We start from the raw sequence: 72,089 nt of genomic DNA, 5'->3' as shown, positions 1-72,089 counted from the left end.
CGACTGAAATGACCTCCAGGAGTGGACTATCAAGAGACTCAAGATCTTAATTTAGGGGCATCGCCCAAAATATACTGTAGACCATTGTTAAGTGCTTATTTGTGGGATTTTTATAGGAAACCATCATTCTACTACATTCGCTACTATTTCTAGGTTGCCAATCTCAGCTCATTTACAAAGCTTAGGAAAACCAAAGATCTGAAAGTACTTCACATCTGTTTTCCTTAAAATAAAAGGATGACAAAGGGATTAGCTCTTCCTTTTGAGTTATTCATCAGAATCCATGGCAGGAAGAGAACGCTTCTGATTTCTGTGTAAGGAAAGAAAAACAGTCCATTCGCCCTCCTCCTCTGGAGAAAGGCTGATTTTTTATTCTGCCTCCCCAGTCCATCTTCTGCACTTAGGATCTGGCTCTTTGGAATCAGTCTTTATCTATTGCTTGTTAGAAGCCAAGTTAGACACTAAGTTCTGAGAATACAATGACTTCAAAACAAGACCTCCTACCTACAAGGGGTCTAATCCAGAGGAGAGGGTGTAAGAACAGCGATGCATTGCAACCCAAGTGTCTCATACAAACATGCTTTTTGTGGCGGTACAGGGAGAGGTAGGCTCCTAAAGCGTGTGTTTCTGGAGCTATGGGATAGACACTGGAAGAGAACAACCCTTCCCTGTAAACCTCCAGCTCACTCTGTGTTAGGGAAGTGTGATGGCGAGTCTCTCACACACCTTATGAGATCTGCTCTAGAGTCTTAAGACTTTGTCTGCACATGTACATGTAGGTGGCATGCACATATGTATGTACGTGTGCTCACATGTGTATGGGTACGTGTGTGAGTGTGTGTAGTAGGCTCTATGCTTGTGGAGGACTGGGTTATGGCTCTAGACCACTGTCGGATCTATTTTCAAAAGCAGGCTCTCTCGCTGAATCTGGAGCTTGTCGATTGTGGCTAATCTAGATAGCCATTTTAATCCAGAGATCCCATGTCCCTGCCTCCCAAGCTCTGGGACTGTCGGTGGTTGCCTGTCCTGGTTAGGTTTCTATTGCTGTGATTAGTATCAAGCACAAATTGGGGACTAAAGAATTTGATGGGCCTCACAGATTACAGCCCATTACTGAGGGAATTCAGGGCAGAAACTAAAGGCAGGAACTGGAACAGAAGCCACGCAGGAATACTCGCTACTGGTGTGCTTGCTCACTTGTGCAAGAAATACAACGCAGGATCACCTACCTAAGGATGGCACCACCTACAAAAAGCTGGACTCTCCTGTTTCAATCATTAACCACTAAACCAGCAGTCAAATGAGCAATAAACTTGCCTATAGGCCAGTGTGATGGAGGTACTTTCTCAGTTGAGGTTCTCTTCTCAGATGACCCTAGCCTGTGTGAACATGACATAACATCTAGCTAGCACATGGCCTCCCCTGCCTGAGAGGTACACATTGCTATGCATTCTAGGGAGTCTTAAGTTTGCTCCTCATGCCTAGGCATTTTTACCTGCTAAGTCATCTCTCCAGCCTCTGTCATATGGTCATTAAAGTAGCTGTGACATAATATTCCATGTTCTGGGAGAGCTAGTATTAAAGCATCATGGCAGACTAAAGATCCTAAGACCACTCCTCATTCCTGACAGTGCTCAGTCAAATGACTTCGTGAACTGTGGTGTTGAAGTTGAACCCAGGGTCTCATACATGTACACGCTAATTCTCTACTACTGAGCTTTTCCTACCCCTTAATGAGCTTGCAGAGTAAAGGAAACCTTAAAAATTCAAAGTGGGCCTAACTTCCCACAGATGAACTTTTATTTAACTTGTGCTTATGATAGCAAAGTGATGGCATGTGAAGAAAGAGCAACCACGAGCACACATCAACAAAGACAAAACTAGAAGCACAAAATAGGCCAATACATTTAAGAATAAAAACATCGACTTCAGATTTTCATACATATTACATCTGTGTTATAATCGTTGAGTTAATGCATCTAATATGTTTAAAGAAATAAAGAACATTTGATGTGTGAGTATAATGTAGGACAAGGACCTTAAGAGCAAGTAGATTTAAAATACTCATTGAAATTGTAGACATAGGGGGAGGGGGAGGGAAATGGGAGGCGGTGGCGGGGAGGAGGCAGAAATCTTTAATAAATAAATAAATAAAAAAGAAATTGTAGACATAAAAATTACAATCATTGAAATAAAAAAGAACATGAACAGTAGTAGCCACTTAGACAAAGCTGAAGAGAGAATTGGTGAATAGGAAGTATTAGCGATAGGGGAAATCTCCAAAGATATGTAGAATTCAGCCAGAAAAAGAGATAAGATACTATGAAAGAGACATAAAGAACCAGGACAAGTTCAGAGGCAGTGTAACCCTTTCCTAACGGAACTACTAGATAAAGAGAAGAGATAATTTAGGGAGACAGTATTTAAAGATAAGGTCTGAATTCTTAGAAGCAGCAAGTCCAAAATCTTCCATACAAGTTGAGCTAAAATCCATCTAAATCAACACTTTGTATTTTAAATTTTAATGCCAAAGATTCTTCATCTTTACCCCTTCCTCGTAGATAAGAGGCAATAGCAATGGCAGGAGCAGCAGCAGCAACAACCACAACGTCCCAGGTTGTCTATTGCATCTTTGTGGGAGAATAATAGTTAAATTGGCAACCAGCTTCTCCGTGATAACAGTGTCAACTGAAACAAGTTCACCAACCTATTATTCTATACCCAGAAAAGTTATCTTTAAGTTTGGATATAATACAACTTTTCAGGAAAATAACACTGATGTATTTTGATCAATAGCACTCCAAAAATGTAAAAACAGATAAATGAGAAACATTTGTATAAACAGTAACAACAATGTCTAATTTCATGGGTGTAATAATGATATAACCAAAATATTCTGGTAAACGTATTTTATTAGTTTTATTTAGTAGTTATTAAATTAAATCCACATGTTAACATTTCTAAGTTAATGATTAAAATAATAAGGGGAGAATTTATATTTCTACAATATACATGTGACTAGCTTTAGACTTTTTGATTAAATACATATGTTTGTTAGATAAAATACATATGGTAAAAGAAACATAGAAAATGCAGAAAATTTAGAAAGTACAAAATAAGAAGGTGGAAGCAAATCAAAATATGCTAGCTATGGTAACAAATAAGCATGAGCTAATATTTTTAGCTAATAGACAAAATTATCACACTAGTTAAGACATGGAGTTCAGCTGTGTGCAGAAGTAGAAGCACAGATAAATATATTCGAGTTGTAATCCTCAGAGAAATGCAAATAATGGTACCATTAACACACATTATAGATTCCAAACCATGAAAGCTAGTGCTTGGTCAGGATGCTGAGCTGTAGGAACCATTATCCCTCAATGGATGCCTTATCCTTCGGATCCCACCATTTGGGAAGATGCTTTGGCATTATGTAGTAGAGAAACATGTTCATGTGGCTGGATGCATGCATTAGAATATGCAACACAGAGCTAGCTATTTCTAACAGTCTAGAGACCACTCGAATATTCCTCAGCAAACCAGTGGTGAGCTGTGGTGTGCTCACAGGATGGAGCGTGATGGCAGAACAGCCAAGGAAAGGAACGCAATGAGTAAGGGTGGGGAAGCATTTGCTCTGACTCTCACAGGCAGGCCCAGACTATTCGTGGGGAAGAAATACTGAGAGCAGTGTTGGAGATGCTGAAAATGTGGGCTGGTCCCAGAGGCAAATCTGGGAGTGGTGACAATGGATTGTCAGCAGCTTCTGAAAGACTTCCAGAGCAGCACTGGAGCACCCTGCATACCAGGCATCAGGAAGAAGGTGAGAAAATGCAGGGATCTGGTGGGTCTGATATTTTCAGACACTGGGTAGTGGAGAGAGAGTAGAGGGGGAAAATGGCTTCCTCTAGTACCAGCTACTGACGAGTATTTATTGAGGGTTTCCTGTAGAAAACCTAACGTCTACAGAGCTCTCTCCAGTGGGTAATTTCTGCGCTTCTATTTCTTGGAAGGGGAAGCAGGGCTCAGAGTTCAAGTGGTAAAATCAAGACTCTCTCATAGGGGGTTTGATTGGAGTATAATCGATCTGTCTATGATTTTCCTCTTGCCATGGAACAGGGCCATCACCTCGGTTGAGCTTCAGGTGAGTGAGGTGAAGTGTTCTGGCTCCTCCAAAGGGAATGAAGTCTTGCACAACGGGACTCTATCGTGCAGGGCTGTGCTGTCCCTTTGGTCTTTGTAAACACCCTGGGGTGGGAATCCTAGTCTGAATCTATTAGCTGTGTGTCCAGCAACATTGATAAGCCTCTCAACTGTAATTCTTCATTCTGTGAAAGCAGAGGGTGTGGTTGTGAATCAGATATCAACGGGCAGATGAAAATAGGACTACCCAAACCAAACAAGGCAGGAAGCTATCGTGGATAAGTCAACAGAGAGTGAACCCAGGACCTGAAGTATGGGGCCTAACATGAGAGAGGTGAGGGTATTTGGACCAAGAAGAGCAAATTGTGGGAAAGTGAACAGTAAACATGTGGAGAGGAAGGAAAGTAAGAACTCTTTTAGTAAAGTTGTTTTGAATAGAGTCATCTTGGCTACCATTGTCCCCTCTGGGCATAAGAATCTTGTCTTCTTCCTGGTTCAAGACAGCCATCTTTCTCATGGGGAATTAATGCCTGCGTTTTGGTAGAAAGGAGGACAGAGAGTGTATTCAGCACGTGACTGTTCTCAACCAATTTCTGCTCAAAATCATCAACAAGATCCAACTGTATATTTAGCATAGTACATTCTGAGCTCTTCAGTGGAGGATAGAGATAGCTTGCGACCATTCTACATTTGGGGCTCTTTATCCTGCAGTGATACTGTTTGTGGACATAGGGCTAGCCTGAGACAAAGCCTTTTACTTCTAAACTCCTTAGAACCTCCTTATCTTTAATGGCACTTAAGCTCATGGAGTCTGGAGCTGCGCTAATTAAATCGGAATACAAATTTTCCACTGACCAACACCGTAACAGGAAACTGACCTTTCTGCTTCTCAGTTTTTCCTATATGTGAAAAGAAAGGAAAGGTGTTTGTTGATAGTTTAAGTGAATAATATTATTGGAACTGTGATGAGTCCGTAGGAAAGACAAGATAAGAGCAGCAATTGATAAGAGAATAGGAAAAAAGAACCTCATTTGCCGATGCATGCTTCATTTTTCCTGGCCAGGTTCTCAAAGCATTGCCTACTTTTTATTTCAATCTATGATGTGTAGTTTTGAGTTTTGGCTCAGATTGGGAGGGAGGACTGTGCTCAAGGAAGGGCAAGTGTGGCTTCCAACTATGTTCAAAGCAGCTAGGAAATGAGTAGCTATAGCGTTATGGGGAATGATCTGCATCCCCCTAATTTTTCTTCCCTCCCTCCTCTCTCCTGCTCCTGCTGAGATATTTTCTTCATTAATTGGAAATCCATGTCTCCCCAGCTCCTAGGGCACCCTTAAACAGGAACGTGTACAATTACATTCATTGTTTGCTTTTTCTATTTTGTTTTCATGAGAGTTTTAACGTTTTTAAAAATCTGTGTAGTTTTTAACTTAATGACTGTTTCTGTAACATCCATCACTCTGACAGAGATTATAACACCCGAGTAGAATGAAGAATGAATAATTTAACAGGAAAATCTAATAAATTAGATCCTCAGCAGAATCTTCAAAGAGATTTTCTGAATTAAAGGTGAGGCAATCCATTTGGTATAATACAAATTAACCCTTTCTTATACATCTAGAATGCCTTGTAAGGCCGTTTATATCTTAGATGAATGAAATAAAGCTGGTTACACATGATCTGGAAATACAAAGGCATCTGCTCAAGATAACTTGCTCCTACGTGTACATATATAATATTAATATAAAGAGACCTCTGAGCGGTTATTGCAGCAACCCCCCTTTATGGATGTCTAATATAGTCTGATTACAAGGGGCCTTTAGAAATATTTCACAGTGCAGAACCTGAAGTCACAGGGCCCTCAGAAGCCACATGGCCTATGAGTCTAATCCTTTGGGAAACTAAGGTGCTGCGGTACCTCCCACCAGCTGTAGAAGCTGCTTTGGTGTCAATACTGGAATGGGACAGAAGCTGGTTTCTGACATAGTTTTTAATATCCTGGCCATGTTTGAAATGCTTGCTAAAGAAAAGCCAGACAGGAAAAGCCATTGAAAGATATCTGGGACTCCATGAGGGACTACCGAAGACAAAGTCCTCAGTGAGACACAGTTAACCTAACGGGAAAGGTGATTTCCAGTTTCATAAGGGACTGTCATGGTTTACTTTGGATCTTTTTCCTGAACAGAAATTGGGAGAGTGGTGGCCAGGTAACAGTGGTAAATGGTTTGAATAAGAAAATATGTTTTGCCTAACACACAACTGGAAGGTTAGACGTGTCCAAGGGAAGAGGATTATCTTTATTATAAAATATGAATTAGTTGTGGCTCAGAAATGGAGAGTATCTCCAACCAGAAAGGGGAAGAAAATAAAAGCAACAAAAATCTGGACACATTGACATGGGGTCACTGCGTGTACACTCGTTTGCAGTTGCCTAATCTCTCTCTCTCTCTCTCTCTCTCTCTCTCTCTCTCTCTCTCTCTCTCTCTCTCTCTCTCTCATACACACACACAGACACACACAGACACACTCTCTCATACACACTCTCTTTCTTTCTTTCTTTCTTTCTTTCTTTCTCATACACATTCTCTTTCACTTTCTCTGTCTCTCTCTCACTCTCTCTGTCTCACACTCTCTCACACACACACTCTCCCCCACACGCACACACACATGCACACAAACACACGCACACATACTCTCTCACACATACATACTCTCTCACACACACATGCACACACACTCTCACACACACACTCTTTCTCACACACACGCGCACACACACACACACACACTCACACACGATATGAATGTGGAGTAGCCGCACACTCCTACCACTCTCTCACCCCTGTGCACCACAAAGATGCAGCGTGATGCCAATTAGTCCTTGAGGAGAAACAGGTGAGTTTTCACCCTGGGCTCCAACCGTGTAGGATTTGTGCTTGAGCGGCACTCTTAACAGATTTTTACACTCTACGCCTCCAAATCTGATACATTTTAAAAATCAAGATTCACCAAACTGCCCTCCCAGTTCTCGGTGACAGAGCTTTGGAAGCATACAGTGGGCACGCAGCTGCAGAGGGCCAGCAGGCCCTGGAGGAGGGAGGTCCCACAGTTAACCAGATGCTGCCTCTGGAGTTTGCATTTTCAAATGCTCGTCAGCTATCCTCGGTCCTTATATTTGCCCATGCTCTAACTTCTCTTTGCTGCAGTAAAATGCACAAAGACATGGAGTGTTTACTTCCATATACTTTGCTCTTTCTCTTGTTTCTCTCCAATTAGACTTTCAGAATTTACAGCCCAGAATACTGGCTCTAGTCAATGTGGCTGCGGCTTAGTTCTTCCTCACAATTACTAGCTACTCCAGAGGGTTGGGGTCAGAGGCTTGATTAAATAAATTACAGGTTCGGGTCCCTTCCAATAAACCATGTCAGGCTTTAGGCAACCCTGAACAATGCTCCCTGTTTTAACCCATAATGGGCAGTTGAGTTCAGTAAATGGCCTAATCACTACAGCATAAATATTTATGGGAGAATTTTTCCAATTAAGGTAGAGGCTTGTTTAGATGCTATCGGGTTAGAGAGGGCTTTTCCAACAAGAAAATGACTGTTAAAAGACATCAGGAAATGGTTAAACTCCAGAAGGCTAAAAGGTCAGTGAGGCCACTGCATGCAAAGCCTGCATTCATAGCCATGCTGTCTATGCATGTTAACTTCTAACCCTGCCCTGTTAAAAGGGGATTAAAATAACCCTTTGTACCTGTGGAAAAAAAGTTGGTTCATTCATATGAGATATTTATGTTGAGAAATAAAAATGTGGACCGGTGCCTTAACCAGATTTGATACTATCCCCATGTTTACAGCAAGCAGTCAGAGTTTTTGCTTATTTGCTGGGTCTAGGTACAGAGGGTGGCACCGATAATGGAAGCCAGTTATTTCTGTGAAGGTATTGTCAGCATAGACTCCAAGGATTCCTGTTGCTAATATACCTAGAAATGGAAATATGGAATGTGCAGGAAGGAGCTGCACAAAATCCAGAAATGTTTCATACAGCAAAACAACAGCAAAATTTTTTTTTCCCCTCAGAGGATTGTTCTTAGTGGAAATTCATGAACCTACTAAGTGTACATGTGCGTCTGCCATATGGCATTGTATCCTAAAGGCAAATATATATATATAAAAAGACAAAGAGAAAGTAGAAGAAAACACTCCCTGTAGAATGTGGAGATCAAGTCTTTTTGCATGAAAGTTTACTAAGTTCACACAAGAAACACAGTGGCTTGTCCTTGATCATCCACTGGGTCTGGAGACACTTGGGAAACATTATCGTGTGATTTCAGTTGTCCTAGAAGAATGGTATAAAGTACTAAATATAAAGATTAGTTAGCAACAATGTCTGCCATGATACAAAATAGAGCTTGTGCCATGCACAAAGGGGGAGCTTGATCTTCCATGTTAGGATAGCAGATGTGTTTAAGCCAAAATGAAGAGTCATCTTTTCCAGGTCATAGCTGCAGCAAAACCAGAAGGACACTTGAAAAGGTAGGAGACATAAAATGATGTCATTGCCACCTGACACAATTATGCTGTTTTAGTTAGGGTTTCTATTGCTATGATGGGACACCATGACTATGGCAACTCATATAAAGGAAAACATTTGACTGGGGTGGCTTACAGTTTCAGAGATTTAGTCCTCTATCATGGTGGTACATGACGTCATTAGGGCTGACATAGTGTTGGAGAAGAAGCTGAGCATTCAACATCTTCTTCTGCAGGCAACAGGAAGTGAACTGTATCACTGGGCATATCTTGAGCTTAGGAGACCTTAAAGCCCGCTATTATTCCTTTAAAAACGGCTGGGTGGGTGTGTGGACAAACACAGGATAGGCGAGACACGCGCAAAAGGAAGAGACGAGACACGCGGCTCCCACGTGGTTGTGCTTTAATGGGGAGAGGGAAACACGATAAGGGATTTGGTGTGCGAGACACACAAGGGGCCAGAGAGGGGTGAGAGAGAGAGGGGGCGAGAGAGTGAGACCTCGTGGAAGCTTGCTTTTTAACGGGAAGCGCAAGGTTATCTGGGAGGAATGACCCGCACCTGGGCACGCCAGTGCGCCAAGGTGTTGGTAATCCAGGAGGAGTCTGGGAGCTGTAGTTTCTAAGGAATAACACCCTCCTCTATAGTGACACACTTCCTTCTCCAACAAGGTCACACCTTCTAATAGAGACACTTCCTATGAGGGCCATTTTCTTTCAAACCACCACAACACTGAAAGACAACTGACTCTGAGCTCTGCTTAGCTCCCACCTCTAACACTACCCTCAGCATGAAATCCTTAAGGTTCTAAGAAAAACGGTGTGAAGGGGTGAGGTATGTCCCAGCGCTTAAGTTTAAGCAGCAATGTTTGGCTTTATCCTGCCACGTCCTCCTCTCTGCCCCCAGTAGTAGTTCCTCAGCAGGATGCAGAAGACAAGCAGGAGGGTTCTCAGAAGCAGAGCCTAGACCAGGGACAATATATTCAGTGACTTTGAGAGGGAGCTTTGAAAGAACTAACACAGCCTCTGCATCAAAGCCTGTGGAGGCCCCAAAGGATGCAGGGTGGGCTAGCTATCGTCTCAAGACCTGCCCCATTGACATTGTTTGGGGCAAGGAAAATATACTTTAAAAGATTTCTAGTACCATTTATTTTTTCCTGGCATTCTTATGCCTGGTTTTAAACTAGCATGCATTCTTAGATTTTTTTATTTTATTTTTTATTTTCAGCTTCATGGTGCTAGTTGCTTCAGAAGAGCAGAGTATCCACTGGCGGCCACAGAAACCATCCAGTCCCCTCTTTGGACTTGACCCCTTTAGGCCTCATGAATGGGAGAGGAGCCAGTTGCCCAAATCTGAAGAGATTCTGGTTCTGCTTGGACCCCTTTGCCGTTACTGCAAATGTGTTTGTAGTTAGCTTGAGCTCTGGCTTAACTGAGATGATGCTGTACAGAATAGAAGCCAGGTGTCAGACTCCTACCACCCCTTCCCCCCAGAATCTGATGCTCCTAGCTTTAGAGGAGGGCATGATTTCCATGCTATGTCTGGCTCGGGAGCCAGCAGTGGGGAGGGAATAGTGTTCAGAGAGTTTTATTTCTAGGTTATGTCCTTGATATACACAGAGCCTTCAGATTTGGGCAAATTTGTTCTGGCTTTCTGATTTCCCATGCAGGAATGTTTTAACGATCAACACTATGATGTTGAGGACTGTTTCAGGAAAATGCCATGTAGCAGGTGGAAAATTCACTGCCAATTAAGAAAAGAAACTTAATGTTTGACATTATCCCAGATACCCTTAAAAAGAAAACAAATAAAGACGCCACAGACAATTGAAAGGACTTTGGTTGGAGTGCCAGTTGTTATGATGGTCACACTGGGGCTATACTCGAGGCCAGTTTCCTCCCTAAGACTAATGCATATAACAGACCTGACCAGCTACATCACTCTGTGGTACTTCCTTTCCCTGACATAACATCTTCAGCATGAGTACTTATTCAGGAACTTCTCAAAGTAGCTCTTTCTATCATAAAACTATCATCTGTCATTAAATAAAATAAGACCACAGGTTTCTGGAAGAGGTGGGATGTTCTTTAGATTTAGCCACCAGCATGGAATGATTACTTCACCAAAAGCTCAAGGGAATGAGCATCAAGCATCAAGTCGATGCTGGCTTTAACTTGGATTTGTAATCTGACGCCCAGATATTAGAGACAGATATTTTTTGTGTGATACTGTGATCTGAATTAGTATGTTTATTGCTGTGGAATAATAGTTTAAGATGTGTTACATTCATTTATTCTGTGGAACATTTGTTTAATGATGCAGGTGTTCTGCATTCTTTAAGTTGCATTTGTTTAACTCTGTGAAGCTGTGTTTCTTTGCCTTCCTAAAGCACCTGATTGGTCTAATAAAGAGCTGAACAGCCAATAAGTAGACAGGAGAGAGATAGGTGGGACTTCAGCCAGATAGAATAAATAGGAGGAGAAATCTAGGCTCAAGAAAAAAAACGGGAGGAGCAAGAAAAGGAGAAGGAGAGGACACCAGGGACCAGCCACCCCAGCCACCCAGTCAGCCAAGGAGCAAGAAGGAAAAAAAGATACACAGAATAAAGAAAGGTAAAAAGCCCAGAGGCAAAATGTAATTAAAGAGAAACGGGATAATTTAAGTTAGAAAAAGCTGGCTAGAAACAAGCCAAGCTAAGGGCAGACACTCATAAGTATGAATATGTCTCTCTGTGTATTTATTTGGGAGCTGCATGGCAGGTCCCCAAAGACAAAAAAACAAAACAAAACAAAACAAAACAAAACAAAACATAGTTTATCTGTATTTCATTGTATGTACAGTAGCCGTGATCAGCTAGCTCAAAGTAAACAGCTATGCCCCAAACAATACACAAAACAACAAAACCAGAACTTGGGAGATCTGAGAAGTTAACTACTCATGTGTGAGAAAGTGTGCCGGTCTAGGCTAGCACTGAGCCAAGGCAAAACATCCTTTCAACGTGGACTCCAGTGTGCTGTAAACTAAGTCAGCCAGCAAGATGACTCCGAGCAGTCTCTTTCTCCCAGGACCCAAATCAATTCTTTTGTAAAACTCAGGGATATCATTGCCTGCAGTTTTGAAAATAAATAGTGTTTGGCACAATCACAGAAAGTAGGACTAGACTAGAGGAATTAAGCTGGAGGTAATAATTTGGTACACCCCTTCTCACTTTGCTATGTTCCTTTTGTAGGGCTCATGGGAACTGCTGCTGCTGAGAAAAGTCTGAATGTGTTTACCGCTAGCAAAAGTTTGTGCTCCATTACTGAGGGATACGGAAGAAAGAATGGTTTAATACAGTCACTTGAACCAAATGCAAATTTTAGGGTGCTCTTGAATTGCTTAGAGTTTGATGAATAGGCTTGGCATCTTTCGAGGTGTAGATGTCTAACATTCCTGGTACACCCTATTTTATTCCGTGGATGGATTTGTATTCTTTTACTTATCACTTTTAATTTCAACTACTATTAAATACACAAGACCCATAAGAGTTTTGTAAAGAAATAACAACCCTGATTTTAATAGCATGCTCTGTTACTAAAATTCTACCATATTAGGCTTAAAACTTAGCTGCTTTTGTTTGTAGCATACTATCTATTTAAAAAAAACTACCCCTGTGATATATAAGATTGATTGTTATAATTTGAATTTGTGATGGTCCCAGCAGGCCCAGCCAGTATTAAAGGCTTTCTTTTCAAAGAGGTAGGTGCTTTTGGTAGGGGACATCTTCTGCTGTTGAGGTGGATCCCAGCTCCCTCCCCAGTCTCTTTCTGGTCTTTTGCCACAAGAAAATGGTTTATTCCATCAAGAGCTTCTGCTGAGAAGGGCTACCCTGCCACCAGCCCAGATCACGAGGGCCACACAACACTAGAATGGAGCTCTAAAGCATGAATGAGAAGAACCTGTTCCTAAGTCGGTTACTTCAGGCATTGCTTGTGACGCAGAGTTGATTAGCACAGTTTGAATATGATGGTTTCATAATGCTACTGAAGTTTTGAAATTCCTTTATCTCTGCTACTCAAACACATCTTCCAGAAACAGGTTTTAAAATCACTGCCCTATTTGTGTCTGGGGTTCTCCTGGTCAGTGTCCCTAGTGGCTAACGATTGGAACTAATTTTCAAGCTGATCACTTAATGTGGCATCTCAGTCACAGCTAGACGTTTGGCGGTGGTGTGTTCAAGAAGAGCTGAGGTCTACATGGTCCACGTGTCTCTTTCCATAAAAGGAAAATCTACACGGTTTTAATGGTGTATAAATGTCTGCCACGTCCTTAACTCTAGATGAGCTGTCGGGTTTTCAAAGGGATGGCATGATGGTTTAAAGAAAATTTCAGAGATTTAGATCCAGTGTACGTTGAGAAGCAGTGGGTTGCAACCATTTTTAGAAAAAGGGGTGGGGTGCAGGACTCGGTTTAGTTTCCGCGGCTTTACAATCCACACGTTGACACTCTGGATAACTGTGGCACAGAGGACTTGGCTATATTTCAAATATGTCACAAGTAAGGAATGTCTAGAAATTTCTCCCTGAAGCGTCTCTCCTGTCGCTGGTACACTCAGATTTTGAGTTGTACTCTGCCCAGAGTTCTCTTTGTTTCCCTGCTTGTCCATATGAGAAACCATGCCCAGACAGCTGGAGTCTCCTGGCCTAAGACGTTTCCAAAGCCTCCATCGCTCATTTCTTTGCACACCTGCTGACAGTTTCTTAAATGGATCAACAGTTTCCTCACCTCGCTACAGCGCTGATGACAGTTTTCGAAGGGGTATGAAAAAAGTATGCCAGCCTTGAAGTCGTTTGCACCAATATTTACAGTCGATAAACCGGCCACCATAGAGCACCAAAGGGGAACTAAGAGTGGCGTTGATCATAGCAACATGAGCACACACGACTCCTCTATCCTTTGCTGGATTTCTGTGTTCGCACCGGGTGCTGTTCTCCGTCTCCTCTGATGGTAGGAAAGAGAGGCCACTGGAAGGATGCAGGCTTTGTCTAGAGGGAAGTATAGCTGATAACTGGCTGTTAAATTCTGAACCAGACACCTCATAGAGTTTATGGACTCTCTTTGTGTTGAAGGCTTTTAAATAAAACCTGGAAGTGCTGTCTGCTGTCTTGGGACGAGCTTACCAAATGCTGAAGAAACCAAGTGGTCCCTTGGTGATTGCTTCATGAATCCGGTTCTTCATCGTCCCTGCTGTCAGATGACTGACATGTGTGAGAATGTGGATGATAGTACAGAGTTCTAAATACATCATGGTACATTTGGATATAATCTCGCCTGATTAAATCTCTACAGCCCTCATTCCCCATAGGTACACTAGAGTGGTTTGGATAGTTTTGAGAATTGTTCAAGTCTGGTTCTGCTTAGCTGGAGATGCTCAACCAATGAGGGCTTAGAATGTGATTGGCAGCTGTCCGGCCCCTAAGGAACCGCTGCTGGTTAGGCCAGTGATCTTGAGTTTTCAGCCTTCAGGGTCACCTGGCAACCTTATCAAAAAGTTAGCGCACAGGTAAAGTTAGCGCTACACTATGATATACTATAATATACAGTTAGTATATTAGGTGTATCCCTAAGCAATCAGTGTGGGCTTGGGATGCAACACCGGGGTCAAGATTATTTTACCAGATCAGTCATTCTTTTTTTTTTTTTTTTAAATAGAAATGTTTCTCAATCCTAGGAGAGTCCGTAAGTGGACTTTAATTCAATAATTAATCTAAAGTATGAGATCTACATAACCACACTGGAGTTGATACAATGTGGCTTCTCTGAGTTGTGAGCTGCCTGGGAATTAAGCTGGGAGGGGGTCTATTGACTCGCCTGCCAAGCTCTCGCCAGATTTCTGCATTGCGCTCTCTGTGGTGAATTTGCCTTGAGAAAAGCTGAACTGGAGTGCCGGCTAAGGCTGTCACTGCAGTCACCTAGACTGTTGGAGTGCTATTTAAGGGACGGAGAAGAGTCCAGCAGCATCACCCTGGGGACAGGCCCAAGGGAGTCTAAGTCAGCATACTGCCCACCCATGTTTATGGTGCACTATAGTGAGATATGAAGTCAGCGTTAACGCCCAGCAGGAGAAAGATAATGTTTTCCTCACTCACAACACAAAGCAGAACAAATGTATGCCGTATGCAGGAAGACTCATGGGGTTATACATCAGCATATTAAGCAAAATAAGATAAGCCCAGAAAGATGAAAAATTCCTTGTTTTCTCCCCCAGGTGACATATAGGTTTTACGCGCATACACTACGTGCACACACCCACACCCACACCACAAAGGTGGAAGAGAGATGACGCAGAGGGAGAGGTCTAGAAGCCGCAGGCAAGGAGGACCAGGGATGGTGATGAGGAGCGAGTATGGCCAAAATACATCATGTACTGAATATAAATATCATTCTGCAACCCATCACTTTGTACACTGAGCATATACTAATAAACAGAATAATTCCGAAAGACGTGAGAAATCACAGGGCTGGACTTCAGTGCGTGTCCAGACCAGCACTGAAAAAGAGTCTTGTATGGAGAAGGGTTCTTCACCTGTTTGTCGGTCTGTTGGAGCGAGAGGTCAGGGTCACGCTCATCTCCAGCCTTCGATAATGATGATTTACAAACCAACTGACATGAGATTGAGACTTTTATTTCGGGAAGTGTACGTGTGTGGACTCCTCAGTCCCAAAACAGAGCAAAATAAAACCAACCTACTTTTGAGACTAGAAACCTGCCGTGAAGGAAGCTGACTTGTATGGTGACATCATCTGTCAAAAGTACTTCATTAGCTCCACGCGTGAGGTGTAGAAGTGAGCGGCAGGCCTTTTGCAGGAATTGCACAAAAAGTCACCGAAGCTGGTTTTCCAAATGGCAAAGATGAAGCCACTTGGAAGGTGGAGATGGGACAGAAGGACGTGGAGTCTGGCTTATGGAAGGTCTTGAAAGCTAAGCTACTGACAAGAGAAATGGTTGATAAGAAGGACAGGCATCAGCACAGCAGGGGCTGCCCCACTCATCCCATTTTCAGCTGTTTGCCTGGCTCAACGGTGTTCAGACATCAGCTCCTAAAGGAAAGGGACTGTTCCGCCAGGGGGGTTGAATGTGTCTCAGCCCTGAGGGGGCTTCTCTGGTTTGCTTGATTTTGACTTCTAAAATGCAATTTATTCTTTCAGAATTTCATCCATGCCTACAACATGTTTTCAATCATTTTCACCTTGACCTTTTACCCTCTTATTCCTCTGGTCTCCTTCGAGTCCCTCCCCCACCCTCCCAAATTGCTCATTGAATCTAATCAGTGTACCCCAGATACAAAGGTTTCTTGATGTGGTCAGGACTGACCTCCAATTCAGCCTTCCTGCCTCATTCTCCAATGCTGGAATTATAGGTACATAATATGCTACCACACACGGCCAGTGAGAAATGTAATAAATGATAAATAACTCAAAAGTTCATATTCACTTTTGTAGATGTGTTTATGAGACAATAGTCTAGAATGCGATCTAGAAGATTCCGTAGACAATTTTTAGACACTAAGAGCAGACTGGGAAAACAAAACAAAATGAAACAAAACAAAACACCTCAAACCCACCACAAAACACCTTTGCTGAACAGCCCAGGCTTCCCTTGTTTTGTACATTGATGTGTGTGAGGATCAGCAAGTAATATATTAATAAAACCAATTGGCTACATTTAAATTCTCTAACAGAAATGTTTATGGGTGCTTGGCACAGGCAGGATGCTTGTTCGAATCCCACGGCGTCTTCACCACCACCAGAATGCTATTCAGTTCTTTGGCAAATATTTAAGGAAATGTTGAAGAGCTTAATTTCCAAGGCTCGATAGCAGTTCTCAGTCTGTGGATGGCGACCCTTTGGGGTCACCTGTCAGATACTTGTATCACAATTCATAACAGCAGAAGAATTGCAGTTATGAAGCAACAATGAAATAATTCTATGAACGGGGGGTCACCATACCATGAGGAACTGTATCAAAGGGTCGCAGCGTGAGGAAGATTGAGAACCACTTCTCTAGAATATTCTTGGAATTCCCAATTGTTTTTTGTAGTTCTGCTGTTCCATGTCTTGAGGGGGAAGCCTTACCATCTCAGAGCGGACTGAGTTGATGCCCCGCAGCAGTGGCCTGGCGAATAATGGTGTCTGCATGAATATAAATGTCAGAAGGAACTTAACAATCATGGCTTACAAGCAATAATCTGATTTAGAGAATTATTAAATTAGGCCCTAAATGGCAAGTGGCATTTAAACAGTTCCGTTCGAGGGACACAGTCTGGGTGCTCTTAAGTTGGTGGTGGTGGTAGTGGTGGTGGGCAAAAGGCGTTTGTTTCTGTCCTGGCAGGCGCATGATTGATGCGGCTGCTTGTGTAGGCCTAGTAACCAACTTATTATTACAGGGGCTCTGAGGCTTGTCGCGGGGCTGTGCAAACAAATCACAGACCTCACGTGGGAACGGCAGTAAGTGGAAGGGTCTCGGTGGAAAACATCGTTTGTGAAATAAGCCTTTCAGCCCCAAATTTAGCTACCGAGAGTGTAAAAACAAAGGTCTTTGCAGAGAGACAGTGAGCAAGGCATGATGGATAATCTTGGCCATGCGCATAATTGCTTCCAGGTGGCTGGCCACTTTATTACTCTGGGGGCCCGGCTACCACCCTGACAATGTTTTCTTTCTCAAACACGGTAAGTCCTCAGAAGGCCAGTGCCAGCGGCTGCTGTTACCTACAACACTCTTGGTCCACTCCCTTTCTGTTCGGTCTCTAGACAAATGCCACATTAAGGAGATTTAATACGGCGAACATATAAAACGCAGTGTAGGGCAAACCGGGGGAAGCATCAGCGAAGCGCTGAACATTTGGTTTCTCCATCTGGGTGACGCCGTCAAACGCTGGAGCCGGTGGGATCTGTTTCAAAGGCAGTTTGATTTGTTTGTTTGTTTTGTTTTGTTTTTAACTCTTCTGTATGACAGCTTTTTTTTGGTTGGTTTTCTTTTTGGATGGCATTTGTATTTTCTTTTTGTTCAACCAATTGCATTTCTAGTGGTATTTTCAAAGATCCCCAATCTAGTATTTAATGATCTCTTTCTGTTGTAGAGGGAAAAAACTAGTGTATTGTATGGCTGTCAACACCTAGAAAGAAGGGGTGGAGTAGTTCTTTACTACCTACTTTTCTGGGCCAGGGAAAATAATTGCAAGAGCAATAAATAAATAAATAATCACATTTATACACATTTTACGTCTCAGAAGTATATCCCTAGATTAATCAATACAAGCTCATGTCCTTTAAACTCCACCACATAGGTAGATTTTGGTGTTATCGACATTTCAAGAACTGTCTTAAAACCTTCCTGTACGAAGATCAAAACCTTGCAAATGAAAGCAAACACTGAGGACATTTGTGCTCAGCCATAGTCCCCTCCTCCACTGAGTTTTCAGAACCCACAGAAAGGGAATAGATGTTTTTTGGTAAGTTGGATTTGGTTAAACGCTGTCCTGTACGTGGTAGTTGTATTAATATAACTGATGGAGTCTCCTTTTGTGTGGCATCCGACTTACAGCCCCTGAAAAGAAACATAAATATTTAAATATATGTATGGAATTATTTATGCTCCTATAAGAATATTTTCATGGTCCTACTTTAAATTCAGAAGAAAAATTCATATGAGTTTGATACAAAACAAAACAAAGAAACAATAGAAGAAATAGCACCAACTATGAGAGTGAATTTATCTTAATTAAAATTGGGCTACCCTGTTGTTTTAAACAAATGAACACCCCCCCCCATATCTAGGAAGGGCCCAGATGCTGGCTGCATCTGGGAGTTGAGATCCTGGGTGCAGGAGGACACGGAGTTTCAAAGCACCTCAGGTTGGACCATCAATCATCCACGCTTTTCATGTGTGTTTGGGTGCTTGTTTTCCTCTTGCTATTACTTAATATATTTGCAATTCAGGAATGCACTCAACGTGAAAACGCAAATGTACTTGTACAACTAAATCAATTTTTACACATAAATGACTAAATACGGGCAAGTCCCTATGGATGCCCTGAAGCATTGCTTTTGACCTCACTGAGGCCCCGAAGCATCCATCTCAGGCAGAGAACACTGCAGAGGCAAGGCTATTTTAAAAAATAGCACAAGAATTGCAATGAATTTTAATAAACATCTTTCCATAATTTAAGTTTATTTCTTCCACAAGTATGCAAATGTATATATGTTTGGGCACAAAGTGGTTCTTCCTCTTATTAAAAAGATAACAATAACCTTCCATTGTTAAGCATGACAAGCCAAAGGCTTTTTATTCCCCATAAAGCAATTTCCATAAAGCATTTCACATTTTTTTTTTGTGATTGCAACAATTTTAATGCTTTGTCTAGATTTATTTTATAATTTCTGGGACTGAAGCTGTGGGCCTAGAGTATAGAAGGGTTTGTTCAGGACTGTTTGACAGACTCCTGGCTGCCCCGGTGCCGATTGCGTTCTGCCAATGGCCTGCTCTGGCTGTGAAGAACTCTCTTCTTCTGTGGCTGGAGAAATGGCATGGTTTATCTGGGACCTCCTACCTCTCCTTACATGGCTTGTGATAGAAAGAGAAGCCTCCTAACACCCTGCGCCTCTCTTTGAGGCTCCTGGACCCTCCTAATTACAGACATGCAGGTTCAACATATGCGGGTTCGTACTGGGAACCGAGCTTAGCTTTGCTCTGGGAATCTGGCCTGAAGAGATACAAGCAGAAAGTGAAGCAAGCACCAATTGAGAACCAGGGTTGGGGGTTGGGGGTGCGGATGATCCAAGAAAAAAGCCTCTTCATCTAGGGTCATGGATAGGTTTTCAGCAAGGACACCTGTCATGCACTCATTTTTCTCTTAAAATGGCTGCTGGAATACTAGACAGAAGGGAGCAAGGGAGCCACATTGCTCATCATGGGAGAGTCCCTCAGAGAAGACTAGCCCTCCCTTTGGCAGTTTGGGAGGCCTTGCAAGTCACACGACTTTTAGTTCGGTGCCAGAAAAGGGAGACGGTGGATATAAATGTGCCAAGGCAGTGGAGGCAGATGTGAAGTAATGGCCTAACTATCAGGAGTAAAATACTAAGGTTGTGCCAGCCCAGGAGAGCCCCTCAGGGCCATTGATTCATTCAGAAAATGACACGCTGGACTTGTGTCTCCTGATTCTTTCTGTGCAAAGACGTACGGCCGTTATAACACGAATGTGCCACCACCGCCACCCCAGTAGGTGAAGGAGCAGCATGAGCCTCCACGGCAGGTGGGGCTGTGCCTTGCCTTCTGTCGGGACACAGGCTTGGAGTTTTCTGCCCCGTGATGCTTTCCTCAGCTCCGCCTCCCCAAATCTGCGCTGTCTCACTTGGCTGGCACAGACATCATTTCTTAAAATTTTCTCTGGTCAGCTTAGTGAGACCCTTCACAGCCTGTGTGGACTGACTGTCCTATTGTAAGGGTTATGGATTTATTCTGGTCCTTGGGTCTGATTAAGAGAGAGAAAGTCCACTGGTGTTAGGTAGGGTGTTATATGCTGTCTATATCGAGTTTTCTTTATCCTTGGTTAGCACTCTCTGACCCAACATTTTGTCTTTATTGTTTAGAGTAAAGAAGTAGAGGCTTGGGCTAGAGAGATGGCTCAGCAGTTAAGAGCACTGGCTACTTTTCCAGATGGCCTGGGTTCAATTCCCAGCATCCACATGGCAACTCACAACTGTCTGTAACTCCCATTCTAGAGATTCAGACACCCTCAAACACACATCCATGCAGGTGAAACATCAAAGCACATGAAATAAATAAATCTTAAAAAAATAAAAGATACAGAGATTTAGTGAGTTTTAGGGTCCCAGCCAGATCTGGGGTTTGGACAGTGGTAAGCAGAGACTCATATTCTCTGGTCAAGCGTCACCGGGAAACTCATCTGGTTCCCTGCATGTTGTTGACTCTTGTAGGATAAGGATTGGAATTGATGTTTATCCATCCCATAGGTGTCAAAACACTTTTTAAAAAGCTCCTAGATTTTGCCAATATGAACATTGTGCTTTGAAGTGTTTGGTGATGGCATTAGAGACAACTGCTTCCTTGTCATTTTAACATCCTAGGATTAAATGATATGGTACAATGACACGGGCACGTGATCTAGCTCACAAAAGCTTTTAAATTCATCTCTGTTTGAATTGAACTATCCCCCAAGTTCCATGTCTAGAAGGCTTGGTGGCAAGCCTGTGGTGTTATTCTGACATGATGGAATCTGATGGAATCTTTAAGAAGTGCGGTTTGGTAGATGACAGTAAAGCCACGCCCTTGGATAGGAGGGCTCTTGTCTCTCTCTGCCCCACACCTCCACCCACCACCACCAGGTAAGCAGCTTTCTCCCACAATGAAACACACATATCGAAACTAGCATCTACATATGACAGAAAACATGTGGTGTTTGTCTTTCTGATCTGGATTGCCTTACTCAACGTGGTTTTTTCTAACTCCATCCATTTGCCTCCAAATTGCATTTCATTTTCATTAATAGCTGGATAATATTCCATTGTGTAAAATCATGTTTTCAGTATCCATGCTTCTGCGGATGGACAGCTAGGCTGTTTCCATCTTCAGGATATCATGAATAGAGCAGTAATGAACTTAAAAATCCAATTAAAAATTAGGACAAGAAACCAAACTGGGTTTCCAAAAACCAAAAAAATAAAAGATAGATAGATAAGAAAAAGAAATAAGAAAGAAAAATGCCTAAAAATGTTCAGTATCTTTAGCCTTCAAGGAAATGGCAATTATAGCAAGTTGGAGATTTCATCTTATCTTGGTCAGAAGGGCTAAGCGTTTTCAAGAAAAGACAATAAATGTTGGCAGAGATGTGCAGAAAGGAGAGCACTCACTCACTGTTGGGAACAACGCAAATAGATGTAGCCACTCTGGAACTCTACACAGAGGATCCTCAAGCAGATTGAAACACATCTACCACATGACCCAACTATCCCATTCTTGAGAATGTACCCAAAGGACTCTAGTCTACCAAAGAGATACTTGCTCACCATGTTCATGCACTCCAGTGGCCCTTTTGAAGAGAACCTGAGTCACGTTAAATGAGAAACCCAAACAAGGGGCTGGGGATGTGGCTCAGCAGTAGGGTGCTTGCTTCTAATTCTCAGGGCCTGAGGATTCATCTCCAGAGCTGCAAGCAAACAGCCCCCAACATAATGATCTCTCTAGGAGCAAGGTACAAGGATGCAGTGGGCGAGGGCCCGGTGTTCTTTACTAGTTTCAGAGATCCTTGGTGTAAAATGGTGAAGAAGCCATGCAGCTTTGGCAACCATGGTGGGAGACCAGCCCAGACGTCAAGTACATGAGCTGAAGGGAAGGGACAAAACCTTCTTGCTCAGTCTTTGGTAACCAGAAATATGATTGCCACGTGGTGCTCAAAATCTGGAAATCCAGCACTGGAGAGGTTGAGGCAGGAGGATTATGAGTTACTCATAATGAATTTCAAGCCAGCCTGTGCTACATAGCACGACCTTGTTAGAAAGTGGCTAAACAGCTAAGGCAAACAAAACCAAAACACAGTCCCTGAGCAAAAGAGCATCAGAAGCCGCCAAGGCGTTAAGCCTCTGCTAGAATGAAATGGCGTAATAGATTAATTAATATTAATAAGCTGTTTGCAAGACAGCAGGAGGCCCATTGTTTGTGAGCACTGGTGAGGCAATTTCAGAATCCCTGCCTTTAGGTCGGAGGCATTTGGAGGCTGGTGCACACATTTCCCGTGGAAGGAGCGGAACTGGAGATGAGGATTCGTCTCCACCTGTCCTGCTACTGTCTAGCTATTTCTATCACACGCGTTGCCCCAGATTTTTCTACTTGTGCTGAGCTTTATACCAAGGGAGATGCATTGCCATTTTCAGGCACAGTCAAGGACCATTCAGTTTATTTTATTTTTCTTTATTACTAAATAACTCCAACAGACAGGAGTTTACTCTGCTTTCCTATACCCCTCTCTACCAGACAGGGACTGCCAAAGTCGCAGGAGAAGCTGCTTACAAATGTAGTTTATAAACAAAAGGAGATGTAGAAGGAGAGAACTTGATGATAAAAAATCTTCAGTTATTCATTTCAGCCCCAATTTTAGCAGCTTCGCTTACCATCTATAGCTTGGTGCCGCGTTCACATTCCTCAGACTGCTGACTTCTGAGTTGCAGTTTGAGCTTACAGGGTTGTTTTTTTTTTTCTTTCTTTATTTCAATAAAAAAAAAGAAACTCATTTCCTTAAAAGGAACAAGAAGCCCCAGTTTTGTCCCTCACAGAGGAATTTGTTCAGGAAACACTAGGTAACAGGGTTAGTTATTTGAGGCGGGATCCTGCTGGGTGCAGCATCCTTGAATAAATTGCATTGGAGGCTGCAGAGATGGTTTGCTCAAAATAGCTGTAAGAGCTTCTTTTGCTCCTGCAGAATGCACAGCGCCAAGGCTCGCTGCACCGCAGCACTGCACAATTCCGGGAAGCTTCGGCTTCACGTGCTGGGATGGGAGGCAAACCTCCGTGGTGAAAAAGGCAGACACTCTTGAGGGGCCGACAGCACGTAAATCTATGTGTTTAGTCGCTAGCTCCCAAGAGAACTCGAGAAGCACGTACGTATTTTAAGAAATGAGAAGTGGGGTTGTTAAGTTCAGACTGGGGTATGACCCTGATTCTCAGTTGATGGAAAGGTTTTGGTTTCAACAGAAGTGACATTTATTCTGAGGGAGGGGCGAGGGAGGAGCAACCTCTAATGGAGACGAAATTCTCTTGGCTTATGAGGCAAAACGCTACAACCAGGCACTAACATGCGGCAGTGTCCCAGGACATTTCAGAGGATGACATTCTTCTGCTCTCTGACATGCAGTTTTTAAAAAGATTTATTTTGACTTTGTTGCTTAAGTAACTGGGATAATGATGTTCAAGGCCAGGTGACCACATGGCCTTAGCACTATCCTCCCTACAACTTTCATTCACCAGGCTCCTGAAATTCACTTATCTGTTGAGGAAGACCATCTAGACAGGCAGCCTAGGTTATGAGAGGAACAGGTCAAGGCTGCAAGAACAAGTCTGGGTCTCTGTGTAGTGTCGAGTTAGGTGGGGCAAGAGGCAAGCAGAATAAGATTGGAAAGAGCAAACTCAAAATCAGAATTGGGGGGAAAGGCAGGGGCTCCTAGGACCAATACCAGAGATACCATACGGAGTCATCTCTTTTTATTTCCTGAGGAGCTGACTTGTACTGTCTGTGCTACAATAATAGAACTTGGAACTTACACAGAACCTTTACACAGAAGAATATCCTGTTCCACTGAATACTGACTGACAAGATGCTTCAAAGTCTGGGTCCCTGTGACACCCTATGACACCCAGGCTTACTGGGAAATCTGGGGAGAAATGGGTTGAAGGTGGTGTTGCTTAGCAGCCTGGGTACACTGAAGATTGACCCATTGGTTGGCCTATTGATTTAAACCAGCTTAAGTGGGAATGTGGGACAATGTTAGGTGGGAGCAAGGACCTCGCTGTGTACTTGTCTAGGTACCAGTGGCCATGTGAATCAGTTGATGCATCCAATGAGATTTGGGAGTGAGTGTGCTATACGAGAATAAAACAGAAAGTGATTCTCCTGCTTAAGATACCATGCAAAGTCTCTCTCTCTCTCTCTCTCTCTCTCTCTCTCTCTCTCTCTCTCTCTCCCCAGTACTCATTCTTGGGTTTGCACCCTTGTGACTATCTAACCCTAATCTGTAAATTATGTTTCTACCCCATTAATACAACATTTTCAACACCCAAACCACCTCTAAACCCTAGCGATCCCTGTGGAATATGTGGATATAGTTGTTGACGTGGAGCCAGAGATGTGGCTCTGGCTTTAGGAAGAAAGCCAGAGTAAGAAGCAGATTTGGAACATTGGAACAAAACTGAGTAAAGGCTGTGAAACTGCCCTGGGCGAGTGAGGAAGGGCAGAGCCATGGTGATGACCAAGAGCTGGAGAAGAAGAGGCAGGGAGAGCTTGTCAGAGGTGTATGAAAACAAGGGCAGTGCCATCTTGAAACCAAATGATGACGTAGAGAATGCCAGAAGCCTCTAACTCCTCAGGAAGGTGAAGGGTGTAAACTGAGGGAAAACGGGAACGATGCTGTGGATAGAGAGTTCACAGATGGTGCTTCAGGGAGGGAGGGGGAAACACAGCCATCAGGCAGCAGAGTAGATTACTAGGTTTAGAGACTGAGGTCAAAGGTCTTGCCCTGCTGGGTACCAAGGCTTAAAGGTTTAAAAACCAAGGGCTCACTGGTTGATTGATACACAGAAACGGTGGAGAGAAAAAGGGAGGAAGGACGAGAGGGTCACTGGAATCGCTGGATATTTATCATGTTTCTTCCCATGAGGCCTGGATGACATTCAGCAAGTAAAACGTTGTCTTTGTTCTTTCCTGTGTGGAACGACAGACCACCTGAACTCTACTTTTTTCTAAGACTCAAATTTATGTTTTGAGAGACGTCACTTTTTACTCACCAACCCTCCCCCCCTTGATGTTGCTTTGCTACAGCCTTCTCTGGAGGGTCCTACTTGACCAGTTTGGAACCCCGGGTCTAGAAACTTGGTTAGGCTTCATACTGAAGCTCTGAGCGTGGTCTTGTCATCTTGTAAATGACAGCTATAGTCTTGTCGTTCTTGTGAATGACAAAGACCTGGTTAGTTCCATCTAGGATTTAGAAGCCCCTCAGGGCCATTACTGCTTGTTGTTGGGCACAGGCATAGGCTGCTATGGAAAATAGAAGCCAATGCCAACATGATACAAATGTAAACTCTAAACAGACACACAATTACCCACACATGATCTGACACACCCTTCATAATAATAAAACTGAAGCCAAAGGCACCACGCAAAAATAAGTTCCTTTTTTCCCCCCCTTTGCTGGCAGAGGTTGTGGAAGACTTTTTGTAATGCAGGGTTCAATTTCCAGTGTATTACAAGTCCACAATTAAAAATGGCCCACATAAAGAAACGGCAGTGTGGCTTGCCACTGTGCTCCCTGCGGTTGTATCTAAGGCTCCGGATGGAGGACTTCGAATCGATTGCAAGCCGGCTCAAATTTTCAGCATATTGTTGTAAAGTTCTTTTATTTGCCTTTTAGCCTGCATGGGCCTTTGCAATTTGTTCTCTTATTTGGACTATATAAACAGCATCAGGGTGCTTTTTTCTTTTCATTTAAACAAACAATGACTTTGGAACTAAGAAGAAAATTAGTAACAGGTGAAAGTTTATTTTTAATGATGTCGAGATCAAATTCCTATTTAACTTACAGAACAAATGCCCCTCATGTCTCTTTTAATGTTTCAGAATTATTTATAAATTAAACTCACACAACCTCTAAACATACTCAGAATAGAAAAACCACCTCTTTATTCTGTATTACGAACAGAACGCAAAGGACATTGCTTTGTTCTGATTTTTTTTCCGTCTTTGCAGTTTATTTTTTAAAACATCTTGAATTGTGAAAGCATTCTCAGAGCTGTCTTTGAGAATTTTTATTCTGTACATCTATGTAAATCAAAGCTTGATGCTTGGAATTGTGTTTCTTTTAAAATCCATGCTAATGTTTGCTTTTTACCAGGAATGTTTTACAAGAGTATATATATATTTGTTCATGTTATATTTCATTGTGTTAACACTATGTCTCTTTTAGGTTTTCTCCTAGTCCCCTTTTGTTACTTCAGTGTATAGAGTTGATAGTAACCAATGGAATAAGAGTGTTTACTCAAGGAGAAAGCTACTCCGCAGCTCCTTTTTATTTAAGTGTCTGCCCATGCAGACTTTGTAAACAAGGGCACATCCTCATCTAGCTTTATTTAATATGCTTCTGTCTCTATTATTAATTTCTATGGAAATAAAGTTAGAATGACTTCATTAAAGCCTTATGGAATATTTTGGATTACAAAAGAAAGACAGATTTCAGTTCAGCACCAAGACCTTTGCAATCGGGGCTCTTGGAGATGGGAGAAGTGGCCTTCCAAAGTGTGTCTGGGGATTTTTGTGACTGTTGATCCCCCCCCCCCCCGTGGAGGAAACACCTTCAGTCTATGATGACATTCTGGGGCAAAGTGCCAGGGCCTGGATGGCCTTTGAAATGTAGATGAAGAATTATAGGCTTGAGAATAATTGGATATTGCTGAAACAATGCCCGTGAAGCTGAAAATGACTTTAGTTACTAATGGGAATTTTGTTCTCTTTTTTCTAAACATTTCCTTTTTTTTTTTAGTGTTTGATTTGTATTTATTTATTTATTGACGATTTCTGTCTCTTTCCTGCCACCACCTCCCATTTCCCCCCCCCCCCCCAATCAAGTCCCCCTCCCTCGTCAGCCCAAAGAGCAATCAGGGTTCCCTGCCCTGTGGAAAGTCCAAGGACCACCCACCTGCATCCAGGTCTAGTAAGGTGAGCATCCAAGGCAGGTAGGTGTTCAAGAAGGCTAGAAGAGGGCTTCAGGTCCCCTCCAGCTTGCATTACAGGGGGCTGAGAGCTACATGATGAGGGTTTGGGGAATCAAAATTGGGTCCTCTGCAAGAACCGCACACATGCTGAACCACTGGGCCATCTTTCTAGCCCTAACATTTTATTTTCTTTAGTGTTAAGACATCTTGGTGTCTCTTGTTGAAGGCTGACTTGCAGCACTGTCTAATGTACCTGTAAACTGTCTCCAAACCAAGTTCTTTAATGAGCTCATCCTCTCCCCACTGTAGGAAAGGTCGTTTAGAGTGCACATTCCTGGGGTTGGGAAGGATTTCTTCACCGAGCCCTTCACATTCTTGTGTATTCCATAAATCCTATGAGTAGCAGTCTCTTCAAATATTGCATAAATTTAGTCCCATTCCACGAAAAGATAATTTATTAGATGTGAATGATACGCATAGTGATAATGGAGGTGCAGCAGGCTTCGGGTGAAGGATTTTGCACCTAGAGGGGGAAACGGTATAGAAGCTAGCTGATTTTGACTTAGGAAGTTTTCCTCAACCTTCTTTCTTTCCTCCTTTCCTTGCTGCTGTACCAAGGAGGTAGATGCATACTCGGGCAGCTGGGGAAGCTGTGGGAGCCATCTAGTTTTGCAAACACATTCTGATAAAATAGACTTCAGTGTCTTTGTGATAGAACTTGCAAAATTCCTTTAGAATGGGTATGATTTTCCCATCTGTTGCCAGTGCCCAGCAAGCACCCAGGTTATGGGAGCCTCCCTTTTTCTTCCCCTCCATTCTCTAGAACAACCCCATGCTCTTATACTTTCTAGGCAGTTGGTGTCCTGTTATGGACTCTAGTTTATCTGTGGTCATTCCGGACTCAAACCTGGCATCTAAAGCATCCTTTTTTTTTTTTTTTTCTATTCTTCAACTTGAAGAAAAATTTCAGACTATTCCTGTATTGGTGGGAATGAGTCTTAGGTTCCTAGGAGGTATTTGCATTTTAAAGACAAGCATGTTGATCACATGACTAACTGGAATGCTGGTTGAAACTTGGGTTCTCTGACATCTTCACCCTCGTAAGCAGCTAGCGAGTGCATTGGTAACACTGATCATGTGCCTATTGCTGAACAAATCTCACTCCATGCAGAGGTATGACGACAAGTGGTTTTCAGGACATCCTCTCTACTGCGGGAGTTGGGGAATTGTGGGGAACACACCACTGGCACTGGGGTACCTGGGAGACACTCCAAGGACTGGGATTCTAGAGCTTGCATCATGTTGAGACAGCTTTGCTCATTCAACACCTCTGGGACTGAAATTACTCTGCAGCTGGACCCTCTGGGCATTGTTTCCCCCAAAAACCTCCAGGTTCTTCTCCATGTGGCTCAGACTCCTGTGCTCCCAGAGCCAGCAGTGAGCTGCATGTTCCTGTATGCTGCCTATGTCCCTCATCTAGTCTCAGAAGTCATGAAATATCACTTCTGCCACACCCTCTTGGTAACAAGTGAGCCATGCACGACAGAGTTAACGCTACCCTTTGAAGGGGGATGACGTTCTGTGGAGAAGCACATGGGGGCAAAGTTAATGGAGTGGTCACAAGTAAGAAATGGCCTGCATTGCCTGTCACGATGTTGTCGCTCATTAGGGTGACCCACAGTGACCCATGCACACTCTCAACCACTCAGTTTCCATGCGAGGTACACATTCCCCTCATTTCTGAGCTAAAGTAGCAGAGGTCCAAAAAAGTCTGGGGGCTTGTCAGAGGCCGCAGAACTTACAGAGAGTCAGCCTTGTACTGTGGATTGGTTTTATTCCAAAGCCTGCATTCCTGCCATAGTGTGATATTTTTGTATTATGTTATATAGGTAAAAGAGAAAATTGCACCCAATAAAGCTCATTTTAACTAGTATCTGTAATTAGCAAGTTATAAGAGATTATTTAATCCCAAATAAATATATGTTCACTTGAGAAATGAGAGAGTTCCTACATAATACACGTCATTTTTTCTTAATGCTTTTGCATTTTTCTCTTGACTTTCTTTTTTCTTTTCCTTCCTTTCTTTCTTCCTTCCTTCCTTCCTTCCTTCCTTCCTTCCTTCCTTCCTTCCTTCCTTTCTGTCCCCCTCCCTTCTCTTCTGTCTTTCTCTTTCCTTCATTCCTCCCTTCCTCTGTCCTTCCTTCCTTCCTTCCTTCCTTCCTTCCTTCCTTCCTTCCTTACTTCCTTCCTTCCTATTGTAATGCACTAAAAATATAGTTCAACCAAGCAGTGTAGCATATCTGAAACTCCATGCTTAGAAAAGTGAGGCAGGCAGAGCTTTAGATTCTAATCACAGCCACATAGTAAGAGCCTGGTCTTGACAAATAAGAACACACACACTGTGTAACTCCAAACTTACTTTATATGTTCTTCAGAAATTATTGGGGTTGTTCAACACTTTGGAAGAAAAGAATAATATTTCCAGTTTAAAAAAGATTTTTTTTAAGTTACTGAAGAAAGGGTTAGCTGAGAGTCATGTGACAGAAGCGCTGGGAGAGGAAACCCAGGCTGCTCTTACAGCTCCTTGCTCTTCGCACGCATGCCCATGCCTCTTTGTCCAGAGTCTGTGACATGAACTCAGAACAACTTGTTGACATGTTTGTGATAGATGAGAGAGATGCGAACAAACCTTGTTTGGAAAGGAAAATTTGATATAGACGAAAGCTGGTGTTCCTAGCTGCTGGTATTTGTACTTTGCTGTGACCTGAAAGTAGCTAGAGAGATAGACCATTTTAAAAACACAAGCCCCGCACTTCTGATGCTAAATTCTTCATGCCTGTGTATATATATGTGTGGAGTGGAGGTGAATGGGTGATGGCCAACTCGAGTTACTCAGAAAGGCCCATTGCTTTTTCTATGAGGAAAAATATTGCTGTAAAACTAACTTGATTTATGGAACTTACATCTATTTACATTAGGGAACAGAGAGCGAATTATCTGGCCTCTGAGTGGCTGGCAAATTCCACAGACGATGATTCTGTATAACACTGTACTATTATGCTCTCCAGACAAACGTGTTACTAATTTCTAATTCCTAGGCAGCTAGAAGGGCGATCCTGGACAACTTTCCAGGAATGGACCCCTGACTCTGATAGATCTTGTTAGTGCTAATTGGGCATCTGTACCATTGTTCACAGTTTGGAGTCTGAAGGTCCCCATGGCACATGGTGCAAGTTAGAGGCACAGCGGGCAGTGAGCAGAAAGAGCTTCATTTCAGTATCTGGGAAAGAATGGCATACTTCTAGGGATGGAAATTCAGCTGGGAACGGGCACTCAGCAAACCTCTTCCTCTCAACTGCTCGTCTACTAAGGGGGCTGTGGCCAAGCATCACAGAACCAGCTGGTTATAGACCCGTTTGCTCCCTCTCGAATGGAGGTAGAGTCCCAACCATGCTATTGCCTAGGCTGTGCAGACCCAGGGACAGGTCCCCCTGCCCCTCCCCGCACACCTCCAGTCTACCTCCCTGCCTGGTGAAAGGCTGTCTTCTCAGCGTATCTCTTCACACTGTCTGAATTGAATGCCTGCTTCTGAATCTCTTTCTTTCCTATGGGTGTCGTTCACACAGGACGAATAACCCTGGATTTTCCCCCCTATGTTGTTATTGGATTTTGATATTGGGGGGCTAATCCTAGGCTCTCATGGGTGCTCAGAATTCTGCCACTGGGCTATATCCCCAGCCCCAAGTACAATTCAGCAGCTTCAGTAAGGATTCTTCATTTCCCAAATAAGGCCTCAGTCTGAGGTACCGTGTTTCCAAATTCAGCCTACAAGTGAGGAGGCATAATCGCAGCTGTGCAGACTGCGCTCAGATCTTTGCTGTTGACATAACAGTCCCTCAGAAGAGACACAGGCATGGGCCTGCTAAGGGCACGGGGCCCCTAGATACTGGAGAATCTGGCTGCTCAAACCACCCAAGGAAAGACAGGTGCCAGCATGTGGATACAGGGTGGCTACTGACCTTATGTCTAAACAGGGACTCTGGAGAAGAAAAATGGCACTGGCCAGGTGACTCGCTGGGCCTCAGGGATGTCTTGGATGTTCACCCCGATGTTTCAAGAGTCCTCAAAGTCGAACGAATGTCCCTTTACAGTGACATTTCTGCTTCCAGTGCTCACAGTCCGTGCAGGGCACAGTGACAGCGGCACTGGTGTTTGTCCGGCGGCGAGCATGTGCCAATGCCTCTTCGTGGGCTGCTGCTTCTTTTAGGGTCCGCAATATCCTGCTATCTGTCTTTATTGCCACTTCACAGATGAAGACAACGAGGTAGACAGACAGACAAAGAGACAGAGGTAGACAGACACACAGAGGAATTCAGTGGAGGTCACACAGCTGCTAAAAGAAAAGTCTGGCTTCCGGCCCAGGTTCCTCGATTCTCTCTCTCTCTCTCTCTCTCTCTCTCTCTCTCTCTCTCTCTCTCTCTCTCTCTCTCCTCCCATTGAATCCATTTCATATCCAGCATACACAAGCCACCCTGGAATGCAGCAAACCTGTGGGGAAACTTCATTACTTGACTACTCTAGATTTTCACCTGAACTAAAAAGGATGGGCCCAGTAAACACATCATGGAAGGGCCTGCGGCTTTCATGCCCCGTGAAGATGACTGTCTCGATACACTGAAAAAGCCTCTCTACGTAGCATCACAGAGAGTGCTTACAAAGACCTAGATGAATCACGCGCAGCTCTCCGGTAGAGTCATGGCTGTTGTTGAGTTTAACCTCACCATGTGTGGCCTCCTTCGTTTTCTGAAGCCGTCACCCGTCACATACTCAAGCCTTTGTGAGCTTTTGTACAACTTACCCGTTTTGAAGCTACTCTCACCTCGTGTTCTGGTACATGATCACACTTCCATAAGCATCTCGGCAGGAGATAATTATGCCCTTTGACCCAAGAATTAAGTGATTCCCTTCACAGTTAATCATTTTTATTCCATTCTGATGCAGAACTTCATTTCCTTCAAAATGAAATAAATGAGTCGAGCTTCCTCCAGGGAAAAGTTAGAGCAAATGGCAGGTGCCGCATAAAAACCAAACGTGCAAAGTAATGGTCTGTTTTTTTTTTTTTTAAAAAAGCAGGCAGTCGGAGATGGAAATGAAACTTAATAATATTGGAGCATACACTTGGATTTTATTATAATTTTATTGCAATCATAAATGTGAAATTTACATGTGATATATTTTTTAATATTAGATTTTATTAAATTAGTTCACCATTTAGTCATTAACTTGGTGGTGGTGTGTGACTTACATTCCCTTTGCATTGCGTGCTCGACTTCGGAGACCCACAAAATGAATTACAAACCAATTTTTTACCTTCACAATGTGCGCTATAGCTGAGTTCCTGTATATTCTTAGACTTGTAACCACTTAGGAGGTTTGGCCTAAAGCACCTGTGAAAAATTAAGTCTCTTCTGTAATATGTGTGCTTGTGGGAATATGTATGTCTATAACGTGGGGAGCTGACATGGAAATTAAGTCATCAATGACTTAATGACCCACCTAACGATCTGCAAAGAAGTCAAACGACTTCCCTCTCTACATTACTAAAGAAAACTTCCAGGACACACACAGTATGATAGTCACCGGAGAAGCCCACAGGCTGTAACCTAGCTTAGCCACCTTTTCCTGAATGGACAGAATTCCCAGGCCTGGACTCGGGTTGCTCCTGAAGTGCCTGGTGGCCACAGTAGGGCCTAGTTTCATCAGAGCAGAGACTTCTTTATTGTTTTTATTTTTTTTTATTATTATTATCATTTTTTTTGTCTTTTGTTTCTGTTTCATCTCCTTCCTCAGCTCTCTGCTTCCATGCACACTCTTGGGCAATTAGCAGCGGGGCAGCCATCAGTTTTCCTACCTCCCCACTTCCAAAGACAAACGGAGATCAGGATAGGATGTTTCCCTTGGCTTCAGGTCACTCTGGGTCTTCCTCAGATTTACAACGTGAGTGTCAGCTGGGAATGTTTTCGGGGCATCCTGATTCTGTGGAGTCCGCGGATCTTCAAAACAGACATTCTGTACTTTGCTCTGTTAAGGTATACATTTATCACACGTGGTTTCAGAGAAGGAAAAGCATTAGAAAGAATTCAATTTACAGCATTTGCTAAAGCACACATTATTCTTGATGCCTCGTTAGAACATCATTTCAGGGTTCAAGTCACACAACTGCGCAAACATAGTACGTTCCAAGACTTTTGTAATTGAATTTACTCGGATAAAATTCAAGATAGATCAAATTCACAGTCAGGAATTGAATCGTTATATCTACAAATTAAGTGACATTTATCTCCATCCCACAGGCTAGCGAAAGCATGCTGGCAACGAACAGTGACTACGAAATAATTTTACAGTGGGCTTTAGGGTGGAGACCGGGAATGTGGTGGTGAGAAGACATGCTTGCATGACAAGCACATTTTTTTATTTAGAGAGATTTTATAAATCAGTTAAAGTAGTAGTTTCTGTCTCCAGAATGCCTTTGTTCACACCTTATTAACACCAGGAAATGTCAAGGGTCTATATTCAAAAATATGACTTCACTTTACTCGGAGTAGTTAGAGGAGGGGTAGATAACAGCTGTGTGTGGAATTCAAACCCTCTCCGTGTGCTAGCGTCCCCTTGTTCCCAGAACTGGCCAATGTTAAAGCAGCTAAAGAACACGTGATGCAAACATAAGATATCATTCATCATTCATTCATTCTTCATCCATTCAGTGTCTCGCAATGAAGAGTTCAAGATTTGGGCTGTAATCCTGTCAGCTATTCTGGTCTCTAATCCTTCATCCTCACTTCCCAGAACCTGAGGAATATTTAAGCGGTTGATGCAGTGGTTAGCATAATGGAACCGTGGGATAGAGTGTGAAAAATTTGCAAAGAAAAAAGAAGCATGAAGACACATGTGCAAGACCATGCCAGCACTGTAAATGGAACGATTCCTCTGCAAGCTCAAGGGGCCCCACATGTGTTGACGTCTTCTGCTATTGTCCTGTCTCTCTCTGCACGAAGGGTAGGGTAGGCATTGTTCATGGTCCTTGATACCTCATCCAGCCTCTACTGATCCTTCTTCAAGACACCCCTAGCCCTCCTTCTCATCGACAGACATGAAACCCTCCATATCCTCTTTATCTCAGACACCATAAGCCATGGCTGCTTTCTCTTATTTCCTAAGAATTTTATCTTCTGGGGCTGAAGAGATGGCCCAGCAGTTAAGATCACTTGTTCTTGCCGAGGATCTAGGTTCAGCTCCCAGCACCCATATGGTGGTTCACAACCATCTGTAACTCCAGTTCCAGGGAATCTGACACCTTCTTCAGACCTTGAGGGCAGCAGGCACCTCGTGGTTCATAGACATACATGCAGGCAAACACCTGTGCATAAACTAAATTAGATAAATCTAAAAAAAAAAACCCTTTGTTTACTGGCTTTCCATTCATAATTCACAAAGATTTCAGCGTCCACATAGATAATCCTTCTGATATGTACTCTTGAGATTCTTCTCTTCCAGTTCTCATGTTCTGCCTCTCCCCACGTAGACATAGATTCCCGTGGCCACATATTTGTATCATGTGTTGTGGTGATATTCCCCCTTTCCATCAGATTCCATTTGCAACTTGGTTCAGAGTTTTCTGGAGTGCATCAACCCACTGACTTAACTACATCTTATTGACTCCATACCCCTTCTCTCATTTATTATATATAAATAAGGAAACTATTTATTTAGTTTGAATCCTAGAGGTGGGGGTGGAGGAAGGGTGCATGTGTCTCTGAGCCTGTGCAGAAGTCAGAGGATAATTTACACTACATGTAAATCTCCTTCTCCCATGCCGGTTCCAGAGATCAAACTCAACTCATCAGACTCACAGACCAAGTCATCTTGCCAGCCCAAGGTGTAGCCCACGATGGCCTTGAACTCCTCTTACTCCTCCTTCTGTGTCTTCTGCATATCTTACTTGAGTGTACCGCTACAACCTGGACACCTCTGTCTCTACCCCCTCGCCTCTCTTCATTAAACTCAGGTCCCATTGTTTTACATCAACATCATCTTCACCACCTGACTCCTCATTGTAAGCATCTGAGATGCCCAACTACACTAATAGAAACCAATGCTGTTGGAGCTGACCGTTGCCCACAATTCAAAACCAGAAACCCACCAAACCCCCTTCCATGCTTTCATGGAGGCTCTCAGAGCTGCCCAATAATCCCACCCCATGGCCCTGTCTATCATTTCTTCACTTTCCAGTTGAATGTATTATAATCACACCCCATGCCCTGTCTATTGTTCCATCCCACGCCAGTTGAATATATCACAATCCCACCCTCCTGCTTGTCTATCTTTCTGTCTCATGCTAGTTGAATATGTAATTTCTTCTCATGACAGATAATCTTGACTACCAACTTGATTGAACTGAGAAAGCATCTAAGGGATTAGTAAAATACACCTCCGGATGTCTCCAAGGGTGTCTCTGTGGAGTATAACTAGGTGGGGAAGATATGTCCTGTGTGTGGTGGCACCATCCCAAAGGCTGGTGGCGTAGGGGGCCCAAGCGGGAAAGTGGAGAAATGATGTGGGAGTGTCATATATCAATCTGTTGATTTCATTGGTTAAGTAATAAACACACTGCTTGGCCTCATAGGTTAAAGCATTGGTGGGAGGAGTAAACAGAATAGAATTCTGGGCGGAAGAGGAAGTGAGGTCAGACTCTACTCTGCTTCCATAGGGACCAGACAGCTCTGCTCTCTGGAGCAGAGACGCCATGCTCAGCTCTCCTGGGTAGACTCGACAACTCTGCTCTCTGGAGCAGAGACACCATGCTCCACTCTCCCAGGATGGACAGAGGCTAGAATCTTCCCGGTAAGCGCACCTTGGGGTGCTTACACACATCATTAGAAATGGGCTAGTTCAGGTGCGAGAATTAGCCTGTTAGGGCTAGAGTTCATGGGCCAAGCAGTTCTTAAATGAATACAGTTTGTGTGTTGTTATTTCAGGCATGAGCTAGCCAAGCGGCCGGGGTGTTGGGGACGCAGCCCCACCGCTCTTATTTCAACAGAGAAAGCCTTGCATGTACAGACATTCTTGGCTTCTGCCTTTGATCACACAGTCCAAACACAGTCAATCATGCCCTCATCACCATGGACAGAAACCTTCAAAGCCATGAGCCAAATACTTTTTCCCTCTTGGTTTCTGTTAGAGAGACACAGAGCATGGCACACTTCTTTGACACCGCCCCCCCCCACCCGCCAAGTCTCTCCTCTCCACACTTGTTGCTAATATTGCTTTCTGGGTCACTGAAAAATCACACCATCTACCTAGTAACACCCTTGTACCTGTATCTATATGCCAGCTGTCTGCTTGTCACCATGAATGAAATAAACGTCCTACCTGGTTGACTCTTTGAATGTGACCTTATGTGACCTCCACTCCTGGACTCCGCTACATTTCTCATCACTGGAACATAAGCCTTCCAAACCACAAACATGCCCCAAGTCCTGAGCTAGACCCACACAACCCCAAAGAGAGTACACTCTAGCTACTGATGTAACTCCCCCTTAAAAAAATAAAATAAAAAATGTATCTAGAGAGATTGACATTAGCATTTGCTAGCTTTCCTGCCCAATCTGCTCATGTCTGCGGAATCGCAGCAAAAGTATAAATCAAAAGTGTGCACCAGTGTGAAGGAGGAAAGAAAGCTTCAAAGTCTGAGCCAGGCAGGCCCACAAAGTCATGGTTTCCCCATGCCCTGCCATGGCAGCCTACACATCAAAATTCTTACCCCCCCGGATACTAAGTTGAAATGGGACTCGAAACCAGAGATAGATTTGACTGTGTTGTCGCTGTCTTGCAATGTCTGTAAACTGCTCTCAGCACGGAACCTGGGTCAGCCTTGGCAGTCCTTTGGCAGCTAACATGAGAGCAAGGCTTCCAGGGTATTTGGTGGAAGGGGGCAAAATGTGGACAAGCAGACCGAGGAGCTGGAGAGGAGCTTATTCTGTGTTTGTCCGGCTCCTGCTGCAAAAATGTCTCCCTTTTTCTATTTTTTTTTTTTTTGAGTAGACTGAATATATTCCTTTAAGTAGTGCCTTCATGACCATAAGTCATGTGAAGAGTGTTTATTCACTTTGCTTACGGTTTTCTATAATCTTGGCAGCTCAAATGAAATCCTGCTTTCATAGGTTTTTATGATGTTTCTTGAAAGAATATTTTCAGTCGAATGCCACCCACCTTGACGTACAAGGGATTCCAGCAGAAGGGGAAGAAAGTAAGTCAGAGCTAAATTCCATGAATAAATGGAATAAATTAGAAAGTCAAAGAAAACGCTCTCATAAAAGAACAAACGGAATAAAAGAAAACAAACAAACAAACAAAAAGCCCCTCGCAGAGTTAAATTTTCAAGGGTGACAGGTAATACATTAGACACCCTCAAGAAGGGGGCCTTGTGGAAGCCAGCCAGACTTTATTTCATTCTCCTGAGGAAAATTCAAATTAAACTGGTTTTATGCCTCTTATACATTTTTTTTGTCTCAACAGTTACAACATTTTATAATGTGACTGAATAGCTGCCCAGCTCACGAATCCAGAAATTAACATACCAGGACTCAAGTGCAGCAAATTGCTGTTGAAACAGAATCTTCTTAGAAAAACAGGAGCGAGAGAGAGAAAGAGATTTCTACTTTTGCATTTTATGTGTATGTGACTTCTGTATTTACTTATTCATTTTTTCCCAGAAAAAAATTCAGCATCAAAGTCATTCCTTGAGGCCATGTATAAAGATGTGAAAACCAAGTCAAACAAGAATAAACAAAAGCCATGTGTATGCAAGGGAGCTGTTGGAGGCGCAACTCCGTGATGCTGTCCTTAGAAGTCTCTTTAAACGCAACTAAAAAGTGACCCAGATATCATCATTTCCAAACACTGGGTCTGTTTTGATTAATCAGAGAGAAATGGATGCTCAAACTGGCCCTTGTTTCCATATGGATACTTCACACTAACAAGGGGCAGCCCAATGGCGATTTGGTTTCTGAATTTTCTTTCTCTTCTGTCTCATGCCAGGACCCTCCTCTTCCCTTTGGTACTTCTTCAGTCAGCAAAAGTTTTTCAGAACATGCCTTGAGCTCATAGCTAGCAGAGGCCAGACTTCTGGCAAGAATTTATTTCTTATTTAGACAGTGTTTGTTCCCTGTAGGGGAGAGGAAGGGAGAGACAATCCCATGTAGTGCTTGCAGCCCAAAAAAGTCATTTTGTATCTGTTCAAGTAAGATATGTCCCAAATTCTCCATCTATAAATTTTTTATGTAAATCTTGAAAAAGTATATCTGCAGAAACCAGATTTCTCAATAGTTGCTTTGTATAATTCATTGGCTGGTCTTTTCTCTAACATAAAGCATCTTTTATTAAAAGCTTTGTACCAAAGTTAAGACAGCCAATATGTTTTTATAAGTCCCAAGATAAAGATGTTTTTCTCATCTTGTTTTGATAAGGTGTTTTAGTCATAGAGAATAGTGCAAAGTGATAGCACAAACGCTGTCCTTCTAATACCCCGTAAGAGGTCAGAGGCACTGTGGGCTGAAGATAAGGCTCAGTGGGTAACGGGCTTGCTGTGCAATCGTGAGGACCCGAGTTTAGTAAGTCCGCAGCACCATGCATTTGTAACCCTGAAGCTGGGGGATCTGAGACAGTCTGAAACTGGACATTAGGAAGTAGCTTCTGGCCAGCTAATCTAGCTGAACTGGTGAGCTCCAGGTGTAGTGAAAGTGCCTCTCTCGAAAGAAACTACATGCATGTTTGGCATATATGTGGAACTGCAGTGCACACAAAAACACATACATACACACACATGCACACACAAGTGTGCGCGTTTGTGCACAAGAGAAAACAAAGCATGTGGAAGACATAAACCTCTGTGAATTTTCCTCAAATGCGTGTCTCTTGCATTGTGTACCTAACCCAGAGGCAGCTTCTGCCTCCAATTCAATGCTGTTCATTCTGGCTGTGACCTTAGCCTTCTCATCTGCTAATTCTGCGTAACTAATTTAATGACCAAAGTTAAAGCATTTAAAAAACGACAGGACAAATACATACAGAAAACTCAGTGTACGTGTATACTGTGAACATATCTTACTCCTTCAACGTCACAGTACTTTATAAAATCAAAGACAATTGGTTTGCATAAAATCCAGGGCAACACTGAAATTCAGTCCAGCACCCAATTTCTTTATTTTAACTGATGGCTTTTATTCATATGATGTGTATTCAGAATTGAGCAAATGATTCCTAAAAGAAAGAGAGGCTAAACTGTCCTGCTATTCCTACGGACAGCACTTCTTGATTTCTCCATTATCTTTTATTGGTTCATACTCATGACACAGCCCCCAGAGAAGGAAGACAACAGAGCACAGGGTACATTAGAGCGCTTGGAGTCTGAGCTTGTGGATGGCATTTGCATTGCAATCCATCCACCTACAGGTTTCGTTTATGACTTTGACATTTCGATGCGGTTTCTGAAGGACGGGCTCTGCAGAGGTAGCAGCTCCCTTGGCCTTTTCCTTCCGTCCCTGTGTGATCTGGCACAGCACTTGAAGCCCCAGATGCATTTGGGCTCCAACTGGCGAACCTGCACTGTGCTTTGCGGGGCTGGTTAGAGCCTTTTGTCTGATGGAAAACACCCACCTTTAGAAAACAGGGATAACTTAGCCACGCTGACACAGAAAAAACTAACAGCTTGTTCCTCCTCACTCAGCACTCCCTGCAGCTGGGAACTTAAGAGCCTTCATGGATTTTTCCTTCTCTCCATGAAGAATCAACCCAGAGGATTCTTGCCTTCCACTAAGATTAGGTGGTAGCCACTCCGTGTTCATTCCAGGTCTTATAGTCTCTAAACATTTGATTAAAAGGATGATGGCAACATATGTGACTACTCTGACATCTCATGCCACAGCCAGCCAGCATCTCTTGCCACTGGAGAGTCAGCAGTGCCTTTAAGTCCAATTCAATGAGAGCCGCGTCTCCAGCTCTTGTTCTTACAGTTCCGTTCCATGGAGTCAGTTATGCAGCCACAACTAGTCATGAGCATTTGCTGAAGGATCAGCGCTGGGTGAACACTGTGGGGATGAAGGGGTTTATTTGGCTCATTCTCCCCCATCACTGTTGATCATTGAAGGAAGTCAGGACAGGACCTCAAACAAGGCAGGAGCCTGGAGGCAGGAGCTGAAGCAGAGGCCACAAAGGGGTGCTGCTTACTGGCTTGCTCCTCAGGGCTTACTCAGCCTGCTTTCGTATTCAGGGGTGATAACACCCACAATGGGCTGGGCCCATTCAGAAAAACATTCCATAGCCTTGCCTACAGTCTGGTCTTAGGGAGGCATTTTCTCAGCTGAAGTTGGCTCTTCTTGGATGACTTCAGCTTATGTCAAACTGATATAAAACTAGTCAGCACAAGTTCATAGGGGATACTTGTTGTATTTGTATGATGCCAGAGTTGTTGGAACACATTTTCCACATCAGGAATTCTTCCATTCCACAATACAAGCCATACCTCCTTTCTGGTCCCCAGTGGTGTGAGTATCATCAGACTTCCCACTATAAGACTGATAGCAGATTTTTGGAAACAATTGTGGAGGTCTCAGCAGGTCTGCTCTATGCTAGGGATTCTCAGGGAGAGAAGTCATTCCCATTTCTATCCCTCGGCTCCAGAGACGTTAGATCCACAGCTGCAAGCAGCTTATTCATAATTATTCAACTCATTCATAATCTCCAGATGCAGAGTCCTCAGGATGAGTCTGTGGGCTTTCTATTGGCTTTAGGAACTATCTAGCATTCTTTGGTATAACATGCCTCAACCTTCAGTGTACATGTGAAGGAAGTATAGAATGAGACCTTAGATTCCACAACTGTTATTAACTGTGTGTGCACGCACGTGTGTGTGTGTGAGATATGGTTGAGTGCATATTTGTGTGTATATACATGTATATACATGCATATATGTGTATTGCATGTTGTGTATGTGTAGTATATATACATGTTTGTGTGTATACTCATGTATATACCTGTGGATGTATGTGTAGTATATATATGTTTGTGTATATATACATGTATATACATGTGGATATGTGCATGTGTGTGTAGTATAGTATATATACATGTTTGTGTGTATACGCATGTATATATGTGTGTGTGTGTGTGTGTGTGTGTGTGTGTGTGTGCAATTTGACAGCGAGAGATAAATACTAGGTCTTGAGTGTCTCCGTCTATGGTTAACTTTTGAGACAGGGTCTCTCACTGAGCCTGAAGTCCACTAATTGACTTGACTGGCTGGGCAGCAAGCTCTAGAGAGCTGCCTGTGTCCACAACCTCAGCACTAGGCTTCCATGTGTGTAACCAAGCCTGGCTTTTACATGGCTGTTAGGCTCTGAACTCAAGTCCTCATGCCTCTGTGCTGGGGCTCTTCACTAACTGAGTCATCCCCCCTGGCCTTGGGATTCTGTATTTTTAGCAAGTTTCCAGGCAACGAGAAAGCCTGCGTTTATTGATACAAACACCTGCCTTCAGCTGTGCAGCATGTGCCACCCGTGCTAAGCCCAGGGCAGTTGGTGACAAATGGTGAAGTCTGGTGGTAAATGTTTCGGCTGGGGATCTGGGATGCCTCATGTTTCTGAGGGTCAGTGAACTCCTTGCTGCATGTGAAGCCAACTGTCATTATTTTCTCTCTCTTTTTTTGAGCCAAGGAGGGGATTTTTTTTTTTAATAGAAATTGCTTATTTTTCATTATCTTGTCCTTACTGGTTGTATGACTTCAAGCCTGGCCTAAACTTCATTGATTTCCACATTTCTGTGTTTAATCTCGTAATTCTGATTCTTTGTTTTATTATGTTGTGTGTGACTATGTGTGTGCATGGGTGTGTATACATGTGTATGTATGTGTCCATGACACTTATGGCCCTCCCCGTGTTTCCCCCACATTCGTGCTACCTCAAAGTTCCCATCTTGTTAATCACAGCTCCAGCCCTGCAGCTGCTCATGTCCAAACCTTGGAGCCATCCAAATGTCTTCCTTTATAACACATATGCAATTCGTCAATGCCAGCAAAGCTTACTGCCACCTGAACCATAGCGTCTCCACCTGGACTTGAAGCATCCCTGGCAACTCGGATCTTTCTTGCCATGTCTCTTTCTTCAGCAGATCACCGCAGCTCCATCACTCATCTCTTCCAAATACACCAGCGATTCTCTCTTTCTAGAGAGTCTGAGCCACAGCCCGTCAGTCCTCACGACTTGACTCCTATCAATGTTTGACTCTCGCCTCTGCTACTTAGACTCTGTAGGTGGTTAACTCTATCTAGCCAAGCGGCATTGCTCTTCCTCAGATAAGTCTGAGGCTCACCCTAGGACTCTTGAATTGGCTGTTGTCTCTGTCTGGAATGTTTTTACTCCACTTTTTAAGTAGTTTGCCAACATGGTGCTTTGGGATTTTCCTCAGAGGTTGATTTTCTCCGTGATATCTTCACTGGTCATTCTATCTAAAATTCAATCTCAACTTTGTCCATCACAATTGTCTGCTTTAGCTTTTCCCTTGAACTTATTACTATCTGGAATATTACATGTTTTATATTGTATATGTCCTTTTTTCTCAGAATAGTTTCAGCTCCATGGAGAAGACATGTCATTGGTTTTGCTTACTGTTCCATCTACAGTGTCCGTAAGCATGCCCGTCACATCGTAGGTGCATGCTGAGTATTTGTTGAATGGACCAACCAACAGAGGAGAAGGCATATTGTTTTAACCTCAGCAACCAAGAATAAGAGCATTTCAGGTCCTTCAAGCAGATACAATTACAAAGCAGGACTATGTAGGCCTGTCGGATAGGCAGTGTCATGCATGAGCGCCTCTCTACAGTCACCGTTATTCACTATAAGGACAAGCGAGGTACTAGGCATTAGAACATAATTTTTGTGCCTCGCCTCTAAAAGCCAGAAGAAGAAGGAAAACATCTCCGTGAACAAAGTGATACAAGGCAGGTGTTGGTGGGTGGCAACTCTGAGGATGTGCAGTAAGAAAGTAGTTAATTTCAAGGTTACTCAGACACACTGGAATGGAGAGACCGTGATCAGGTTTGTTAGCGAGAAGATGCCTAAGCTCAGCGCTCAGTTTAATGCCTGTGAGCCACTGTGTCAGCATGTCTTTAGAATGCTGCTCCTGGAGGTGCTCGACAATCAGAGTGAAGGATGTCTTAGAACTGGCAATGAACTGCCATAATTTTTTGTTAGATAAGTTTCCTTATTGCATGAATTTTGGAAACTGAGCAATGCCAAAAATATCAAGATGTTGAAGTTCACTAATTAATTTTCCTTTCAGTTAGATGATATCTTATGGCATATTTTGTTTTGTACTTATTTTATCAAGGTTATTTCTCTTTATCAATAAACATTCTAAACATGATTTCAGATTCCTATGAAACCTATTGCTTTATGTACATTATATGATACATTTTCTAGTTGTTAGATGTCTATACCATTTTCATATGCAAACTCCTAAGAAATACTGCGTCATTTCCTGTAATTTCTTTAAGAGAGATTTTTACAAAATTTATTATTGATCAAAGGCATAATTGTATTTAAATAAAAAACGTATACTGCTGTGTAATATGTATCTTCTAAAAAGGCTGTGTCAGGTAGCAAGAGGATGACTAAAGTTGGTAAGGATGGACTTTTTATCAGCTACACAATTAGAAAAATATACATTCTTCACTCTGGGTTGTTTCCTGATGACCTAGTTAGTACCTAACATCCTAGATTCCAACAACAGCTTAATTTAATTGTCATAAAGAAGAACTTGGGCCAACAATTTGCTAATTGGGAGATATGATTCCTTCACATGGTTGAAACTTATCACTAGAAAGATTTCTCTTGTCTGCCATTCTGAACTGAAAATTTTGGTTATTAGTGCTCTATTGTGCTGGGAAACCCTTTAAAGAGATGGTCCAACCTTAGAATACTGCACTCTGGTGCTGCCTCTAAGGGTAAGCATGCTTCGGAAACCTTAGAGTGTCAAAGGAAGCCAGATGCTCTATTATGGGCCAAAGGTCTTCTCATTTCTAAAAGCATTCACCAACATCAAGCCATTAACCTTCAGGCCATCACTTTGAGGCAGGAACATCTAGTTAGGAAAAATTAACTAATCGTTACAAGGTCCTTTTATTAAAAAATATGCTATTTAAATGTTATACATCAAATCACAAAAGGCCAAGATATATTACTGTCTCTGTTTTATACATTGGGGAGCTGAGCCATGGTGAACTGAATCACAGGTATCAAGTAACTGCCAAGTGGGGACACTGTAACTAACGGTGCTGATGCTTTCATAATTGGCACTCAGCCTTCCTCTTGTCTACCACCCATGCTGAGACTGAGGTCAGATATATACATCTGCATACACATACATAATTCTGAAAGTATGAGGAACACGACTCAAAAGAGACAAATGAGATTGTGTCCAACTGGAAAGCTTCTGCCTGCACAACCAGGCAGCTCCCGCATGGAACAGGAGATGCTTGTGAGGGAAAACTCAGATAAGCGGCTAATATGCAAAATATACAAGGGATGTAGAGACCCCTATAGCAAGACCACCTAAGAACAGACAAGCCCTTGAAAAACACATTTCAAAAGAAATCATATAAATGAACAATAGATACATGGGGAAAAATCTCAGTACCACTAATAACTAGATTAATATAAATTAAAGCACGGAGGTACGACCTCACATGTGTTTAAACAGTCATTATCAAATGAAGAAAAAAATATAACAAGTGCAGGTGAGCATGCCAACACGAGGGGGCACAGGGACGTGGTCAGTGGGGACAGAGCACTGAAGGAACATGGAGGCTGGCGAGAAGGCTCCTCATAATGTCAGAAACACAGCCTTTCAGATCCAGCAATCCTGCTTCTGGCTCCATGTCCAAAGGAATTAAAAGTAGTATGTTCAAGAAATGTGTGCATACCAATAACAGCCAAGAAATAGAAACAACTTAAGGTGGAGGTGAATACATAAAGAAATTGTGTGTGTGTGTGTGTGTGTGTGTGTGTGTGTGTGTAAAAATGGAATATTATTGGGCTTTTACAAAGAAGCGCAAATTTCAGAGAACATACACACAACCTAGGAAAAAGTATTCTAGGAGTTGCCAACAGAAAGGCCTAGTCTTCCATAGGCTCCCCAGTGGGTCCCATGACTCACTCTTGATAGACATATATACTTTATTTTCTTTCAAGGATCAGTCACTAGGTCTGTTGTCACCTCACCGAATGACACAGACAGAAATCCTGCATATTTAAGCTAGTGTGAAGAATTCTGACAGAGAAGGATGAAGGAGCGTTTGCAGACTTCCCTTTCAATCTTTACTATGCTGTAAAGATGGAAACGCTGGAGCTTTACCTTGCTGAAGGTCACCTTCACAAGTTCAGTGTCTATTGTGATCATTCTATTGATTTCAGTGCCCACCTGAGAACACAGTGTGCACATAGAATGACTTCTTCTTTAGCTATAGTGCAAGGTTCTTTGTCCCACCACATTTTTTTTTAATTGTGGAAACAGCTACTTTACTACTAGTGAACCTCCCAATCCTGTGCTAGCTCCTGCCTTTCCTGGTCAGCTGAAAGGCTCCAAGAGACAGAACTCATCTCTCTCCTCCTTTCTTCCGTGTCTCCCCTCGCTATCCCTCATTTCCTCCCATTCTTTCCAACTTCTTTCTCATACACCTTCCTTCTTTTTTTTTTATTTCTTTCTTTTTAATGCAAGTTTAAAAGGCTACTTTAAAATGTAGAAGGAAGAACAGACCCGGAGACACCTGCCATTGAAAAGGTTGCTTATTACTCACAGTTTCCAGGAGAAAGGTATATGCCATGTCCCACGGGCCCTGTGGGCACACACAGAGCTTGGGCAGAAGTCAGGAGGAGCAAAGGAGACACATGGGTCAGGGCATGACTTGTGCTCGGTGTAGAGAGAAGAAGGATGATTCGAGGAAATAAGCTGAGGCTGGTCCAGCTTTAACAGTTTCTAGGACTCAGCTGTGGGGCTAGTCCCCGGCTGTCCAGCTCCTAGCCTTGGCATGATTAGTGGCTTCAAGATTGGGATATAGAAAAAAACGCATGTAGATATGGATTCAGAATCTGATGGTTTACACACAAAAAAACTTGTTGCAGAAAGGGAATTTACTCACGTCTAGGAATTAGATAATCACACTAGCCTACCTGGACTCTAAAGGTCCTAAGATATCAAATCATCATAAGATGTTGGGGAAAATAGGAAACATGACAGATAGACCCTCTGCTTTTCATCATATTCATCCCTTAGCTTCAGTCAGTACAGAGCTGTGCTCCACACATCGCTCATTTAGAACCCAGAGTGCAAAAGGCATAGGGTACCATGTGTAGCCTTCAAACAAAATAGCTCACTAACATGCTTTAAAGAAAATTTTAATTCAGGAAATATTAATTCAGTTCTATGAGATTTGAACTTGTATTCCACTCAGCAAAAGATGTCAAGAACAAGGAAAAAAACAAGGACTGACCCCCTGGGAAACAAAAGGGCCTGGCACCTGGCGCTTCTGGCTGAAGGAGAAGAGAGATTTCCAGCTTGATTGGTCTCGAGAGTTCAGATGGATTTTTAGCTTTTTTCTTTTACAAGAACAGGTGTGCAGGGCCAGGTGCCCAGTGAACAACAATGGAGCTTTACGACCTTACCCTCCTCCCTCACCAACAGCAGTCTTGGGGCATTTATGACCCAGCACCATTTTGGGGTGAGAACACAAGCATATAATTAAACAAAGCCGGAGGTCTGGATTTTCAGTCTGTTGAATAATCCTTGGAAACGCTCATCCAATTCGAGGCTGAATGTATCTGTGTCAGCTCTCTACTCACAGAAAATGAATAATGAATGGATAAAGCTGAATCCATTGAGAAAATAAAATTTATTCAGTTTTCCTGCATAACTATAACATGCTGATTAGATGTCTGTTTACTTAGTGCATATATGGATATATATTTTTATCACAGGTCAAAAGAATCCCGGAGAGACTGTCCATGATGGGAATACCAGCTGCTTTAAAAGGGATTAAAGAAAAGAAGCAGGCTTCCTAGGAAATAAAGGTTTACCAGAGAGCAGGGTGGCTAATTTTAGCGAAGCTTCACATAACCCTTCCTCTGAAGTATTTACAAAATAAACTGGCGCACCCCCAGTGTTGCTCCGTGAAGCAGAATCTCCCCAGTTAGACTGCATGGTGCTCACGAAGGCGGGAAAGAGTATTGGAACCAGAAGGGGACCGGCATACTGTGGCTCTCTGCACTTACACTTTCTTGTCAGGTCCCAGACCAGCTGTGTCAGACAGCTGCTGTTTTTAGGTTACAGGTGACAAACTGCAGGGTCAAAGATTTACATGACAGCCCAAGGACAGTGTAAATGGCTTCATTGTAATTGGTTGACCTGGGATTCAAGTTCATGACTTCCTCTTGATGGGTATCCCGTTCTTTCACATGGTTCTACCTCTCTGGCCACCGTAGATGATGTAGGATTTTGTGTGCTGGGATATATGGGGTTGGGTTTCAAAATCCAAAGTCATTCTGAAGTTACATGAATTTATCTATTTTCTGTAACAGAGTTTGGATTTTAGGTATATGAGCAAAAAGTGGAGTTGGCTAGGGAGAACTGAGTCCAGGGGGTTGGATTTACTGTGAGCTGATTCTTCTTTCCTGTTCCTGATTGAAAGATTACATCAGAGATCCTCTTTTCCTCTTTTCTGTCTGGAGCTTCTCTGTCTAGGACGCAACCCTAGTCTAGCTGTCAGGAGCAGTGGCTGTCCCTCCATCCTTCATAGGGAGAAGAAGGAGAAAGGAGATAGGACAGGGGCTCCATTGTCTGCCTTTGTAAACACACCATTCTCATCGCTGTTAGGTGTGTTCTGTAGTGACAGCCATGGTGTTACCTCTCATCCTTACCTTTTGTCTCAGTTAGGGTTTCTAATGCTGTGAAGAGACACCATGGCCACTGCAACTCTTTTAAGTCAAAATATTTCATTGGGGTGGCTTATGTTTTCAGATGTTTAGTCCATTATCATCACTGTTCAACCTAGTGGCATGCAGGCAGACGCCGTGCTGGAGAAGGAGCAGAGTCCTATATTTTGACCCACTGGCAACAGGAAGAGGTCTGGGACACTGGGCATGGCTCGAGCATATATGAAACCTCACAGTCCATGCCCACCATGACACACTTCCCCCATCAAGGGCATACCTACTCCATCAAATCCACCCCTCCTAATAGTGCCACTCCCTATGAGCTTCTGGGGGACCATTACTTCCAAACGACATCTATCTTCTTGGACAGATACCCATTTGATTAAAAATTCTCAGTTATTCCATGGTATTCCCCAAGGTGAGAGAAACCATTCACTCCCAATTGGACAGTGTGTTTGTTTGGAAGCATCACATCAGACCCTAACTAATATCCTTATCCAAAAAATCTGGGATGTTTGGTTGGGTGTGTCACCCCAGCCCCTTGACACCCCTTTATTCAAGGAGTCTGGGATGTTTGGTTGGAAGCATTACCCCAGCTCCTTGGCATCCATTCTAAAATGTTTTGGGTGGAACTTTCCACCTCAAGTCCCCACCCCTGGGAGTTGACTCTCTCACCTCTAAGAAATCCTGCCAAATGGTGACCCCTACCCAGGGAGGGTCAAGACCACTTCCATAGGCTATTTAAACTGTCCCCCAGAGAATGAACATGTGGTCTTCCTGGTTCTCCTCCCCCTCTTCATGTTTCCCTGGAGGGCCACCCGGGAGCGCTGGCGTCCATTAAACCTGGGCATTTTCTACTTCGGTTTGATTTGGTCTGATTTGGATTATTGCGTTGGTGGAGAGGTTTGTCCCACAGGAAAAACTTTACACAGTAGTCAGTGACTTTTTCTCTCAGCATAGTCTGTGCTTGTTAACAGCTCTGAAGGGAAAGGTATCCTGACATAAGTGTTACGGCTCTGTCCTGCAGGGGGTGGGAAGGAGATGGATTCCCCAGCAAATTGTTACAGTCCTTATTCTGGGAAAGGTTTCCCTAATGCAAGTGTAACAACTCTGCTCCATCAAGGGAGGGTTTCCCCTGCAAGGTTGTTACAATTCTGCTCTGCTCCAGAGAAAGGTTATAGCTCTGCTCAGCTTCCCTGGTGTGTAACAATTCTGCTCTAGCGAGGGAAAGTTTCTCTAACCAAAGTGTTACAACTCTGATTTGCTCTGGCAAAAGTTGCTACAGCTCTGCTCTGCTAAGAGAGTTTCCCCAAAGAAATGTAGCAGTTATGTTATCCTCTAGTGAGAGAGTCCTTACAACTCTCGTCTGCTCCACTCCGGGAAAAGAAGAGATTTATAGGGAGAGAGGAATCCAGGAGAGTGGCTGTCTCTGTCAGGGTGGCAAAAGACAACCCAAACAGAACAGGTACAGGGGTTATATAAGATTTCTAAGGGGTGAAGGTTTCCAAGATGGAGATTTTCAGGGTGTAGATTGGTAGACTCTCAATTCCTGAGTTTGAGACAAGCTCAGAGATTGGTTGAATTTTGTTCGCTGGGATTGGCTGGTTTTGTGCTCTGGGATTGGTTGTTTCTGTGCTCAGGGATTGGTTAAATTTTAGTTCCTGATTGGTTAGAAGCAGGGCATGTTTCTTTGGCTCTGGGCTCAGGGCCAGGGTTTTCTTTCACTAAACCTTTTTGCTCTACAGTCTCTTCTTTGGAAATGACTCTGTGAGGCAAGGGCAAGGTCAGACAGACCTTTCTTTCTGAAACACCCGATAATTTGTTTTTCTTAGGGAAAAAATACGTGTTGGACACATTGTATTTCCTATGTCAAGATTATTAAATTTGATAGGAAAATATTTAGCACAGAAAAGTAGTTTTTAATCTATTTTTTTCTTTCTGATTTCCAAAAGCCTTGAAGGTTCCTGTTACAAGCCATACTTATTGACTGATGAACTTGGTATTGTCAACTTTTGGGTAAAGACAAATGACTTGAGTTAACTACTAAGCCAGATAGATGGTCTTGATTCTGGCATGTTTAAGATGTAGATAACACTTTCCTTTTATGATTGTTGTGAATTGTTGTCCACAGCTATTAAAGTTATTGGGTTCTTCTTTGGAGAGGGCCCATAGGAGATGGCAAATAAGAAGACCAGTCTTTATTATGTTGCTTAGAGATATTAAACCTTCACTGCTTCCCTTCAGTGGAGATTCACTCCTCATCCACCCATCTATAACAGAAGGAACAAACCCTCTCAGTGTTCCTTTTGATGCCGATCATGTGACACTCAGCATGAGTCTTCTGTCAGGGTCTCTGTTGTGCACAGCTGTTCTTGATTATGCATGAACTCCCATTGATCTTGAATTTAGAGGAAAAAGAGCTTTTCTAACATGCTTTAGAAATAGCTCTCATAAGCCTAATGGCAGATCACCAACCATAAAGGTCAAAGGCAACATCACAATGTATGGCTTGAGCCTTGTGGGATTTCACTGTGGCAAACATACCTAATGCTGTTCTGAGTAAAACCATAGAGACCCTTGTAAGGGATGGCTGCTGAGTTTTAAGCCCTGAGAGGATGTATGGTTTATTGTCCAAACAAAAACTGAAGGCAATTGTATCAAGTGGGCCAAAGGGATACAGAACATGTAAGTGGAGACTGCTCATTTGTTTCCTGACTGCTCAGACCCAAATAATCACACAAAATTATGTTAATTACAATACTGTTTGGCCAATTGCTTAGGTGCATTTCTAGCTAGTGCTTAAATCTTAAATTAAACCAATTCTATTCATCTGTGTATCACCATGAGGCTGTGGCCTACAGGGAAGGTTCCAGCGGCCGTCCGTCTCCTTCGGCAGCTACATGGCATCTATCTGACTCTGCCTTCTCTTTCCCAACATTGTTTAGTTTTCCCTGCCTAGCTCGATTCTGCCCTGCCATAAACCAAAGCAGCTTCTTTAATGGTAATTAAACATATTCACAGCATACAGAGGGGAATCCCACAACAAGAACTAGTCATAGAAAATAAAACCATTAAATATGCCTTGATGGTACTCATGCCTGAGAAGGGAGTTTGTGCAGGAGGAAAAGAGGTATTCCATTTAGCCCATCTTCCCTGAGCAGTGAACTCCAAGTCAAGTGAGGAATGTAGCCTTTCCCTCTGGGTGCTATTGGACCATGCCAAGTATTTTATGAGACAGAGTCTCCTTATCCAGCTTCCTAGCTTCCTTTCTGTTGAAAACAAAAACAAAAGCCTCTGACCAAAAACGATTTTGAGGAGGGACGGATTTACATGACTGACCCTCCCAGGTTATTAGTTCACGACTGAGAGAAGTCAGGGCAGGAACTCAAGCAGAAATGGAGAAAGAGGAGAAGGCTAACTAACTCCGTCTCAGGCTCAAGCTTAGCTAAATATATAGACAGCCCAGAAGCACCTATCCAGGGAATGGTGTCTTTCATGGTGGGCTGGGCTCTTCTGCATCAGTTAACATACAAGGCAGTCCTTCATGGATGTACTCACAGGCTAATCTGATCTGGGCAATTCTTTGATCAAGACTTCCTTCTCACGTGACTCTAGGCTGCATCAGGTTGATTGTGAAAGTTAGCTAGGACACCAGGAGCCCATGTACTAGAAAGAGCAATTTTAGATTCCTCGTCTACAGACACGCATGGTTTCTCACCTGGTATCATGCCCGGGTTGACTGATTTTCCTATGGCACCTGGCAGACATAATTTCAAGCCTTTCCTTTTAATTATGCTGATTTTGTGTCCTCAGTTTGAAAACAAGCACAGTAAATTAGTCTAGCTCATCAGCTGTAAGTTTTAACATGCAGATCTTCACTGAAAATCATAATACAAAGTGAGAAAATAAAATTAGAGTAGTGATGGGGTATATGGGACTGATAGGTCCATATAATCACACGATTTTTTTTTAATAGAGAAGGAGTAACCATCAGTGCTCCTGAGGAGCTAGAGTGCTTGGAGTAAGGGCTGTTGTTTAGAGTACTGATGCTGGTACACTGGCTCCTTGGGGGGAAATAATATTGGTTATCCTAACATGGTGATCAAACGTTTCCACCATCACCAAAGGAAATTAGTAAGGCCGGGTGTCACACTTCCAATCTGACCACAATATGTCAACAGAGTTAGAAAATTAGATCTCATTAAATATTGTGCATTGTATGCTTCCCTACTAATATGCTAAACACATACTCTCTCTCTCTCTCTCTCTCTCTCTCTATATATATATATATATATATATATATATACACACACATCCTACAGCAGTTAAGAGTAACACAGCAGAAATTTGAAGGACCAGAGGGAGCAGCATATACAGTTGATTTTTGAGTGGATGCTACTATCTTTTCAGCTGGATAAATCCTTAGGCTGTGCACACCAAGTTCACGTGTAAGAATTTGGATGTTGGCACATTGTGCTGACAGATGACAGTGACATTGGGGAGAATGTTCAGGGCTAGTCTTTTTGTTTTCTTATATGGAAATAATTTGTTATAAGACATGGAAATTGATATCAGGACCCTGGAGTTCCTCAAACTCTTGGCTTTGGGGCCATCTCAATTTTCCTAAATTACTAACCCAAGATGAAAGATGGTGGACCCAAGTTTCAGCAGATAAAACTCACGTCACACAGAACAGACTACACCCCACTGGGGAGCTGGATCTGACAAATACTCACTTAAAACTATTCTTAATGGCTTTAGCTCTGTATGTCAAAGGATTCAGGGCTGAAATCCTGAAACCCAGAGAAGCAGGTGTTCTGAATGCTAATCTAGGATGTAATTATAGTCTCTGAAGAAATCTATGAGGTGCAGTTAATTAAGAGACTACCTGGTTAATCATGGGGTGATTTATTAAAAATTAAAAATAGACTGACAAGCGATTAAAAAAACACTCCTATTTCTAAACTCTGTATTTTGGCTAAACATAAAACTGAGATATGTTACTGCTTTGATTAAAAATGTAAACAACTCAGTCACTTTTTAAGATGCCATATAATTAGCTCACTCTTTAGGATATTATATCTCATTATTGACGTAATCTGTAGGTTGTTTCTGAGGTTCCCAAACCTACAGTAAGCACAGATTATAGGGATAGCTAGAAGGTCAGCCCTTGAAATTCCACTTGGATTAAAGGATTTAAAATTTAGAATAAAACAGAGATCGAGCCTCCTACCCTCGATAATAGAGAGAACTTTGGATTTTGGTATCTAAATTACTGTAATCTTTATGTGTCTACCAGTAAGTTAGTCGTTTCTTTGATTTTTTCCAGTTTCCGCAAATAACTCATCCACAGCTCTGTAATTATGAAGAAGATTTTAACGGGTGCTGGTGTGGCAAGTTAGAGCAAGAGTCATTCAGAGAGGAGGTATGGTGGGGACAAGGGTCATTGATAAGGAAAAATGAAAGATGAAAGTTGGAACGAGCTTTAATGGCATCACCGTGTACCCTTTTTTATACAAATAATAAAATGGAGGCCCCGTGAGGTCAAGAGACTGTTAGGGTCTGAACGTGCGTCCTTCCCGCATTCACACTCTAAAATTTAATGGCCAGTGGAATAGTATTTAGATCTGGGGCCTTTAAGAAATGAGTAAAGGGATTAGAGCCCTCGTGGCTGGAATTCCAGCTTTTGGAAAGGGCTTTGAGGGAACGGGCTCATTCTCTGCTGCCCACTTACCAAGCACAGACACAGTTTGAACGAAGAGCAGCCTTTCCCAGATGGTGTGTCCATCTGAAACTTCACTTTGATCTGCAGCCTCTAGAGCGAAGGAAAGGTAGATTCCTGTTTATTAGTTATCCAGCTTTCTCATAGTAGTACAAATAGACCAAAAAAAATCCCAGTTTAGATTATTAAATTCATGCCAAGATCTGATCAAAATCAGTAAATTGGTATATCTGTAAGAAAGGCACAGCCATGTTCAGCCCAAGAGGCTACAGGCTACCTACAGAAACCATTTCATCTGTTCCTTTGATGGCATTGGACTGATGTGGAACTTTCATTTTGGGGTTTTAGATTTATTTTTCTACCCCTCTGTGACTCAGGAGAGAAAGAGTCATATGATAGAGGTAGGGGTGGAGGGTGTTGTTGTTGTTGCATTTTCTTTGCAGACCGTAAATGCAGAAACAGTAGCCGACCTGCTTTTACATAGTCACAGCATGGTAGAGTAGTCAGTCGAATGGTCACTGCCTTATTGCAGGGCGAATAGCTGACTAGGATTGAGAGAAGGAAAACCAAGATTCTGAGCCGAATAGTATGAGCTGGCGAGGCTTGTGATAGCAAAGGTACGCGTTCATCCGGGGCAGAAACATGCGAATGGGAGGCCCGGTGAGTTCTGAAATGTGCACTAACAGCATGAATGCTTAAACCCCGAGTGTGCATGTTTCTGATGCTAAGCAGCAGGGGGCTTGAGCGCCAGGAGCTGCTTATTTTATAGGAACGACAGCACTGAGGCTGAAGAAAGACTAATGAGCATCTCCGTGCTGAGTCACGGGTCTTATTCTTTGTGCATAATTGTTAGCTCCAGAAAAGTAGCCCGTGCGCGGTCTGCAGTTGGCTTTTCTGTAAGTGACCCAGTGACACTTATAGTTTGTGACTGAAAATCAGTAAATAAAGGTTATAATTATGATTTTTATTTTAGAAACCACATCTTCCAAGCCCATTAACGAGGAGCAGTTGCAGAGAGGCAGGAAGACTGTGGTGTGTAAGTACTGCCCTCCACCTCCATCTTTTCCACTTCCCTATCCCTACCCCTGCTCCTCCCCCACCCCCTCCCACCCCACCTCCCTCGCCCCTTACTCATTCCCTACCAACGCCACTCCTTAACACCATCAGTGGAAAAACAGTCTGTTACTAGTAGTTCCATTTCCTCAGGGGGAGAGATGAAAACCCTTAGGAGTGAGAAAGGTCTATGTGACTGAAACTCACTTCCTCTGTGGGCAGTTTTACTCTATTTTGATTAAACAGGCATCTTTCTCATCCAGCAGGCTGGAAGGACTTATAAATTTAGAAAATGAAGAACAAAGTTAGAACAAGAAAAATAGAGAATTTTTTTTAATGTGCACATTTATTTGTTATTTCTTTATTTGCTTGCTTGTTTTTGAGATAGGACCTTTTTATGTAGCCCAGAGTAGTCTTAAACTCATGGCAATCTACCTGCTTCAGCCTCTGGGGTTAGAGGCACATGCCATTATGCCTGTATATATTTTGATTTATACCACTTACTGTAGTAATATGCAATGTACATAAAAGAAATTTCCCAGCTAGACTTTTTACTAAGCAACTATAATGTTACCATAATGTTTATTGTTTCTCTTTCTTTTTATGTTAATTTCCAGGATAGCGTAAAACTCATGGAATTCATCATGGCATTCCTCATCATATACATCATTATACTTTGTTCTCATGCTTACTGTTACATGTTTTTAAAAAATGGGAAGGCAAGCTTATCCCTGAGTCGCAAGATATTCCCTCCTCCCCACTCCTCCTTTTCCTAATCTCTTCGCCTTGCTTTTCTTTTCCCTCTCTCTGAAATTAAAGACTTTAAAACAATATTTAAAAGGCCACACATTGTTTCACCAGACAGAATTTGTGTCAGATAAACGGCTGCTTTAAATGCAGGAAAGTGTTTCCATCCTTGGTGCTCCAGGCCCTACACAGAAGGTGATGCATTGCCTTCCTGTCAGTAGTCAGCATCTCTGTTTGTGCTTCACTGCCTCTTGCCCTTGGGTTGAATAATTAATTTCATGTCAATCTCCAGCTCTCCCTCTTCCTTCCCTTCCACTCTTCCCCTTCATCACTTGTGGTGATACTTTGTTTGTGCTATAACAAATAAGCCTGAGGATCAGAGTGTGGAATGAGCCACACTAGCCATAGAATCCAGGAAGTGGGGGCACACTCCTTCAATGCCAGCACTTGGGAGACAGAGGCAGACTGATCTCTATGAGTTCAAGGCCACCCCAGGTTACACAAGACTGGTTCGGACTTAAAGAGAAACAGAGCCAGTTAATATGGCTCACACCTTTAATCTCAGTACTTGGAAGTCACAGGCCTTTAATCCCAACATTAGGGAGTTGGAGACAGGAAGGAATGTGGCTGGGCAGAGAGAGGAGTATAAGGTGGGAGGAGACAGGAGCTCAAGGATTCAGTCTAAGGACTTGTAGAAACAGGCTCTTGCCCCTTTGGTTCTGAGGGTTTTGTAGAAGTAAGAACTAATGACTGGCTCTCTGCTTCTCTGATCTTTCAGCTTTCATCCCCTAATATCGGACTCCGGGTTTTTATGATTAAGACCAATTAGAATCCACGCTACAGGCATCCCTTCCATTTCTTCTCCCTCTGTACCTCTTCTGCCTCCATTCCTTTCTCTCTTAATGAACAAGCCTATCATGTACCAGGCAATTGAGCGCCATTAATAATCATCACATCTTCTTGCATAACATACAGGCACATGCAAGACTCACGAAAAATCATGAAAAAAATCATGTTGAACAGTGTGATTCCTACACAGTCCCCACTCCCTCCAGTTCAGTTTTCATTTCTTCCTGCCTGAAATGGCTCCTGCTCAGGTCACATGTCCTCTTTGAGGTCCAATGGAGAGAGCACACTGTTCATCCTTCCCTTTGCTTGACTTTTCGGCAGATGTCCAAGCAGCCAGTCTTTCTGTTCCTGGAACAATCTTGCCCTTTGTCTTCTGAGACTGAGTGGTTCTCATTTTCCTCCTCCTCCACTTTCCAGACTCCCTTTGTTGGCTCATTTTCTTCATCTAACCCTCAAGTTCCAGAGTCCCTTAAGGCTTCTTTCTAAAATCCATCCTCTTTCCATCTTCAGCTTCCGATTGTTGCAATTATGACCTGTATGCCTGCGATTCAAATAAGGCTAAGTTGAAAGACCCACATGTCTGGCTTGCTTGACATCCTCCCCTGGATTTCTTCCCAATACAACATGCCCAAACCTAATTTACAGTTTCTTTGTGACCTCCTTTGGTGTCTGCTCCAACAGATAATGAAGTCAGTCTTCTTGTTTGTAAGCTCCAAATCTAGACATTATTCTTGGTCCAACCGGATCCTGTCCCTGGTTCATCTTGTCACCATTGTTTCAAGGCTCTCATCACCTCCCATGTGGAAGGAGGCAGCTCCTGCTAGGAGAGCTTCCAAACCCTTTGTCATCTGCCATCCCCATGACAACCTCGGTAAACTGAAAAATGTGAGTGTTGCCATCAACTTCCTGTCTCAGACCCTTGGTGATGACGTGCCACTTACTTATTGTGAGTCCCAGCATGCACCTCTCTTACTCCTCGCAGCACCTCCCTCTCTGCTTGCTATTGAATTGATTTCTCCTCCATCATCAAAGGTCTGCAGCACTGTAACCATCCTGAAGAGACCTCCCTCTGCTGGCGATACTGCATGTGCTCCTGAATCTTGCTCCTTACCTTTGGGGAATGCACCAGAGCTCACAAATCCATATGGAATTATTAGGCACCCTGTATTTTCCTCTCTAGACCACAAGCCATATGATCAAAGTCACCAAAACCATTTCTGTTCTGTCTGTTATTATACTTGGCACTATATGGCATACATGGCACACAATGGACGCCTAATATTGTTGAACCATTGAAACCAGAGGCTGTTTTCTGTTCCTATTTGTGAGTTATGCAAGAGAAAATGAGCTGTTTCTTATACTGCAGAGTCTGTATATGCAAACAAATTTGTAAGCCTCGAGCTTGTTAGGACATGTGCTGAAGTTGGACGTGGTGGCGCACGCCTTTAATCCCAGCACTCAGGAGGCAGAGGCAGGCAGATCTCCGTGAGTTCGAGACCAGACTGGTCTACAAAGAGAGTTTCAGGTCAGCTAGGACTGTTACACAGAGAAACTCTGTCTAAAATAATAATAATAATAAACGAATAAATAAAAGAAATGTGCTGATATCCTTACTTCATGAAGCAACCCATGGGAACCTAGGTAGCTTCTACACTAAAATTTTCTCTGAGACCCAGAGCACTGATTATAACTTGTGCTCTGTGTTTCTGCAAAGGACTGCGGTGTGGGCGAAGGGGCTCTGGAGGATTGATCAGGGTACAGGCATGAGCCGTCACTGCTTGACAACGGTGTTCTGTAGAGTGGCTGTAATAGCCATCTTGGCAGAGATGCCAGCGGTGATCTCAGAAAAGGAACTTGCTGGAGCTGGCGATTGTGGGAGGCCGAATTGTTGCCGCCAGGAGAAAAGAACAGGTGGCTATTTAAAAAGCAACTCCACAGTTACGCCTTCACCCAAGCTGAAACGAAACTGTCCAAACTCCAGATTTTGGATCGTATTTCCAAAGAAGTCAAAGACTACAAGTCAGAATCTGCAGGTGTTTCCTTTCAGATTTTTGCCTTCAGGAAGAAACTAAAAATAAATAAAAATTATGGCCATCTCACTGCACCAGAATAACATGTATGTATTTTTAGGTTGCTGCATTTTTAGTAAAAACTATATGAGACACCAGCAAGAACAAATACTGTTTTATGAGAGAACTCTCCTTCCTGCATTCCTGGCTTATTTTAATAGCTGTCTGTAATGTACATTTAGGATTCAAGATTCTAATTCTTGTAACAGAAGTTCACTGAAGGGGGAATAGACTCTGGTATTTCAGATAGATCTGCCATTACTAGACTTGAAATTCAGTATGCTTCTTTTCTCTGTAAGAGATCTGTTTTATTCTGTTTATTTTGTTTTACTCAGGCCATGAGGAAACGAGGTAGATAAGTTAATTATTTAATCCCAATAAAATAATAATGAACTGGAACCACATGATGCCTGCCCCTCCTGTCAGTTATTTAAGTAGAATATAAACTAGATGCTTTTTGCAAGCTGTAAATGAATAACCTAAGTTGTTGCTCATGGAATTAGATTATTTTTTTTTAAAAATCACACTATCCAAGAGAATATCTGAGTAAGACACAAAATCCCATTTAGACTTTCCCAGAAGGCTTGTGCACGTTACTGCGATCTCCAAGATGTAAACCAGTTGCTGACACACAGAGAAATCTATGCTACGGTATTTCCCATGTTACTTCTCAAGTTTTCGTCTTCACAAGCCCCAGGTTTGCTGACAAATCACCTGAGGTGTTGGAGAGTGCCTGCGAAACACCGTTGTTTTTTGGCAACGTGAGCCAGAGCCCTGCCTAAGACACACCATTGCTTGCTGGTTCAGGTGTGAAATGAATGCATGGCAACAAGAAGCTTAGATTGTGAACCTTATTTACTTAAAGGGTATTTGCAGATACAACCAAGTTATAATAAAGTCACAATGTGTTACAGAAAGCCCTAACCCCAGAAGGTGATGTGTCTGTGAGAGAAACCACCCATGATTCAGACCCAGTCCACTGAAAGCCCAGAGAAAGCAAGATTGAGGGGGCAGAGACTGGCGTGATTCATCTCTGACCTAAATGCCATTGTTTGGGTGCATTTTCCCCTCTAAAGATTCCCATGATGGAGGTTTGGATCTCAGTGTGTGGGGGAATGTGTGAGATTACATGTGTCATGGTTCTCTAGAGGAACAGAACACATGGACGGATGTGTGTGTGTGTGTGTGTGTGTGTGTGTGTGAGAGAGAGAGAGAGAGAGAGAGAGAGAGAGAGAGAGAGAGAGAGGAGAGAGAGAGAGAAAGATATGGACACACACACACATACATATATGTATGTATGTAACAAAGGGGATTATTAGGTTGGCTTACACACTATGATCTGAGTAGTTCAACAATGGCGATTTCACACTGGAAAGGCTGAAAGCCAGGAAACAGGGAGGGACAGAAGACAATACTGAGGGAGGGGAGAGAGAAAGAAGGACAAATGAGACTAAGGATGTTTGAAAATGTCATAGGAAAACATTACTTTATATTTACTTAAAATGTATATTATATATAAGTATGTGTAAATATTCATGTATATGCTTTTAAAAAGTAAAGCTATGTCACTTGGGATGATTATTATCCCCCTAAGAACCACAGACTAGCTTAAAAAAATCCTCAGTGCCATATATGGAAACCTTTCTGTTGAGTTGTTGGTCATGGGAATCCATGAGAATCACAAAACAACAGAGGCTCTTGCCATGGCCCCTGGTTACCTCCCAGAATTTGAAGGTTAAATGCCATATGCACCAGAAATAGGACTTGAAGGAATTCAGCTAAGTCTGACCTGGGAGGAGCCTTCCTAAGGACTGGTTCTCATAGTATAGGAAGGTCTTATGCAAGCTGCCAAGGGAGAAAAGCAAAATCAGTAGTCCTACTCTTTTACAAAGCACAATAGTGACCAGCACAAGACATCCCTAAAGGTACACCAGTGACATAATATCTTGGAGGCAACCAGCAGCCACCTAATTGAACTTAAGGACTGCTCAGTAGGAGGGAATTCATACTTCGACTGTAAATCTAGTCAACTATCTGTACCTGGTGAAGTATCCATACCTGGAGAGTTCAGCCTACAGCTTCCACTGTTGGACACCAATCTGGTTTCTGACAACATTCTATATACCTATACTCATAGGTAAGTATAGTTTATCCTTAGTCAAAGAAACTTCTTATAGCAGATGGAGACTGTTATGGAAATCACAACTGGTTAAGATGCTCGAGTTGCCTGTGAGTAGCATCACAGATCCTACAGCAAAGGCTCAGGGAACAACATGGAAGAGAGAAAGACTCTAAGGGCTAGAGGACCAGGATGTCTACTGAGAGATGGTGTCTCTTGAATTATCAACGATACGGCTTCCTAAATAAGATCTGAACAATAACAGCATAAGTAGACACACTGAAGCTGACGAGGAAATTCTCTTAAAGCCCCACCTCTAGATGAAGAGCTATGGCTGTTAATGGATGCTGAGAGAATCGGACTTTTCCAGGGATGAGCCCCAGATAGGTTTTCCAATCCTAAGTGGTGAGCCCTAAATACAGATACATACAAGCAACACTAAATGGACTCAGAAGGGTCTTTATAAATTCACACACACACACACACACACACACACACACACACACTCATGTGCATACCACAAACCATATTCATTAATTACTATTCTTAAATACATATATGTACACATACATCTGTATATATAAGTACATATATTTCACAATAGTAGTTAATGAACAGGAGAAAGTGAATTTGAGAGGGAGTGGGAGAAGACAGGAGGAGTTGATGGTGGGAAGGGAGAGGTGGAGAAGACATAAATACAGTATTCATGTATGAAACCCACAACATTACATAAAAAAGAGGTGAGGCTGAGTGGGAGGACCTTAGGTCTGTGGAGGGGACCTGGTGCTCTTGGGCTCTTGGAAGGGATTGTGGAACCCCAATCCTCCTGACTTCCTGTTTTAAGACATCCACTTTTGTCATTACTGCCCTGCCCAAAGGAGGCACATCCTAGGTGACCCTCTTCATCCTGTTTGGGCTCCAGCCTCCATTAGCTGTTTCTTCCCACTCGGCGCTGATCACTTCCTCACCAATATCCTGAGCTCTTCCCATCATTTCTTGGATGGCGCTTGGGTTGAATTTACCGACATCCCACCCTAATTGATTCTAACGATGTTTCTCAGTCTTTGCACTATGTTATTCTCCACAGCTCTTAGCGGCCTTCTGAGCTGGGGTTCTTCATTCGTTTCCTTCCTGCCTTCCAGATCATGTGATCTCAGTGCACGTCTCCAACTCGTCCCTTCAATATTGGCAATTGTCCGGATGCTGCCACGGATCTTCTTTCGTTTCTCTGAACTGAGTTCGGTTGGGTTCACACACATCTATTTCCCAATATTCTGTGAATCTGCCAGGTTTCTATGCTGAGCTCGACTTAATATTAGCTCTTCAAGCTAAAAGAGATTTTTTTTAAATTAAATGTCTCAAAATTAGTATATTCCAAATGAAAAAAAATCGGCATTTTTCTCTCTTGTATCTGCTCCTCATTGTCTGTCTGTCTGTCTGTCTCTGCTCTGGTTACAACATTTCTCCCAGTTGTTAAACCAGAAACCTGGGAAACATTTGCTTGTTTGTTTCTTTTTCCTTTTTTCTATATGCCTTTTATTGAAAGAAGATTTATTCCATACAGTATATTAGGATTACAGTTTCTAGTCCCCCTGCTCTTCCCAGATCCTTCTCCCCTTCCCTCCCCTCCCACTTAAATCCAGTCTTTCTGTCTCTCCTTAGAAAATAAGCAGGCACCTAAAGAATAATAGTAAAATAACGGAACGAAAAGTTGGTATAGAGCAAAACAAACAAACTGAAGAAAAGAACCAAAAGAAAAACTACAAGAAACCCATACAGATGAAGACACACACACATTTGTGCACACAGAAATCCCATAAAAATACAAAACTGGAAGCCATAGTATATACACAGAAGACCTGTAAAATTTTTTAAAAAATGCCTTAACAAAATATTATGAGACAAACAACCTCCAAAGATACCAATGAGCTCATTTGTGTTGACTGTCTACTGCAGGGCATGGGGCATGCCCTCAATGGTGGTTTTTATCCTCTGTGAGACTCTATTGGGAGAAAACTAATTTTTCATTTACACGTGATTATCAGTTAGAGTTAGCTGCTGCCTTAGGGATGGGGGCTTGCGTCTACTTCACTTCTCTTAACTGGAACCGCATCTGGTGCAGAACCAGGCAGGCCCTGTGCATGCTGCCACAGTCTCTGTGAGTTCATATGTACCTCTGTCTTGCTGTGTTTAGAAGGCCTAGTTTCCTTGGGATCATCCATCATCTTTGGCTCTCACAACCTTTCAGCCTCCTCTGCAGAGTTCTCTGTCCCCTAAGGCAAGGGATTTGATGGAGACATTCTATTCAGGATGAAGTGTTCCAAGGTCTTTTTCTCTCTGACATTGTCTGGCTATGGGTCTCTGGATGTATTCCCATCTACCTCAGGAGGAAGCTTCTCCGATGTTGGCAGAGCAAGGCACTAATCAGTGAATACAGAAGAATTTCTTATGAGTCATTTTATTGCTGCGTTTATTCTTTTAGTAGTAAGTAGTATTTGGTTTTCCTCTAGGTCCTGGACCTATCTGGTCTCAAACTCTTGGCCACCTGAGCAGTGTTGGGTATGGATTCCATTTCACGGAGTGGGCCGTAGATCCACTCAGATGTTTCCAGGAAGCATATTTGGTTCACTTTCTTGTCAAATTCAGAGTTCCTTCTGTCCCTTTTCCCTTACAGACAAGACCGCCTGCCTGCCAGCCTGCCTGAGTGACTGCCATCATCTCTCCTTTGTCCTCCTTCCTCAAAGACCCTGCCATTACTCTTATGAAACTTAATTTTTTTAATGTGACAGACACTCTTGGGTCAACATGCCTAACCTCTGTACCAAGGCACATCATCCTCAGATACACAGTGTGCACCGCACCTGGGATACAGATGTGATGCCTCCCTGGGCCACCTCTCTGGCCCCAGCTGCTCCTCCATCCCGCAGCACCCTCAGCAGCTGCCCTGGGCTTCCTTGTGTGTTCTTATATGACTCCAAAACAAAAAGCAAAGCAAAAAAAAAAAAAAAAAAAAAAAACCCAAACCTTGCATTATCTAAAATTAAATAATATTTGGGCTTTTTTGTTGTTGTTGTTGTTATAAGCCAAGAACACTGCTAAATCACAACTTCTAGGACAAATGATTGAAATCCAGCAAGATTTAGTTCAAAGTGTGAGCGGTTTCTTCTCATCGTTCTCGCAGGGTTTGGTGGTTCCTCTTCGGCTCGTTCTCAGCTGTGGCTTAGATGGCAGGTGCCAGGGGCTGCCTTTTCTCCTCTGTTCTCACTCTGAACTGGTGCCCCGAGATGCCCCCTGCTCATTCACAGCTTAATCCGTGCATCTGTGGGCTCAGATTCAGCTCTGAACTCTTGCTCACCTTCCGCACCTCAGAGCTGCCTTTGAAGGGCGATGCTGCATGGCATGGTTCTGACTCCGGCCCAGCTGTTCCTAATTCTTTCATTCCTAAACGGCTCCTTCCAGAGAGCTGTGCTGCTTCTCAAAGGGGAGAAGCTGTGTCGGGGAGAAGAGGGCTCCTGTAGCCCCTTTCAGCCTGGACATCTCTCCATCCAGGCCTCGGCATGCTGGCCTAATAGGGCAACGCAATGGGTGTCTTTGTTTAACTTTAGGGTTTGTTTCATCAAAGTAAAAAGTACTCACGCACATTAAAAAAAAAATTGACAATAGGAAACAGAAAAGAAAATCCGGGGCACATACTGTTTGGTGGCCACCTGGTCACCCCTGCGGCTCTTGTTTCCCAGAGCACAACTTACACCTTCAATTTCCACTCCGTACGGTGTCTGTTCTGAATAAGCTTTTACTAAGTGGATATAGAAGAGAACAATCAGTGCTCTTGTTATACTTTAAGGTGTACCCAGAGTTCTTTTGGAAATAACATGATTTAAGTAGACAGCAGAAAAACAAAACAAAAGCAAAAAAGTAATCTCCAAAGAACTTCTTTAATCCTAGTTTTGTCTATTAGAACGTTTTCCTTAACTCTATTTATTTTTCCTTTTTTTCTCTTTTTCTTTCATTGAAAGAATTCTTTCCATACAATATATTATGATTACAGTTTCTAGTCCCCCCAACTCTTCCCAGATTCTCCTCCACCTCCCCTCCCATTCAAATTCACACTCTTTCTGCCTCCCCTTAGAAAACAAACAGGCAACTAAGGGATAACAATAACACAACATAATATAATAAAGCGATATGACATCTTACCATAAAAACGTTAAGAAGCCAAAGTCATTAATGCGCAGGGGAATTTCCCTAAGCTGTTTCCAGGTGTCAGTCACACCTCAGTAACTTGGTGTGGGCTCCATCCTCCTCCCACCCCCATGGCTGTGCTGATGTCTTTCTCTGATTTCAGAGGCCATAGGTCAAATCATTTCTACAGTTCTGGGAGAAGTTCGGCATTTCCTCCTAACATCTGTATGTCTGTCTGTCTCCCATCAGTTCCCTTTCATTTGCTCCGATCACTAATATATTTGGGCCTAAAAAGCAAAGCCTTGATTTACTGGAGTTAAACTCATAGTTACTGCAAATATGTTTCTACTTTGTTTGCTTAATGAGTTTTTAACCTAGAGATTTGAAAGATTTTATATGCAATTGAATTACTCGCTCTTGGGATCAAAAAAGGCCGCAGGTCAACAGAGCAGAAGAGCTCATCCAACAATTTGAGATTTGAAAATGCCATGAACAAGCCGGGCCTGGTAGCACAGGCCTGTAATCCCAATTACATGGAGTCTAAGGCAGGAGGATGGAGAGATCCAGAGTAAATTCAAGGCCAAGCTGAACCACTTAGCTAGACCCTGTCTCAAACAAGGGTTGGGGCACTAGCTTGTTGTCATTGAGTCCCAAGTTTGCATCTCTGGCACAGAGAGAAAACATTGTTCTAGAAACTAAGTTCACTTGACTAAAAATTGAGGAAAAATACAGATTCTCCTCTTAGTCCATGCATCAAAACATATCTAAAATGCATTAAGGAGTTGTATGTAAAATCACTGAAGTGTAAGCATTAGAATATAGAGCTGAGTGTTATTATATTCTGGGTAGAGTAGTGTGTGCAGCGAAAGACAAAAACGAGGGGATTTTTAATGCTTCAACTTAACAATGATAAAAGGGCTAGCTAGTCTTTGCCACCACAAGGGTATCTTTACTTACTTTCCCATTCTTAGTTTTTTTATACCTCTACCTGTACAGGAACTACGCTCTAGCTTTGTTAATTACTTGATTAGTTAAGTGTAGACTATCTGCTACACACCAGCTTTGTGTTCGGCAGTCAAGTGAAACGACATACAAAGCCCCTGTTGTATGGAATTCGTGTTGGAGAAAAGTGAAGGCAGACATTACAAATATAGAACCCATCAAAATAAGTTCAGAGATGTGGAATGGAGTATGATAATGGGGTTAGGGAGTGAGGCAGTGGGGTTAGGGGCCACTATTCACTGAGGGGGGTGCCTGGGGAATCTTTCCTGAGAAAAAAAACATTTATTTGGTTGGTTGAATTTTAAATTGCTTTAACTGGTCTTTAAAACATAAAGCTGCATTTTTACTGGACATGGTGTGATGTTTTAACACCTGTGTAATGTTTAATGTTTAAAACGGGTTGAACACCTCTCTCCTCATTTATTATTTCTTTATGGTAAAACCATTCAAAGCCTTCCAGCTTTCTAAAGAAATACAGGACATCATCACTGTCCACAGTCACTCTGCTGTCCATTAGTGCCCCAAACTTTCTTCCTTTGTCTACCTATAACATCCTCCCCATGCATCAATGTCTCCCCAACTTGCTCTCCTTCTGCTCCCCCAGCCTCCAGGAGCCCTGGGTCTGCATTTGGCATTTCTTAGATTCCTGCTTTTAGATTTCAGGTGTCAGTGATATCACCTGACATTTGTCTTTCTGAGCCTGACTTAGCTCACTTAACATAATGACTTCCAATTGGATACGTGCTGTCAGAAGCAACAGGATTTTATTTATTTGGGGGCGTGTGTATGTATGACACTTTCCTTGGTCATTGGTTGAGGAGCACGTACAGTGTCTCTATTGCTTGGCTTTAGTGAGAAGTGTCGTTACAGATGCCAGGACAGTTGTCTACTCAACACACCCATTTCGTTTCCTTTGTGATATATAACCATCAGGAGGCTGGCTGTACCCTTCGCTCTGCCTTTAGCTTCTGGCACTGCCTTCATACTGTGTGCAGTGATGGCTGTACTAAGTTACACTAGGGCCCACAGTGTTCAAGGGTCCTTGTTCTCCATGTTCTCAACAGTGCTTGTTACCTTTTGTGGTTTTAATAATAGGCATTCTTATTGGAATAAGATCTTATTGGATCATATTTTGTTTTGACTTACATTTCCCTATTTATCAGTGATGTTCAATACTTTAATATGGTGCTGGCCATTTCTATGCCTTGTTTAGAAAGCGGCCTATTTGGATCCATTGTTTATCTTAAGGTAGTGTTTTGGGGGATTTGGAGTTTCTTACAATTTCTGGTGACATTCAAATTGAGGCACCAGAAGAAAGAGCCTCACTCAGCTATCCGGGGAAATGTGTTTCAGGAAGGTGAGAGACCTAGACAACTCCAATGCTCCTATGTTTGGGTGCAGCAAGAAGATAATGCATGCTAGATCCCAAAGCAAAGCTGACAGCCGTGTCCCTGCATTACATGGGGAGGACTTGAAGGTGTTGTTGAAGTTCTTGTGGAGCCAGGCACCAGTTACAGAGGCAAAGGAGACTCTTTTTATTTTTTAATTTGTTTTTGTTTTTTTGGTATGTGATAGGGTACGTCATTGGCTTGTTTTGGGTACACATTTCTGGAATGTATTTTATCATTCACTTTGGATCCCTTAGGATGGGGTCTTACCCAGTCTCATTCAGCTTTATTCTGGTGGCTTATTTTGTCCTCAGCATTAGCATCTTCTCCTCCAACTGCACCCCCAGTTCTATGTTCATGGAAGTATAGAGTCCCCAAATCCTATGTTCTTCCTGCTTAGAACAGAAGGTTAGAGAAGATGGAAGTTATGTTCTATGTTTCTCTGCACATCCTAGCCTAACATACTCCTAATTGCCAAGTGATACTCAATACAACTAAAATGCAGGAGGACATCGGATGACGTTGATAACGGGAAGACTGAAACAGCTTTCCTGATCAGAATGATGAAGTGAGTGATGGGTGATGGACTTGTGAGGCAGGAGTGGTTAAAAATTGCTGCAGTGTGGGACACCGAGCTGTGTTAGGATGGGAGAAGGTGGAAGTCAAGATGGCGAGAGGAGGATGAGCCGGAGCAGCTGTGTGCTAAGGTTGACAGATGTGTTGGGGTCACAACTGGGCTGTGGGTAGAGGGTTCCTCGTGTCCCCTTGGCAGAATCTCTGGTTCCCATGAGAAACAGTAGTTTCCCCTCATGTAAGCTTAATTTAAGGGGAAACCTTTCCACGCGGTCTGTAGGTATGCCTATATAGCTTGCTTGTGCTGCAGAACTGATTCATTTGCTTCTATCACTTTGTGTGTTTTTAGTCATTGCATAATTAGAAGAGCCAAGCCATAAAGATGCCTCATGTTCCCTTGCTGTCTGTCAGATTCCTAATGAGAATTAAAAACTTCTATATACTTAGTAGTTACTTTAATTTTTAATGTTATTTTAAAAATTCGGTCCATATTTTTAATAATATGCCTATTATTAATTGGCTACCAGAGATTGTTTTTCTGCATTAGGAGGGCAGGTTGCTTAGGTTCAATGAACCATATGTGTAATATAGCACTCCAGAGAATTCTGAATTCAAGGCCGGTCTGGGCTACACAATCAGCCCTCATTTCAAAGGGAAAAAAAATGAAGCAAAGAAAGAAAAGATAACCTTTAGAGATATTGTTTTGTGATTACACATGACCGAATGATTTCTCACATTGTAGTCTCTGCTAAATTATCTATTTGTGTGTCATGATTCACTCTCTCCATTAAAGCTGTTCCCAGTACAGGAAGATCATTTGGGACAATGAGATTTACCTTTTGTTCCTGATAATTCTACAGTAATGTTCTTTTATTTTTCTAGAAAAGCCAGGGTCCCTGCAATTGCAATTGCTAGAGGGGAATGCTAGAGTGAGCAGGACAGTTCACTTGCTCTCCTTTCCACACCGAAACATTTTAAATGAGAAAGATGAAGTCATAAAATAAATTCCTACCTGTGCAATTCTTAGTGGAGCCCCAGTGTATGAGAATAGGTTAGAAAAAAAAGTGCTCATTGAGAATTATAAAACTATACTCTAGTCTTCAAGTTTGGGTTCTTACCTAAAAATTGTTTTTTTCCTGATGGCATGTGTCTATTAGAATAACCAAGGAAATGATCCTCTAATTTGGCAGCCTTCCTTGTCCTTTCTTCCTCTTGTTCTCATTCGCCTGTCTTATGAGATGCACATGCAACCATGTGCCGGGGTGCAGGTCCCTTCTGTCTTTGAATTTTTTTTTTTTTTTTGCAGAAACATAATTGCATGGCTGCAGGTACCTTTGCTATTAATAACATTGAATTTGCCATTAAATCCCAATGAACAGGATGGAATAAGTCAGGAAAAGACCATTTGAGTCTAGGCATTCCAAAGGACAAATACACATACAAATCTAGGCTTCAGAATTCTCTATGGTGTGCTGTTGAAGATGAGTGGTTGCCATGGAGCTCTTATGGGCAAGTACAGCCAGGAGTGTACGTCAGGGGTGATGGGAGTGACCAGAGCTGCAAGTATCCTGTGACATGGACCCTCTCCAGAGCTTGTCAGCAGACAAGGCCAGGACGAAGTCATTGTCACTGTAGATTTTCAGGGCTCCGCTTGGAGCAGGATGTGCAGGGCATGGCAGCAAAGGCAGATTGTAAATGTGCAATGGATGGTGATAATGAAAATGATGCAGATGAAATTAACAGGGGTAGCAGATCTAACGCAGATGCAAACTGACCAAAATCAACATCTTAGCGATAGCTATTATAAAATTAAAACTGCTACTAAATTGAGAGAGGTGTTATACACTTGTAATCCCAGCTACTTCAGAGGCTGAGGCAAGAGGATTGAAAGTTGGAAGCTCACTTGAGCTACACGTCAAGACCTTGCCATAAACAAACAAACAAACAAACAAACACAAGAGTGTTGCTATTTGCTATTTCCTGATCATCACGTTAGGACTTACAGAAGACCTGTGCTCTAGATGGGGGACTCATTTATATTTTATTTATTGAAATAAGTTTGTCACAGAGAAAATGTCCTTGTTTCTAACAAAGAAAAGTACAATAAAGGCTTGGGGATGAAGTCTTAGTTTTCTCATCCTAAAATAAAATGGAACCATTCATAATGGATGAAATCCAAGTTGCCAAAATAATTTTTTATGTCTGCTTTCTCATTTAAAATGACCATTGAATCAAATGGTGTGTGTCAGCATGATTTAGCGTCTATAAAAACTGCTTTTGATGGTTCATAGGCTGTTATATTTGAAGGAATTGACAAGAGCAATATGATATTCTGTGTCTCTATGTATACATCTATACAAGTAGGGAGGTAAGGAGGCCCAACTCAACACACTGACTGCAACATGAAGAAAAACTAGGTTTCAGTTGTGGGCTTATCTGACCTTATTTTTAAAATGTGCTGTTCATTTTGCTGCTAAAACAGAACACCTGAAGCTGCATAGTTTATGAACAACATGCTTTTTCAGAGTTCTGCAGACTGAAAGACTTATAACTGAAACATAAACAGGCTTGGTGGGTAAGGGCTATTTTTGGCACTTTGGGGATGTGTCCTGAGAAAATGGAAGCACGGTATCCTCATAGGCAGAGGATAAGAAAGAATTAACTTCCTCCAGCTTCCTCTTGTCTACAGGGCACCAAGGTCTGTTCTCAGGAGAGAACTGTGCTGCCCTCACACCCCTTGTGACTGTCATCTTGAACACAGAAGTCTCAGCACCTTTGTTCTGGAGGGGCAAATCAAACTGTGTTACCTCAAAAGGAATGGTGCAGCTTCAGATCCAGACTTTCTTACTGTCATCTTAAAAACCAATTCATCATAATACATTGGAGTCGGTATAAAATTAAGCACTTTAGAGAAAAATGAATGACATAAATCAAGTTAGAGCTGCTCCCCAAGGATTTGGTTTCTAAGAGAGATGTGAATTTTTTTCTGCTGTGGATTACATCTAAGCTTCATTTTGGAATTCTGGAAAATGTATGCTGGGACCCTTGAACTTCTCTGGCAGGCCAGCTTTTGTTCTTCTGTGGGACAATGGTCTGTACCCTAATATTTGTATTTTAAAGAAACACTGATTGGCCTATAGCCAAGCAGGAAGTATAGGTGGGGCAATCAGGCAGAAAGTAGAGGTGAGACAATAGAATTCTGGGAAAAGGGAAGTTTCAGTCTGTAGTTGTCACCCAGACAGAGAGGAAGCCAGACACAGAGCAAGCAAGATGTGACTGCCTCACTGAAAAGGTACCAAGCCACGTGGTTAACACAGACAAGAATTATGGGCTAATATAAGTTATAAGAGTTAATAAGAAGCCTGAGCTAATGGCCCAATCAGTTTATAATTAATGTAGACCTCTGTGTATTGCTTTGGGACTGTGTGACTGCAGGACCAGGCGGGACAGAAACCTCAGTCAACTCTCTCTCTCTCTCTCTCTCTCTCTCTCTCTCTCTCTCTCTCAACCCCTAGGGCAGATAAAACACGAGAACAAACAGTGGTGAGAACAAGAACTGAGATTTGATCCTAGGTAGACTGAGTCTCAGTCCGTGAACTAGTACTACCTCAGGACCACTGTGGCATATGTCACTCTGCATAAGGCTATGAAAACAGTATGGACACCTTACACACACTGCCGAGTAAGAAGAAATGAAGTGCTCAGAAACCCAGATGGCTCTTTAGCTAAGAACTTGCATGTTTGCTGAGACAACAATGAAAATGTTAGGCTTGTAAAAGTATTCAATGACAGTTCTCACTGCCTATCCCCATCACACACCTGTATCAAGACCATCCCAATTGGCCTCCTGACTGTTACAAAACCTTGGCTTTGGGTTCTTTCAAACACTTGTGTTTGGAATGCTGTATCTTTGTAATTTTAGGGAATATAGAGATGGCACAGTAGATTGCTATGCGCATTGCTCTTGCAGAGGATCCAGGTCAGTTCTTAGCACTCTCTTGGTGGCTTGTAACTGTCTGTAATTCCAGTTCTAGGGGTTCCATTGCATCTCTCCTGGCCTCAAGTACCAGGCACATTTGTGGTACACAGACATACACAGATAAAACATCCATATACATAAAGTAAAAATGGTTTTAAAATGCTTTTAAGGTTGATCTTAGTGAATCTACAGATTCACTTATACTCTACACAGTAACAAAGTTCTAC

The sequence above is a fragment of the Alexandromys fortis genome, unplaced genomic scaffold (assembly GCF_014885135.2).
Source record: "Alexandromys fortis isolate MF-2015 unplaced genomic scaffold, M_Fortis_MF-2015_v1.1 scaffold_28, whole genome shotgun sequence".
NCBI classification, from domain to species: Eukaryota; Metazoa; Chordata; class Mammalia; order Rodentia; family Cricetidae; genus Alexandromys; species Alexandromys fortis.
Note: the sequence above shows the minus strand (reverse complement) of the source record.